General features: G+C 32.4%; 1 pseudogene; it reads left to right on the top strand.

The window, feature by feature from the left end:
• Positions 1–14,482: 14,482 nt before the first annotated feature.
• LOC149197618 (mogroside I-E synthase-like) lies at positions 14,483–16,036 on the top strand (annotated as a pseudogene).
• The last annotated feature ends 56,053 nt before the right edge of the window (positions 16,037–72,089 follow it).

A 72,089-nucleotide genomic window follows, 5' to 3' on the forward strand; every position in this document is an offset into this window, starting at 1 on the left:
TGATGCCAATTACATAACTAAATATATAAATATTTATCACCTAGAATAGCTAGATAGATTAATTAGAGGTAGACGTGAATAAGAATCAAAATACATCAGATATTATCAAAATTAAAAAAATAAAAATAAAAATTAATTAAATTATTATTATATAAGTGAATAAGATTTATTTTTATTTTATGAATATGTTTTGTTTCGGTAAAGCGAATTAATATCATAATTTATTAATATTATATTTACCCGAAATTATAACTTATATTTATATGTTTTTAATTAATTAATTTAATCTATTTTTTAAATAAGTTTCAACTTTTAATCTTGTAATTAATAGTAAGAATATTTCATAATATCTAGTATAGGTTAAATCACTTAGGGTTATTTAATAGTAATTAAATTAGAGGTCATGGGTTTACCTTAAGAGGTAGAATAGAAATATAAGCCCCATTTTTTTATAAAATTTGGTTGAAATTTTTGAGTTACAACTTTCAAATTTCAAGATTTTGGACTATGATTTTGATAATATTGAATCTATTTCCACCATCCAAAATATAATTCAAACACTTTTACTACCAATTTAAAAAAAAAAACCAAATTCCAACTATTTTAATCATTCTAACAAAATTAACATATAACGATTCTAACAAAATTAACATATTAATAGACCAATCAAATTAAAATTCTTCAACCAAAATATTAAAAACTTATTAATATAATAAAAAATAATATATTTTATATTAATTATTTATATATAAAATGTATTTTTTATCATGATCATAATCGTCTGCATGCATGCCCAAACACTGTGAAGCGCTGCCCATTGTCGCTCAAATATGTGCCATCAACACGATAAACATAGCTTTCACTCACAGCTTTGTTCCCCTGGTTATAATGCTATTACGTAAGCGCTTTCGTAATATTCTTTATCGTTTTTGTCAGATCGAATTAGGTCGCATGGTGATGACAGCCTGATGAAATAACCAATCCACTTACCATGGTATGTGGGCTGTTGCTGGTTATTATTAATTTATTGTTGCTGGTTATTATTAATTTATTATCATTGGGCTATCAATTTTAATAACAACAAGGACGATGTCATAAATAAGTTAACGATGAATTAATATCTTTTAATCTTTTTTATTGAATATCATAATATTTTAATCGATAGCCCAATTGAAAAAGAAAGTAAGTCCATCATTAATATAATTCAGGAAGCTTACTATTTATCTAAATAAGTATATGATCTACTAAAATTTATATAGTCATTGATTCGAATATTATTGGTATAATATTAAAAAAGTGATTTTGATGATTAGCTATACTTATTGGTGCTAAATGTATTGATTTTTTTATAAGATTTTAACCAAAAGATTTTGTTTAAATGAGTTGTCATAACTCACTAATTTCTCACGATTTTTGAATATTCCACTTCGTACTTATTGTATCCGGCGAAAAAGTGGGATTAAAACTAGTGAAATGAGTCACAACATCAATCATCACTTCCAGGGCTTGCACCTAGTAAGCAGGACTTCCAGGGAGGACTTCGGGTAGGAGACACATCCCAGATCACCTCTGGCTCAATCAAGGTTAAGTGTGGAGTTTTCCCACAATCAAGCCAACTTAACACCCAATTTGCAAAACCTTAGCAACTATTGTGCCTCATGAACTATTCAAATAGAGCTCCCTTCACTTTACTATAATGTACTGTGAAAGACCCTCAATTCTTAAATGAAAAATAATATTAAAAAAATGTTATATAATATTAAAAATGATATCTAATATATAAATAAAATTATCTAGGATAAAGTAATTTAGATTTTTTAATGATTAACAGAATTGGTTGAAATCTTAAGTTTAAATTATATAATTTTAATAATTTTATAATACTAAATTTATTAATATATTTAAAAATATAATTTTAATAACAAAATATTATAATTTCACAAAATTTTTAACTAAATTAAAAAAAAAAAACATATAATAATTAAACTTAAAAAATTAATAAAATCTCACCTTGCTTTGAAAAAACATATACATATATTATTAATTATTAAACTCGTTCATATTATAAATATAATCACATTTATACAATAAAAAGTTCAAAATAATATTTTTAATATATTATTTAATTAATTAAATTAAAATATATAATTATATAAACACAAAATATTATATTTTTCTATTTATTTTGTAGGAATATTTATTTAAATACATTTTCAGGAAATCATTGTATATAAGTTTCTACCTTGGATCTTTTAGCTAACACCAATGACCCTAAGTAATTTTCCATCCCGAAGCATCTTTAATCATCCAATAATCGTGCATAATTTATTTAAGAAATATACCTTGTCCATCCTTTTTCTTGATTCAGACATGTCCTACTCCAAGTATAGTTACCAAATTCTAATTAAATTCGATTTGATAAGGAGTATCTCTAATCATCCAATCATCGTGCATAATGTATTTAAGCAATATACCTTGTCCATCATTTTTCTTGATTCAGACATGTCCTACTCCAAGTATAGTTACCAAATTCTAATTGAAATTCCATTTGATAAGGAAAAAACTAGATGGTGTAAAATTCAATTCGATTCGAGAATATACATGTTACGAATTTTCACGTATTTAATATTTTTTCAAAATTTGAAAAAATTGACATGATGATGATGATGATGATGGTTAACGTCCTCTCGGACCAAATAATGGTCTATCGGACCTAAAGAAACAAATTATCTATTTTGATTTAAGATTTTATTCCTATGCTCAAAAAGCTTGGAGAGAAGCCTCCGGAGCTCACTATAATTTTGACATTGTAAAAGGCTAGGAAGGTCAGTATTGTAACAAAGATTGTGAAACTGAAATATAATGTGGTTATACGCGGGGCACTCTAAGAGGAAGTGGTTTTCATCCTCGATGTTCCTATTCTTACATATATGGCAGATCCTTTCCGTCCATGGCGTTTTAGGAACTGCCCAACTACCTATTTCACTATGGAGCTCTATGAGAATGAGCTCCATAGTGAAACAGATCGTTGGGAAGTTCCTAAAACGCCATGGACGGAAAGGATCTGCCATATATGTAAGAATAGGAACATCGAGGATGAAAACCACTTCCTCTTAGAGTGCCCCGCATATAACCACATTAGATCTCAGTTTCACAATCTTTGTTACAATACTGACCTTCCTAGCCTTTTACAATGTCAAAATTATAGTGAGCTCAGGAGGCTTCTCTCCAAGCTTTTTGAGCATAGGAATAAAATCTTAAATCAAAATAGATAATTTGTTTCTTTAAGTCCGATAGACCATTATTTGGTCTCAGCAGACGTTAACCATCATCATCATCATCATATTTAAATAAATTTTAAATAACGTATATAACTCTAAATTATAATATATATAAATTTTAATTTTAAATTATATATATATATATATATATATATATATATATAAACTTATAATTTTTTTAAACCAAAGCTATATTTCCCGATTCGTGTCCGAGGCAAGTCTGACTCATCAAATCTCAACCGTTAAAGTTTTTTAATTTAATGGTTTCGGTTTATATCGGGTGAGAACCTGCTTGGTGGTTGACCTTTAGGTAGGTATGAAAAAAAAAACATATGAGGTTGAGTTTTAATATTAATGTGGGCAACAAAGTTTAAATAATTTCGTTGACCCACTTTTTTTGGGTTTTATAATTTGTATGTGAAATGTACATCGATACTTCGTGCATTGCGATAGTTTAGGGATTTTCTTATGTTCTATTTATTATTATTTTTATTTTTTTTTTGGGTTTATTTTTATTTTTTTTATTGGATTTTTATTTAATGTATAGTTGTATTGATGATGATGATGCTGGTAGTGATTAAGGTTCGCTGAGATTAAATATTGGTCTATGCACCTAAAGAAACAAATTATTTATTTTGATTTGTGATTTTATTCTTGTACTCAAAAAGCTTGGGGAGAAGTCTCCGGAGCTCACTATAATTTTGACATTGTAAAAGGCTAGGAAGGTCAATATTGTAACAAAGATTGTGAAACTGAGATCTAATGTGGTTGTAAGTAGGGCACTCTAAGAGGAAGTGGTTTTCATCCTTATGTTCCTATTCTCACATATATGGCAGATCCTTTCCATCCATGGCATTTTAGGAACTGCCGAACAACCTGTTTCGCTATGGGGCTCATGAGAATTGATTCTAATCTTTGCTATATTAATTTTCTTCTTTGACCTAGTTAAAATACAGAGATACTTAATTCATTTTGTATTATTATATTTAAATTTTTTATTTAATTCATTTAATTTAATTATTATTTAATTATTTAATTGGATTATTAATTAATTTTATTTTACTTATTCAGTTTTTTTTTTTTCAAATTATAATAGTAATCAAAATTTATAATTTTTATTAATTTAAGCTTAAGATTTTTAATTTTTTAATTTATAATAATAGTTTTTTAAAGTTAAAATGATCATTGTAATAATAAATTTAATGTTGGAGAGACATGAATATTTGAGTGTGTGATTTTGATCTTAGGAATATGAAACAAAGTCATACAATGAAGGAAACTCAAGACAAAACCCACAAAGACAATTCAATTTTGATGATTGTCAAATTTAGTGACAACATCTGGCTCCTACTAAGGATGATGTCTTCCGGCGAGACCTCAAGAACTGCAAACCTCTTGCCTTCGCAATGGGCATGGGTCTATTTACATTAAGAGTGAACCCTTCATTTATTAACAAGAGGAAGAAAGAAAACTTCAAATGTGAAATATAAATATTACTCTATCATAGGAAAGAAATAAATATCCTTTTCAACTTAAAGTTTTAACTAATCAATAAAAAGAATGAAACATGGATTATTCATATGAGATCCACAGTATGTAAAGGTTAATGAGTTCAATGGTTATTCATATGTAAGGCAATTATTTATATGTTCATTATATTAAGGTAATTAAGGTAATGATTTGGTTCATAACAACCATGCTTAGATATATGCTTCAATCTTCATAGAAGCATTTCAAAACCATAAAAATATTTTCATTATTCCAACCATTGATTGAAAGATTGCAAAAATATGGTACTAGTTTAAGATCATGGGGATGACATTCATTTTAAAATAAAGCTCAACTCAAACTATTCGACTAGCTATTATGGTTTGTTTCCCTTTATGTTTCCACTAAAGGAGTTTCCAAAATTGGACGTCGCTTTGCTACTAGCGAGCATTCATAGCCTCGAGGGAGTCATCCACTATCCTCACTACAAAATTTCATCCTTTTTCTTTCATATATTAACATGAAATGTATAAGCTTTTGTTTTATTTCACTAATGATTTAACTTAGGATGATCACACACTATTAACCCAATACCACTAACCTTTCTCTTCTGCAAGCGAATGGCTATAGTCATAAAGGAGATGTCAACATTCCCCATTTTGAAGAAACTAATGGGATGATTATGCATTTAGGTTACCTAGTATCACAGATATCACTCCACTGACAACGAGTTTCTATAGCCCTAACAAAGTCATCTGCATTCCCCATTATGAAAAAATATCAATTTTAGGAAGTAAAGAACAACACAGTGATTAGGGAAACTCTCACGCATGACATATAATTGTAACTAACTAAAACAATAAGGGTTTTAGTGCTATTTGATTTTGTGAAAGCCAAACCTTATGTTTATAGTTTTAGCACTTACAGGATAATGCAATCCTTCATTATGTTTATGTGTAAGTAAGTGAATAAGGGTGTGGTAAATGAAAATTATTTAATCATGAAGTTTAAAGCTTTTGAAATCTGAGGTCTAATCCTATTATAAAAATAATTACCCTAAATCCTTCATTTACAAAAAAATTTAAAGATAGTTTTTCAAGCTCATCGTTATAGAATACACTGAAGGGTCATAAATTCGCATTTTATCCCTACAATGGTTAATAGAAAGTCTTTAAGGTATAAATATTTCATGTTTATTCATTCTAAAATTAGTAGCAGTAATCTAAGTTGTAAGGGTTTATTTGTGTACAATAATTTATATACGAATGTGTTTTAATATAATTTTTTTCAAAGATTTCATAAAGCTAATGTAAGCTTACAAGCTACATGGTTCCTTTTTATGGTATTCATGCTTATAAAAAAATAGTAATATGCTCAACTACCAAAAGAAATAGGGGAAGAATTTGTTTACCAAGCCTTTGTGAAATATGCTTGATTGATAACTTGAAGTTTTTTTTTCAAAATATGCACTCATACATTGCTCAATGAAATCATGTAGTCCTCTATGAAGTTATGATTAATAAGACCCTGAAATGTGAGTAACTTGTTCATGCAAGGGATTTTTGTGTGTTTCTTCCTCATGGATATTCTCTATGATCATAGGGTTAATCATAATATAATTTGAAAACAAAATAATTACCACAAATCAACACATTAACAACCCTAAGGTCAGATGCATAATCTATGGATTGTTCATTACAGTTGTCATAAACATGTTCATTATTATGAAGGGATGTTACACCAGTTATACCTTCATGTGTATCAGTATGTAAAGATTCATAATTACACCATGAATGTAAACTATAGCCTATATATAAATCATTAAGTATCTCAGAATCATGCCCAAGGGGTAATTTCTCATCACCATACAAATCATATACATGCAACTTATTCATTTATTTGAGAAAAGTCTTCCAGAGTTTATTCATAGCAATGAATGAATAATGTTGATGTTGTGGTAGACATAATTTCTTCCTCAACATGGCTTGCTTCACAAAATTTATTAGTATAATGTTCAAGGGAATCAAATAAAAAAAACCAAAGTTGAGATTGGCGATTAAATCGCTAGATTCATTAAGGTTCTCTTTGCAATCAAAATTATATATAATGCTATGTTTGGTTGAGAATTCAAAGGGTAAACATATTTCATTATAATCATTACATTCAAGTTCCTGACATTCAACCTCATCATTGACACACGATTCATTTTCTTAAACCCTATGTCATATTTATTACGATGTTCATGGAAACAATCTTCAAAAAGTAATTTAGAGGAATATATAACTCTATAATGTTCATAAAAAATTGTATGGAAATATCTCAAAGATGAAATGCCAGCAAGAGGATATCTCTTATACCATTGTTGTGTATTACCCTCCAATGACATTATGAAAAAGTTCATGAGTACATCCTCATGGTAAACCCGAATCTTTGGAATGCAGTTATGGAACTCTCTAAGGTGTTGTTCCAGATCATCATCTTCATCTTCCTTAAAGTGGGGCAAGTATCCCACACATGTATAGTAGTCATCTCTTTCAGAAAACTTGTATATTACAAAAATTAAGGGGAGAAAATAATTTAGAAACAAAACTACAAAGAAATCTGTTTAAGTAACCAATTAGATGTCATCATATGAACAATTAAAACATGAAATACTTGCTTGAAATCTTCTTATGTGCGTGCAGATGTAACCTTGTCCATGAATAGGTCACAGACTTAACCATTAATTCAATTAAAGGAAAACGAAATCTTGACAGTTTGATTGTCGGTAATGATGCTAGAAGAATGTTGGTTCCCATATTGTTTCGGTAACAAAGAACAACCTAATAATGCATTCACTAAGGATTCTAAAAATCTTCCCATTTCAGGTGACAAGGGTTGACCTCTCTCCACCTTAGGGGGTATTCCTTGTTCTAGTATTAATTAAATAATTGTTCTTTAAAAGAAAAGTAATAAACTAGATTGAGGATACATTAGCGTTTTATATAAAATAAAGTTTTAGAGAAAGAATGGTGGTAGGCACATAATGTATGCAACTTATTTGAATAAATATCATTTATAAAACTTTGAGGTTAAATTATATATCATAATTCACACATGACATTAGGATTAGTAAAAATTAAGATTAACATAAGAGGAAAAGAAAGAAGTTGGAACAAGTTAGCTTAAATGCATCTAATATCACATAAAGTGTCCTTATTAAAATATTTGACTTAATTATTTTTAAATAATAAATATTGGAGAAAAATTAAACCGATATAATTTGTAAAAGATTAAATAATAAAGTTTTAGAGAAAGAATGGTGGTAGGCACATAATGTGTGCAACTTATTTGAATAAATATCATTTATAAAAATTTGAGGTTAAATTATATATCATAATTCACAGGACATTAGGATTAGTAAAAATTAAGATTAAAATAAGAGGAAAAGAAAGAAGTTGGAACAAGCCATCTAATATGACATCAAGTATCCTTATTAACTTATCATGCAACAAAACAATTAAAATATTTGACTTATTTATTTTTAACTAATAAATATTGGAGAAAAATTAAGCCAATATAATGTGTAAAAGATTAAACAATCTTATGAAACCCATATCATTGTTACTCTAATTTAAAAAGAGAAATAAAATGAAAGAACTAGTTTTATAATATTCAAATTTAATGTGCAAGTAAACTCTAGATATCATGTGTTGTTTTGAATTCAACCTGCAACAAATAAACTCAAATCTGATTTAAAACACTTAAATATCATGTATTCAAAGTATTTAAATCATTTAATGTATTCAAAATTGTTGTATAATCAAGTTAAATTAGTAATCTATCATATTTTATGAGAAAATATTAACCCTAAAAAAAGAAGAACGAAGAAGAAAAAGAAATAAAATGAATGATGATATTATTAATGACAACCTCTCCGTCACAATTAAAAGAACCATTGCAAAAATGTACATTATGGTTGTAAGGAATAATAAGTCTTCATCTCCCAAGCCTAACATCCTCCAATCTGCTTTAAAAAATGCTTGAAATGAACATTTATACCTTTTTTTCATAATGTTGAGAGTTAGTTTCCCATTTATTTTTCATAGCTTCCTTAAAATAAAATTACATTTATAATCATTTCTTAAATATTTAATCCTATTAAAATGCCCTTATAAGTCTCCTGCACAATAAAAGAAAAATAAAAATGAAAATCAGTACTAATATAAATATTGCACGTATCTTTTTAAAATGATTTTTCAATCTTGAGTAAAAGAATGATAAAATTTTCCAGCTATGTAAATATCACGTTTAATGAAAATACATTTATTTCTAGAATTTCAAAGTGTCGTATTAAATCTAAAATTTACTTGATTTGTAAATATCAAATTGGATGAAAATAGATTTATTTCTAGAATTTCAAATTGTCATATTAAATATAAAATTTACTTGATTTTTCAATCTTCAGTAAAAGTATGATAAAATTTTCCAGCTATGTAAATATCACATAAATTAAAATAAATTTATTTTTAGAGTTTCAAAGTGTCGTATTAAATCTAAAATTTACCTTTTCTAATATGTGAAAATAAATTTATTTTTAGAATTTCAAAGTGTCGTATTAAATCTAAAATTTACCTTTTCTAATATGTTGGAATTGGAAGTATTGTATGATTTATTTCATAATTTAAAATCACATACTAATTCCCCAACACCCCTCCCTACTACAAATAATTTCTTTTGCCTGCATAAAATGTCCATTCAACCATCCAAATAGAAACTATGAGTTTAAAATTTATTTTAAAATTAAATCGAGTTTAAATATGATTTAAGATTTAATTATGAAATTTAAATTTATAAAATATAAATTTAATTATGAAATATAGACTTAAGCTTAATACTATTAAATTAAAATAATATATATTTAAATAATGTATATAAGTATCTCTAGAGAATCATGGAGAAAGATTGAGCAAATCCAGAAGCGTTTTATAATTTATAACCTGAAAATTAAAAGTAATACACCCTATCCTATTCTCCTTATAGAAGCATGTCTTTCCCCTATTGAGAGCGTAGCTATGCTTAGGTTTCTGTTGTACAAGCACAAAATTAGTAACATAGACGATCATAGACTTCCTAAGCTAGCTTTAAATTCTAGTCAAAACCACCTAAGTCTCAATCGAGGGTGGCATAAAAACACAAGGGCCTGGTTAAACTCTTGGGAGATCAACGAAAATGATGCATTGCAAAACATAAATAACATTAAAGATATTGTTACTTCTAAGTTCAAAGAAAAAATGTGGTGTGAGAAAGACTTAGCGGCTAAAAGAAAATTAAGTTATTATAAGAAAGTCATCAACCCCACCCTAGAAGAAAAGTATCTCTCTATTTTAACTAGCTCAAAGAAGAAAATTAATATAGGAAAGATTAGAATGAATTCTCATGAGCTCCATTGTGAAACAGGTCGTTGGGCAGTTCCTAAAACATCATGGACGGAAAGGATTTGCCATATATGTGAGAATAGGAACATCGAGGATGAAAACCATTTCCTCTTAGAGTGCCCCGCGTATAACCACATTAGATCTCAGTTTCACAATCTTTCTTACAATACTGACCTTCCTAGCCTTTTACAATGTCAAAATTATAGTGAGCTCGGGAGGCTTCTCTCCAAGCTTTTTGAGCATAGGAATAAAATCTTAGATCAAAATAAATAATTTGTTTCTTTAGGTCCAATAGACCATTATTTGGTCTCAGCTGACCTTAATCATCATCATCATCAATTATATAATATATAATTTTTAATTTTTAATTATATATATATATATATATTCCCAAAGCAAATTCCCTTTCGGGTTCGAAGAAAGAGGGAGAAACTGTAGAGCAATTGCAACTCGACAAATCTCAACGGTTGAAGTTTTCTAATCGAATGGTTTCATTTTGAATCGGGTGGGAACCCGCTCGGTGGTTAACCTTTTCGGTAGACCGGAATCGAAAAACTTACGAGCTTGAGCTTTAATATTAATGTGGGGAACAAAGTTTAAAGAATTTGTTGGCCTACCTCTGTTTTGTTTTGTAATTTGTATGTGAAATGCACATAAATGGTTAGTGCATTAGGATGGTTTAGGGAATCTTTTATGTTGTATTTTTTTTAATTTATTATTATTGTTATTTGAGTTATATTTGTATTATATTTAATTCAATCTGTTTTATTATGATTGATTATATTTATGTTTTTCTAATTTATATTTGTGTTTCTATTTATATTATAATTATTATATTTAATTTTGAATTTTGATTTTTTATAATTATTCTGATAATTAAAAATTTGTATTTTTACTATTTAATTTGATTATTAATTAATTTAATTTAATTTTTAATTTATTTATTATATATATTTTTATTTATTTATTTTTAATTTCAAATTATTGTAATAATAATAATTAATTATTACAATTATTATTAGTTGAAGATAAAGATTTTTTTTTTTTTGTTTTTTTTTTTTTTTTTTTAATAATGTTTTTTTAAGTTATATTCATCCTTGTAATAATAAATCTAATGCATGTTGAAGATGAATATTTCGTTATAAATATTTGAATTTGTGATTTTGATCTTAGGAATATGAATGGAAGCCATATAATGAAGGAAACTCACCACAAAACACACAAAGATAGCCTATCTTTGATGTGTGATGAATTTAGTGACAACAAAGAGCAGTCTAACATGACATGTTTTTGTCGGCCTCTAGGTTTAGACTTATTAGCAAGGTACTTTCTTGGCTACATATATTTTTTAATGATTAAATCTAAATATTAAGTACTATACCATAAGCTATCATTGACTCATCATCTTTATATCTTATTCACTTTATTTTACCGTAATATTAAACACTACAAGGTAAACCAATCATTAACTCATTATCTTTACATCATGTTCACTTTATTCTAAGTGGTGAATAATTAACTTATCCCATGGTATTTAATATTTTCTCTAATCCCAACTACTTCCTACGTTATTCTAATCCATATCTGGTAGCTCAATGTGAGAAGTTGTAAACAAGGTCAACATGAACTACTTGTTGGTGTCACTTGAACTACATGTTTGTTATATTAATGGCTGACTATGGTTAAACTCAGTGAACCTCTTCAATCACCATCAAACTCATCAACCCTCTTCAACCATGGTTAAGAAATAAACCTTACACACATTTACTGTCAACTAGCACAATTACAACCACGATCAAACTCATCAACCCTCTTCAACAATGGTCTATAAATAAAACTCACACACATTTACTGTCAACTAGCACAACTACATTAGTAAATGCAGTTGGTATAAGCAAGTGCATGGCATTTTCCACCATTCAATGACATTTTCATACACCTTTTGACATATAAACCATGTGAAATGAGCTTATATGAACCATGTTTAATAATGTACTATTAACAAGAAATTACAATATCTCATAATAGATTTTCCACAGGCTATGATTTTTGGGTTGTAGTGCCATGAACATCCTAATTTTAACACAATGACAAAGAAACATAATAAGTAGTTTTCTATTGCATTAGTTTAGATCAAAGCTCCAATAGTGGAGTGAAGTTATAGAGGTTATAATAATTTTAAAAAATCAAAATTTGAAAGGTGTAACATGAGATTTAGATTAAAAAATATACAAATATTTTTATTTTTGTGTTGATATACATTTTACAATTCAGCATGAAGGCCATGTTGTAGGGGTGTAAATATTTGTTTGTAAACATTTATATGACCACTTAATTTAAAAATAATAAAATCTCAAAAGTAGCATAGAACCAAATAAGAGCAATGTTGTAATGTCTCTAAATGAGTATAAACATTTAAATGTTGGTTTAATTAATAATGAGAAGTAATAAAAACAATAAAATTGAAATTCTTATATTGTAACTTTGGTTTAATTAATAAAATTACAAATGATTTTTTTAAATAAAAAAGATTGTGAATATACATGTCATATGAAAATATATAACATATAAATAATAGATACAGATTAATATCCATTTTACCATATAAATTAAAATAATAATTTCATAATCATATTTAAATTTTATTTACAAGAACATAAAACTTATAATATAGCACTATCATTAACCATGGATATTATTAACTTGTAAACATGTTTTTATCGATATATTTTCTAAATATTTTATTTTAATTTAATAAAAAAAAATAATTTCTTTTGAGATAGATTTTGACCCTATATCTTCATTACTAATAAAATTATTATGTAAATATTTCGAAGATATTAAATCAAAATTTTACTAAAATTAAAAATGAAAATGTGAAAGGTATATAATATAAATAATATTATAAAGAATAAGTATACATTTCCTCATGTTTTACACTTAGAAATTTTATTTTTATCGGTCCTTGATAGATCCTAAATTAAGATGGATCTATGCTAAATGTAATATGGATCCAATTTAGACTGAACTAAGATAAATCTATAAATCTATGCTATTTTATGATAGAGCTAAAATGAATCTATAGATATATAGATATATTGCCTAGAGTTATTTTGATGAAACCTATTACCGGTATCTAGACCTTTGTATAGTTTTGTATTTTTATTTAATCCATTATTTTTATTTTTACTTTTATTTTTACACCATGAATATTAGCACCGGTATAGATATATTGGAAAAAATTGTTTAATTTGTATATTGGAAAAAACTATTAACTTTGTGGGTTTTTTTTTTAAGAAATAAAAAAATTTAGCATTTGTAATTCATTGGTAATTCCAAATTAATTGTTTATTGGTTCAAATGAAAAGGTAAATTGGATGACACACTTCTGCCTTCTTGTCAAGGTATGATCAAGGAGCTCCAAGAGTCTTATAACTCTATAGCAATAGAAAACATTTACCAAGGTTGATGCTTTTTTAGGAAAGCAATGTGGAAATGAGATTTTTTAATTAAATTAAAATTATAAAAAAATTATTTCAAAAATATACACTATTATCTACGTCGAATAACTATATTTTATTAGCATAAATCTATTACTAGCTGAAAACTAACTAAATAAACTTGAGCTGGATTTTAATAGCAATCATATTTCTGTTTATTTTCTATTTTATATCCTATTGCATCTGAAAGAAAACAAAAAAAATAAAATTATAAAAATATTATTTCGAAAATGTACACCTCCTATAGATAGGTAACTTATAATTATAAAATTATTATTTACAAAATGTAGACTCCTATTGAATAACGATTACTATAAACATCTAAAAAGTCAATAAATATAAACTGAATTTTAATATCAATCATACAACTTCGGTTTATATTCTATTTTATATCTTAGTATATCTGGAACGGGTGGAAACCGTAAAAATCACGACCGATTTTGTGTAGGTGCACGAGATATACACGAGATTCCCGATTTTGTCGTGTCTAGGTGCGCGAGACATACACGCGATTCCTTAACTAAGATTGGAGTGATGCAACCATTGGCGGAGATCACAGTTCGCTGCCTTCCGGTATCGCTACCTGCTTCATGGAGTTAAGGGAAACAATATCCAATTACTTTGCGCATTTGATTCCAGTGATTCCACATACAAACTTACGGTTTCATCCATTCCACATCATATCACTAGCAGTGCAAGTTTTCCTATTATCTGAAAAAAGGGCGAAGTAATTGAGAAGGTCGAGAGTCCGCGAGAGTGAGTTGTCTGAAACAATTCCTTTCCGGAGTATAGTAAAATGGCGGTCTTAGGGGAACTAGGGTATAGCAAGCCTCATGTTCTCGTGATCACTTATCCTGCACAGGGCCATATCAATCCAATGCTGCTATTCGCGAAGAGGCTCGCCTCTAAACAAATCATGGTCACGTTTGTGACAACCGAAGAAAGCCGTGAGCGCATGTTAAAGGCTCAGGATGCACTGCCCGGGGCGTCAAACTCCTCTATGAATGTTAAGTTTGAAACAATTTCGGACGGATTTCCTCTGGATGTCGACCGACGCATGGACCTGGGCATGCGCCTCAACATGTTATGCAAGATGGGGGGACTCACATTAGCAAATCTCATAGAGAAGCTAAACCCTCAAGGCAACAATATATCTTGCATTGTTTACGATTCTTACCTTCACTGGGTTCCGGAAGTTGCGAGGAAGTTTAATATTCCTGTAGCGTTTTTCTGGACGCAGTCGTGTGCAGTTTACTCCATCTATTACAATTTTAGCAGAGGATTGGGTATGTTTTCATTTACCAAACCTGTATTATGTCCATACGTTACTTTCTCTATGTCAATATAACATTTCTTCTTGTTTTCAGCCAACTTGCAGGATGAGACAGGTCAAACGTTGGATGCCATAGAAATCCCAGGATTGCCGGTGCTGAAGGTAACGGACTTGCCATCATTTCTGCTTCCTTCTAATACCAATGAGTCCATCTTGCGATTATCAATTGACCAGTTTAAGCCTCTTCCAGAGGCAACGTGGGTTCTGGGAAATTCCTTTTCGGAACTGGAATCGGATGAAATAAAGTCAATGAAATCGATAGCTCCGATTCGGACTATCGGTCCACTCATGCCCTCGGCTTTCATGGACGGACGGAACACCGGAGACACAGATCCTGGGGCACACTTGTGGAAAACCACGAACTGCATGGATTGGCTGAACACGAAGGCAGCTGCAAGCGTCGTGTATGTTTCCTTCGGAAGCGTCGATAAACTTTCAAAAGAACAAATGCATGAGATAGCTCTTGGGCTGAAGGCCAGTGGATATTCTTTCCTATGGGTCATTTGTCCACCTTCGTCCAAAGGGGAAATTTATATTGAAGAGAACTTGCCTGCGGGTTTCCGGAACGAAACCTCTGGGCAAGGCCTAGTCGTTACATGGTGTCATCAGCTGCAAGTGCTTTCTCATCAGTCTATCGCCGCTTTCATGACACACTGTGGATGGAATTCGACACTGGAAAGCCTCGGTCTCGGGGTTCCTATGTTGGCTGTTCCTCAGCGGGGCGATCAGGTAACTAATTCTTCATACGTTGCAGAGAAGTGGAAGGCGGGGTTGAGATTGAATAAACGATCAGCAGACGGACTTGTGGGGAACGAGGAAGTGGAAAAATGTATAAAGATCGTTATGGAAGGCCAACTGGGTGCTGAGCTGAGGAAGAATGCTTCGCAGTGGAAGAAATTATCAAGGGAGGCAATGGTTAAAGGTGGTTCTTCCGACAAAAATATTGAAGAATTTGTCCAGGAGATTATGAACAGAGCATGGCGATCTTGATTGTCTGGACTAGATTATATCGTTTGATTAGAATGAAATCAAGGAGAAAGATTTTAAAGAAAGTTGTAACTTCATTGCATTTGGCACTCATGCTAACCGATGAACTCATTTCAGTACCCGATCCACCAGTTGTAGGCGATGTAAATTCTAACAAAGACGCTCTCTTGTTCAAGCAAATTGTAATCTCATGCTTATTGTTTGATGAAACTGAAACTATCTTTTCCCGGATTTAACGTTGACGGGATTAACATGTACAGCCTCTAAAGTAAACTTCCATGGATGCCACTCTCGCCTGAGTGCGCACGTTAGTCATAGATCTCATTTCGTGTTAAACGGATTCCTCACATTATCTAAATAGTTTTGAGCTTCACGCGTCCCTTCTTTTCAGGATTTTTTGTTTTTAAAGCATTTGGACCCCGCCGTCGAAGGGAATTATGCATGTTACTGAGTAGAATAGAAAAAACGAATTTGAGCGAGATAACATGAATGGCTGTCCGCGACAATTTTCTGAATATTTTGCTTAGAAAATGTGTCCCGTGATTTAATATTATATTGCGAATTGAAGTAGTGGTCGACATGACCCTTCGCCGAATACGACACGGCCAGTGCGTGAATCTGGCTGACTCTAACGATTGGGCGGGAGATGATTCATTGACAGGTCCCTGAACTTTAGTTTATATATATATTCGCTATCGAGTCCAACCATAGCTGATAACTTTCGCGATGGCGCTACGCACATTCTGCACACAACAAACACTAATTCTGTAACATGTCGCTTAAGCAGAGAGCCAATTTTATATAGATTGCATCGTTATTTTGATTTTCGATTCCAATAATATTTTAGATTCAAAGGAAAGAGAGTGAGCTAAATTTCTAAATTTGTCCATCCCAGTTTAAAATATTCCTATAATCAAAGCGATATCCTGCTGAAGGCATGCGAGACCACCTTGAAACCTTTAATCATTTTTTCTCTTTTAGTATATAAGATTGTTTTATTCCTATGATACTGCGCCCCGTACAAGGCAGAGTGGATAATGAACATATATATGAGATTTACAGTGCGCCCCGTACAAGGCAGAGTGGATAATGAAGATATATATGAGATTTACAGTGTCATTTTGAAGCAGTGAGCCGAGTTTAAGTTGATTGCAGATTTCGAAATATTTTAGAATCTAATGGATATAGGGCAAAAAAATTTGGCCACATTTATATCTGTAAGATTCCCAAATATTCCCAAAATCTATAATCAACTTAAAGATGGCCATAAGACAAGAATCAAATCAATGACTTTTGTATATGATTTTGGCTTCCAAAAAAGTCATCAAATTCTCAACATAATTTTTAAATACTCGTAAGATTAGCTTGCCACCTCTAATCCATAGATTATCCTTCTTATTCAAGAGAATCAAATTTATTGTATAATAAAGGAATAATAGTTACAATCATGTAAATTTATTATATCTATAATAATATCAAATACATAGTAAAATTTAACAAATGAAATGTAAATTTGTGAATAACATAATTTAAATTAATTCTCAACATAATTTTTAAATACTCGTAAGATTAGCTTGCCACTTCTAATCCATAGATTATCCTTCTTATTCAAGAGAATCAAATTTATTGTATAATAAAGGAATAATGGTTACAATCATGTAAATTTATTATATCTATAATAATATCAAATACATACTAAAATTTAACACATGAAATGTAAATTTCTGAATAACATAATTTAAATTTAATTTAATTTTAAATGCTCTAAGTTTATAAAAATATATATTTGAAAAGAATAGCAATATTTTTGCACCAAATTATTTATATATATATCATTAAAATTTAGTTATAAATAATTTTAAAATAATCACCCAAAATAAATTTAACTAACAACATTAAAAAATTTATTAAATTAAAAATGTCCTAATATTTTAATTATACATATACATAATTTTTAGGTGATAACCCTCTTACATCCCACAATAATTATTAAGGAGAATAATCATCTTAATTATCACAACAATTATTGGCAAATGGCAAGGAGCAAAATTACACATATGATATGTAATTAAATCATCCATATGTTGTTGGACATCTTGGGGTTCCACATGTAATGTGTGAAATCTTTTCTGTGTTGTTTTTGTGAGAATGTAAAAGGGAAAAGACATCAAATTTGGAGCTCAATGAACACATAACCATTCCTGGTTGGAACAACCTTGGTCAAATATTTGTGTAATAAAGTTAGTAAAGGAAAAAATAATAATCATGGTCATGGGATACGCATTCCAAGCTAAATTTTGGGCAAAAACATAGTGATGGAGATTGTTTGTAGTTAATTAATGGCTATGGAAATTGACAAAGACTTTGGAAAGGCAAAGTGAGATTAATTGGCAATTTATTTTTGAAAATAATGGATATTAGGAGAAAAGGGAGATGAAAGATTACGTGTTGGATGCGATGAGGAAAATGGAGAAAAATAATGGAAAATGAAGAAAAATAGAGGCCTCATTAATCAAAAGGATTCTAAGGATCAGTTTGTAGGTTTTTTTAGTTTAGTTTTGTAGCTTTCATTTTCTACTCTTTCTCATATTCTTGGACACTTGGAGTTTTCTTGGAGCACTCTTGGAGGAGTGTGGCACAATTGGGCTTTGGAGCAAGGAGGTAAAGAAAGAGTGGGAAATCATAAGAGGACATATGGATCAACAGCTATAGTGGGATTTTCTTGTAGGTACCGAGTTGCCTGTATGATTTCCTTGCTAGTTTTGGCATGCATGACACATGCATGTGGTTTCTTGGTTATGATTTGTAATGGATATGGAGTATTTCCTGGATTGGCGTTGGATTCACCTAGTCTTACCATTTCCTAGATAGTCATGATGTTGTAGGTGTCTTTCCTTTTTTTTTTCTGGTTGGTTCTCATGTTCTTTATGGGTGTGGGTTGAGTTACTACTTCCCGAAAGCCTTGGTGGGATAAACTCTCTAGAAGCCATGTAACAGCTTGGGTTGAGTTACTAGTCTTGGAAGCCTTGGTGGACAAACACTCTAAAATCCCTTGGTGAGTTGAGTTACTAGTCTTGGAAGCCTTGGTTGGACAAACGCTTTGGAAGTCCAACAACAACTATGGGTTCACTTACTATTCATGGAAGCCCTAGTTGGAACAAACACTCTGAAGCCCTAGACAGCTTGGGTAGAGACCAATCTAGTGATGGTTAGTGATGTTCGAGACTAAGGTGGAATCACTAGTTGAGGGTTGAGGTGGTTTGGCATCGCAAGCCCTAGTATGGTTTTTATATTCGTTCCATGAGATCCCACATTGATGCTTTGAATATGGCACGTGCTGATTGGATGAAAGAAAGATTTGTTTTAGCCCAATCTAGGGTTGGGTGGTTTGTGGAAGTCCCAGACCCGGTTGCATTTCTCATATGTTAATAAGAACTCATTTCCTCTTGTATTGATGGGTAAACATACTTGTTCATATGTGTTTTTTATGGATGTTATAGCTTTTTTAATTATGTTGAATATATGTTGGTTATGAGAATGTTTTATGACACACATGATGTATGGCTCTCATCAAATTTTTTATTATCAAATGAATGAACAATGAATATATTACCTAATAGATGATATTGCAGTTATTGTGATAAGGCATCAATGTTTCTTAACGATTCTTAGATAAGTGTTGAAGGATAAGATTTCACAGCAACAATGAGTGAGTTACATGAGAAAGTTAAGCAGAGGTTAGAAGTCAGAAACTTCAAATACAAGCAAAAAACATATTTAAAAAGAAGAGATTTGAACTTTGAGGTGGGAGACATGGTCTTAGCTCACCTAAGAAATGATATTTCCAAGGAAGGAGTATAATAAACTTAAGATGAAGAAAATAGGTCCTTGCAAGATATTTTGTAAGCTTTCTACAAATTCTTATGAACTGGAGTTACCCACAGGCATATGTATTTCACTAATATTCAATGTGACTGATTTGTATCCTTATCCAACTCGGGACAAAGACTCACTTATAACAGAGATAGACAATGATGAATTAAATGAGTATCGATGGGTAAAACTATCTCATGGAAAAAACATTGGAATTTGAAATGAGTTTCAACACAAAGGTTGCAAAGAAAACATGAGGAGAGTATATGGAGTACTTAGGGAAGTGTAAAGGTCCTCTGATTGAGGATTCTACTTGGCTGAATGTTGTAGCTCTACAAAAAGTAGGTTATTTTTTAGAAGACCTTATAAGTAGGAGCTCATAAATATTTCTTTCATGGGGAGCCTGATGTAGGTACATTGGACAAACAAAAAATTTGATGAATTTTGGACAAGAGCTTACCAATGTGATGGATGATCACATGGTAATGTTGGGAAAACATTTTTCTTAAGAATTTTTAAATATTAATTTTAGAGTAAGTGTTGATTTGTTTTTTAGAAATTAGTTGGAGAAGTTACTCATCTTGAAAGTTATTTTTTTGTTGTAAATGTAGTCTTTTGTTTCCCTTATTTTTGTAGAGAAGGGGAAACTATTCACATTTCATGTCTCTTGGTTGTCATAGTCATTTTCTTTTCGGGAATAAAGAGAGGAAGGATGAATTCTCACTCTTCTCCTATGCGGGTTTTAACTATAGTTCTAAAGTTTTGTAAACACCCTTGTACCTTCAAATTTGTGTGAACTGGCACGCATTTCTGTAATGAGTAGTAATTTTGATTGTAAGTTGTATGATTGTTAAATGGATTGATCTTCAAACGAGCCCTACGAATTGATTTTTATTTTGAATTTTTATTAATTCATAATTTATTCCTGCACACCTGATAATTTTGATACTGACCCTTTTTTCTTAAAATCCTATAACTTAAGAATTGATTTATATTATGGAATTGAACCCTTGTGGCTTTAGTCGTTGTGTGTGCTAGACCATTTGCCTTTTGAATTTTTGTTGCATCAGCTTCAAAATCCATAGGGCAATGTGTCACTGTGTCCTGGAGTACCCTTTTTTGGAATACTATCAAACTTACTATTTGACTCGTTTTCTTTTCTTCTTTCATTGGAAAATTTGTAATAGTATTGCAAACCCCGATGAAGAAAGGAAAATGAAATCATTCATTATGTCAAGGAGCAAGTCAAGGACATGAAAATTGATTTTGGAAAAGAACGTTGCCAAATCATTTAATAGCGCTGCAAGCATTGAAGTTTTGGACAATGTGTTGCTAAATGATTTTGTAGTGACTTGCCAAAGAAAAAAATTAGAAGAGAATGCACTCGGGAAAAATAAATAAATAAATAAAATAAAATAATATATATATATATATATATATATATATATATATATATATATATATATATATATATATATATATATATATATCCTTTTAGCCTGCCCATTGCACCAAAATGCATGTGAATTAAAACAAAGAAACTATGAAATGCATATAAACAGAGGAAAAACAAAGCATAAACAAAGCAAGAAAATGTGATTCAAGTTGAAAGACATTGGAACAAAATAACAAACCATTAAAAGCATAAAAATAAGATGTACTTACTAGTTTGAATCCTCTATATATTTATTTTTTGGCTGACGACTTCATAGACTTTAATCTCTATATTTTTCTTCTTCATACTTTTCTACAACTCTACTTCATAACAAGCTTCACTACTCTTCGTGTGATGTTAAATTGACTAATGGGTTTTAGAGGTCTTTGCAAAGTGTTAGATGATTAATGTATTATGCAATTTCACTTCTTCTCCACACTAAATTTTCTACCATGAATACCAAACGTGCCCCTCTACAATCAAGGGAATATCTTAATTGTTGAGGGTGTGTTAATACTATTGCAAATCAACAATGGAATTTGATCATCAATGTTCTTAAATTTTTAGAATACAAAACTTTTTAATTAACTGTAGATGTGTGCTCCCAAAATTCAAGTGAAATGTGGTTTACACTCTTCAAGTTTTCTTTAATTATATTTTGGTTTTATTTAATGTTTGGATCGAACTTTACACTTTCTGAAAAAGGGATTTGATCATTAATGTTCTTATATTTTAATTAAACTTTTATTTGAAACAAGTCCAATAACCATATTTTTTTATTAAGAACATATATAGTCTCGAATAAATATATCATTTTCTACTAATTTATTTCTAAGACATATAAAACACAAAACATATATTACAGTCGAATAATTTTATCACATAAATGGTCATGCACTTGTGTGAGGCTACTTTGCCTTTTTTTCAAATAAACATATTTACTTATTTTGCTTGTCACCAATAACTACACACCTAAATAGTCTTTTCAAATATTTCAACCAACCAAAAAATTAAAATTTCATTTCTCAAAATTAATTATTTTATTTACAATACGCACATAATGTTATAATAGTACAAATTTTGACCGAAACTTGATTTTTATACTCTATGACTAATAAAAGAAACAATCGCAACTAAAAACTTGAAAAATTATTCAACATGAGAAGTAAATAACTAAAAGCATTACAAAAATATGTAAATCACAACATTTTTTACTGGTTAAAAGAATCATTAAATAAAATAAATCAGATATCACCATCAAAAACATCTATGATTGAACGTAGGTTCCATACATCATAGCTTGCTTACTCTACTCCATTGAGATTCACAAAATAAAGAAATAAGGTTCTACCACCCATTCATGAGCTTACTCTTAGAAACCTTTCTCTTCTCCATTGAGATTGACAAAATAATGAAATAAGGTTCTACCACCTATTCATGAGCCGCTAAACTAAGACCTCAAGTTATCTTTGGGATCCTCCTGCGATCGTCTTGTTAGTCCCTGCCAACAGGCGACGGGACTATAGTAATGGGTAATGGTTCGATAGCATTAATCCTTATCACATCTAACCTAAAGTTCTTAACCGGTTAGCTTATTGCAGCGTATAAAAATTCCGTATTAATTTATTAGGACGAATAGAATTAAACTTGGATAATTGCTTGTATGGGTCGTTCATATTTCGAAACTGGGAACTAATGCTAGCATTAGTTAACTGGTATTAAATTCTTTGGAAAAATACGAGTCACATCGAATCAAGCGTGAACCTTCCCTCCGTCTTTATTTGCGCATTTACGTTTTTAGACGCACCAATATGAATTGGACCTCTGCCTAAAGGACGTTCCCACCAGACTTTCAACCAGGCAAAGTGAGGGCTGGTGTTGCTTTACTTACTTTACTTTTCTGGTGGTGTTTCTTTTCTTCAAGCCTGCTCGTAACAAGGACTTGCTGCCATGCCGATTGTCTTGTTATTCATAAATTCCAATTTTTCCTAGCTATCCCAAGTTAAGAATTATTAAATTACTCAAAATTCTTAACAAATGAGTTTGTATGCTCCATATATAGGCTCTATACTTCATAGAAATTGAACATATAAACTTGGTTGACATTATAAACTTGTCCACTTTATTATTAATGCATTTTAATTAATAATTTTTTTGTTTAGGGATAGTTTAGTTTAGGTTAGGTTAGTGTAGATTTTGGATGAGAGAATAATTTATATATATATATGATCACCAAAATTATATGAAAATTAAGTTTAGTTTAAAAAATATTTGAAACAATTTTTGTACCTTATAATTGAATATCACTTTCAACTTTTTTCCATAAAATTTGAACTTCAAACTTGATAAACAATTAAACCCATAGGTTAAACCTAATTGACCAGATCCACTCAATTCACACCATCTCTTGACAAGTTCATGTATTTATGGCGTGATTCTATTGCTTACTATAAGTCCTAAGAATTCTTAGGATAAGTTCAGGGATTTATGGTAGTTACTTTATTATAAGTAGCAAGAATTCTTAGGTCAAATTCAACGAAAATGAAGACAAGGAAGGAAATATTTCAACGTGCTGTAGGGTGGAAAGAATATATTGAGTAACATTGAAGGGTTAACAAAAATCTAATATTCCAAGCATTCATTATGTCATACATGATGACAACAACCAGACGGTGAGGGTACTATAGTGACAAATTTCTGAATATTTTCCTTAGGAAATGTGTCCCATGATTAATGCTATATTGTGAATTGAAGTAGTAGTCGACATGACCCTGTGCCAGATACGACACGGCCAGAGAGTGAATCTTGTTAACTCTAACTATTGGGAAGGAGATAATTCATTGGCAGATCCAACCATAGTTGATAACTATCGCGATGGTGGGACGTACATTCCCCACACAACAAACACTAATTTTGTAACATGTGGCTTCAGCAGAGAGCCATTTTTATAGAGATTGCATCTCTGTTAGATCTGAGACTTTTTGATCCATATTGTAGATAAATGTCTTTCGGAATAATCACATCATTAGGATTTGGTTGACATTTCAAACCAACCAATGTGGCTCATCCTCACGACAAGGTGAAAGAAATCAAACAATCTTCCAGAATGAATAGTAAGGATGCGTCATTGCTCCAAGCTAGTCGTTGAAAACTAGCCATTGGAGCAATGATGCATCCTTACTATTTATTCCGGAAGATTGTTTTTGGCATTATGATACATGTGTTGTCCTTGATGGTAACTCACATAGATGACAGTTCACAGTGCAATAGGGTAACAACAAAGGATTACAAATTAGACTCCAGAGAATGAAGAAGGAGAGGTATATGCTGGTTCATTTTGTCCAAGTAGCGTGTACATGTAGGTCCATAGAACAAAAAGATCGTATATGTATACACACACTTTCACAGAAGAAAAATTGCGTATGGGATGGAAAATCAAGGTTTTGGTCCGAGGTATTTGTTCTGAGGTATTTGGTCTGAGGTATTGGTCCTAAGTGGTTTTGGTGCGCAGTATTGAGAAAGGCTTAAAACTATATAAGGAGGAGAAGATCAAAGGGATAGGTGTGTAAGTAATGAATATCTTATGAAGAGTTAGATCAAAAGAAAATATGCATGTTATGGGTTTATGATGCTTTACATGATCTGAACTAAGGAGGCACCTAAGTGGATGATGATGGATGAGATCTAATGATGGATGAGGATCATAAGACCTGAAATGAATTATCATTATGTGGTATGATCATGGATAGTCTAGATCTGAATGCTAACTCATGTTTTATTCTGTAAATGTTTTGATCTGTGTATGACTGAAGTCTGGAATAATTGTGAAGTTTTAAGTTAGTATTTGCAGATCTATACGCTGGTTCCCTTTGGTAAAAGCATGTATACACGTCGGATCAGCACATCAAAGTAGCGTATACAATATGAAGTATGATGTTTGAAGTTGCACTTTGAAATTAAATTATCTTAAAAAAAATCTTGCAAAATTCCACTTAGAATTTCACTGTCTAAACAGAATTGTGATTATCGCGCCTTTTCAAATTTCTCATATTTAAAGTGTTATTTTCAACGTTTTTACATGTTAAAAACGAAAAGCTGCTTCTAGTTGTTATGTTGTTTCATTTTTATCATATTATGGAGAGTGAGGATGCTATAGAATATGGTAGTAAATAATCATTCTATATTTATAAAATATTTTTAATAATAATTAAGGTAGAGAGTTAAGATTTTCTTGAAAATAGCTATATTTTTTTTAATTTATAATTTATTTTTAAAATATATACTATAATAATAATAATTAAGATAAAATGTTAAAATTTTCTTGAAAATAACTATATTTATTTTACTTTATAATTTAATTTAAAAATATATACAATAATTTAATTATGAAATTTTAAATTTCCTGTAAAATATTCTCAAATATATAATTAAGTTATATATATTTTTTATGATTTATAATTTACTTTATTTTCATGATATATAGGTATATTTTTAAAATAATAATATAAAAATTGGAAACAAAATTATCATTTATCTATTAGTTTTTTAATTAATAATATAATAATTTAACATAAAACTATAATTTTATTAATTTTTATATATCTATATCTATATATTATATTAATTTAGATACTAATATAGCAATCTACATTTTTATTTGTTTATATGCACTCACATTTATTTAAATACTAATATTTGTTTGTTAATACCAATATATGTTAATCTATTTTATTTGTTTATATGCTCTGATATTTATTTAAATATTAATATTTATTGGTTTAAAATGCATTTCAGTTGTCGCTTTCTTTTTTAGGCTTGTCTAAAGAAAGTTGTTGAGATGTCTCTTTGGGGATGCTCATGAAAAGGTATGAATTACCCATTTGAATTTTTTCATCCTTAATTTCAGATCGCCTTGTTCTTGACGCATTCGTAGCATTAGTTGTAGATAAAATTATTTTCTTTTACGATGAAGATTATTCTCCTTTACGGTTATTTTCTATTACGAGATTACATTTATTCTCCCTTATTATCACAAGGTCCTGGTTTAAACCTCATTATTATTATCACAAGGTCCTGGTTTAAACCTCATGGAGAGGGATCCATGATGGAAACCACCACTTTGAGAAGAATAAAATATCATAAGGAGCATCTTCATCCAATTCCAATTCCATCCAAGAACTTAACCTAATTAATTAATTAATTAATTAATTAATTAATTAATATATATATATATATATATATATATATATATATATATATATATATATATTATTAATTTCATAATAATAATTATGAATTTAAAATAAATTTAATTATTTTTAAGTTTTAAACTTTCAAGAAATGAAAAATTTATAAATTTTTATATATATACTGTAAATTTTTATTTCTACACACAATAGTTTATTTGATATATAATTAATTTATTAATATTTTTTAAAATTATATTATTACTTTAAATTTATTTGGATACTATTAATTTAATAATACTAATTATTGTGTCTAGTGATGTGTAGGTGTAATGTAAGAAAATTTGTCAACATTTTTAGTGCTTAATATGTTGAATTTATAGTAATACATTCAATTCATAGTACATAAAGGATTGGTAAACATTTACATGTCGGTTAAAAGTAATATAGAGCATAAATTTTTGTTTCTACACACAATAATTCATAAAATATTTAATTATTTTATTAATATTTTTTAAAATTATATTATTATTTTAAATTTATTTGGATATTATTAATTTAATAATAATAATTATTGCCTAAGAAAGTTTGTCAACATTTTCACTGCTTGATATGTTGAATTTATATTAATATGTTTAATTCATAATACATAAATGATTGGTAAACATTTATATGTTAGTTAAAAGTAATATAGAGCTAGTATGGGGGAGATGTTGTAGTGTCCTTAAAAAGTTAAAGTTCAATTTGTTACACTGTAATTTTGAGATGTTGTATTGTCCTTAAAAAGTTAAAATTCAATTTGTTACATTGTAATTATGCTTTCCTAGTACAGGAGTGATGTGTAGGTGTAATGTAAGAAAGTTTGTCAACAATTTCACTGAATATATATTAATATGTTCAATTCATAATACATATATGATTGGAAAACATTTACATGTGGGGTAAGGGTAATATAGAGTTTAGTATAGGGGAGATGTTGTAGTGTCCTTGAAAAGTTAAAAGAAATAAAAATAATAAAATTCAATTTGTTACATTTAAAATTACGAATAAATTTTTAGTTAAAAGAAAATTATAATATACATATTACATTAAAATATATAACTTATAAGTAGCAACCATAAGTTAATATCTATTTTACCTTATAAAATAAACTAATAATTGTGGAACCATATTTAAATTTAATTAATAAACACATCAAAACTTTAATACTTACAATATAACAATATGTTTAACCATGAATATTCATGTCCACTTTTCCATAGATATTATTAACTTGTAAATAGACTTTCTTACAATACCATGGACCAATAATATGGCTCATCAATACAACATGCCCAAAAACCACCTCCCATTTCACAATCAAAATATTTTATTTGAATTTAATTTTATAACGTTTTTTTTTATTAAATCTAAAAGAAAAAATATATATAATTACTTTTGAGATGTATCTACACCACTATCACATTAGTAGCTATAAACTAGCACAACCATATTTACCAATAAGCCACAACCATATTTACCAATATGGTTGATATACGCAAATAGGCCTATATGAAGCATATATACAATCACATTTTCCAATGTGTTTGATATACGCGGATAGGCTTATATCAACCACATTAATAATTATTATGGGTATTTAAGATTATTAATAACTATATAAATATTAACAACTAGATTATTTATATATATTACTATATAAATATTATATTAATATTATAATAATTATATGAACTCCTAATATATATTAATTAATAAGAAGAATAGCTCATAATAATATTATATTACTTAAATAATCTAATAATATAAAATTATAAAAAAATAATAATAACAATTATATTGTATTATTATTATAATAATAAAACATAATAATAATTTATTATAATATCATAATAATATTATATTATTATATTATTAGGAGTTTATATTATTATTATAATATTTATATAATAATATAAATAAATAAACTGGTTGTTAATAGTATTTATATAGTTATTAGTAATATTTATTATAATATTATAATAATATTATATTATTATAATAATACACAAATATAATAGTTATTATAATAATAATATAATCAATATTTTATAATATATTATTATAATAAGTACAATAAACACCAATTATTTATTATTTGTGATAATTAATAACTATATAGATAATAACAACTATATTCTTATATAATTATATATTTATGATTATTATATTATTATTATTATAATAATATAAACTCCTCTTATTATTATTATTATTATTATTATTATTATTATTATTATTATAAGAGTTTGTATACATAGGGTTAATTATTATCTGTATTTAAGATTATTAATAACTATATAAATATTAACAACCATATATTTGATATATATTACTGTATAAATATTATAATAATATTATAATAATTATATGAACTCCTAATATATATTAATGAATAATAATAATAACTCATAATAATATTAGAGAGGAATAGAAGAATACATAGGAATGAGATGGATCGTTGAATCCATTTGAAGAACGAAGAAATGTGATGAAAAGAGATTTTGGGGGTTAGTCAAAATCCCCTTTCTTTAGAAATATTCTATCCTTGACCTGTGGTTTATGGGTCCACAATTCTATCAGAAGCTTTTAAATATGTGGTTAAGCCTTTACAGTGGAACCACTTAACTATGGGGAGCATTAATCTTTCACTTTTCCTAAGAAAAATATTATAAACATTAAAATAAACATGATCGACCATCATTGATTTACATATTGAAACAATTCCTATCACAATTCCATGTTGGACCGTGGTCGATATTATAATAAACCATGTTTGACTCAGGAATAATAAACCCAAGCAATTGATACTATAAACCCAAGGGATTAATACTAAAACCCTAATGGATTATGAACCTAAGGCAATATTATTAAACAAAAGGGACTAATAATATAAACCCAAGGGAATAATTAACCCAAGGGAATAATTAACCCAAGGGACTCATATAATAAACCCAAAGCAATAATAAACCCAAGGGATTAACACTAAAACCTTAAGGGATTATGAACCCAAGGAATTGTTAATATTAAAAAGCTGAAGAACGAAGAAAACCGATAATTTTATATTATAAACCATTGGGAATTAATAAACCCGAGAGAAAAATATTACAAACCAAAGGGATAAAAATGGCAAGAGATTATGAACCCAAGGGAATAATATTAAACCCAAGTGACTAATATTATAAACCCAACATTCGTAAAATCAAATATAAATATTACTATGTCTAAAATAAACATGATTTATTTTCATGGTGAGACAATCCTTGTCACAATGTGACATTCAACCACAGTTGGCCATGTTTGATATTATAAACCTTGTTGGAATAATAAACCCAAGGGATTGATATTAACACCCAAATGACCAATAAACCCAAGGGATTAATACCAAAACCCCAAGGGATTATGAACCCAATGGAATAATATTAAACCCAAGGGCCTAATATTATAGACCCAACAATCGTCAACCCAAATGTAAATATTACAAAGACCAAAATAAACATGATTTATTTTCATGGTGAGACAATATTTGTCAAAATGAGGCATTCAACCATGAGACTTATATGCTAAACCCAAATATAAATATTACAAACACTAACCCAAATATATATATGCCCACTTAAGTCACTCCTTAACATTGGTTATACCATGGTCTTTACCTATAAACCCTTATATCCACGCTAAATTCATTATAAACCATCTATAATGAACCTACCTATAAAGCATGCATAACATACCTTTTTTGCACTTTTCAAAGCCTCAGCACAATTCTCTAGGCAACAGGTTTTCCCAATAGATCCCCACTATAAATCTGCCCTAAGTGGATCAGATGGTCTACAAAGATTTCGTGTGGGACATAAGCCCAGAGAATACCCACCCGAAATGAGCAGTTTTCTCTCTCCACCTAACTGCTGCGTGTCAAACGATAAGTGGAACCGAGTGAGCTCCACTAATAACCACTTACCACTTCAACTCCACCCAAAATCCCACTTGTAATTTTAAATCCGCCCTTCATACGCTTCGTGGAACCGCCAGAGTTATAAAATGCGATATAAATAATTTCAGGTCTGGATCGCTGTCACAAATCAAAATCGACAATTATATATATATATATATATATATATATATATATATATATATATATATATATATATATATATATAGATATATCTATATATATATATATATATATATATATATATATATATATATATATATAGATATAGATATATATAGATATAGATATAGATATAGATATAGATATAGATATATATATATCTATATCTATATCTATATCTATATCTATATCTATATCTATATCTATATCTATATATATATATATATATGATGATCACAGACCCACCGAGAGATTTAAACATAATATATGTAATATCGGGTCCGGCCATTGCATATTGCAATTGGAAGAATCGAGCATACATAGCTTTGTGGTGCAGCGAACTCGATTTCACTTAGAATTTGACAAGTAACAGCGAGTGAAGTGGGGAAACTGCTTTATCGGGCGGTTAAAACCATGCGTGTTGCCAACCCGAAACCAATGTAAAGCATTGGATCTCCGGGAGGGGATCACCAGTGGAGGATAATGCGAAGGCCGATGAGTGGACCTAATGATATTTATAAATGCAGATGTACAAAATTTGAGATCCTCTTATATGGTTCAAAGTGGAAATTTAATGTATTTCCTTTGTATTTCTATGAAGTGTTGTGCTGAGGGCTTTTATGCAAAAGTGTTATTCAAATTTTCTGATAGTCACATATCGAAGTCGGAGGGGCATAAAGGTATGTATGTGGTAAGACCACAGTAACTGGTGATGAGCGACTGTGATAAAGGTGATTCTCGGGAATTGTGCAAAGACCAAGATTGGCGGAAAAAGGTATGATATATTTGGTTTTATGTGTTATCAATTATAAAGGGTTTATAATGGATTGAAGCGCGATAGAAGGGTTTTATGGTTAAGCTCAATTATAACCCAAAGTTAAAAGAGGGTTTTGCATATGATGTAGAATAAGGATTTAGTAATGGCTTAGAGGGGTTGTATGAGTCCCGATATTAAAGCGAATGAAGGGTAAGGGGTGGTTAAAGTCCCAATAATGAGGGTTTAGACTTTGGGTTAGTCTATTAATATGTTTACACATGAGAGATAATGGAAAGGGCCTTAACCATCACTATTAATGAAGTTTTGACCTGATAGGTCATATCTATTCCTGGGAAAATGGTTTATGCATAGGTTTACATGTATACTATGGGTAAAGCAGGGGTAACCCCACGTCAGATGTTAGACCATGGTAGACCATTAAAAAAACTACATATACAACCATTATTAACTGTGGTTTAAAATGGTTGACCATGGTTGATTTTAATATTGAGACAATATTTCTCAAATCTTGTGATGTTGGATCATGGATATGAATTGCCATGGTTTGATGATGGTTGAATTTTTTTTATTTTCATATTGATACATCTTTGTCACAATGCGACATTGGACAAAGAGACCTATCTGATTAACAAAACCGAGCGATTAATATGAAAAACCCACATTAAAACTTATGATTAATATTAAATCCTAGGAACATAAACCCTAATATTAATAAACCTAAGGGATTAATATTATAAATGAAGGGGATTATAAACTAAAGAGATTAATATTAAACCATAATATTAATGTTATAAACCATTTGTTTAATATTAAACCCTAGGAATACAAACCCTATGATTAATATTAAAACCCTAGGATCAATATTATAAACTAAAGCGATTACTAAAAACATTAAACTAATATTACAAACCTGAGGTATTATAAACTGAAGGGAATAACATTAGACCCAACGATTAATATTTAACCCTAGGAATATAAACCCTAAGATTAATATTATAAAGATTAGGATTAATATTATAAAACCTTAGGATTAATATTATAAACCCTATAACTAATATTATACCCTAGGAATATGGACCCTCAGATCAATAAACCTAAGGGACGTTAGACCATGGTTGATAATGGTTGAGCATGGTTGACGATGGTTGATGATGGTGATTTTGATATTGAGACAATATTTGCGCCAATGTGACGTTGGACCATCATTGAACATTGTTGACCATGGTTGACCATGATTGAGCATGATTTTGAGAGAATCTTTGTCACAATTCGACATTTGACGATGGTTGACCATGGTTTATTTTCATATTGACATAATCTTTGTTATAGTGTGACATTGGACCATGTTTCACCATGAATGACCATGGTTGATGATGATTGACAATGGTTTACCATGGTTGATTTCATATTGAGACAATCTTTGTCACAATGTAACATTGAAACATGGCCGACCATTGTTGACCATGATTATAAACCCAAGGGATTTATGTGATGTTGGACGATGGATGACCATGATCAATTTTCATATTGAGACAATATTTGTCACAATGTGACATTGTACCATGTTTGACCATGGATGACCATGGTTTTCATAATGTGACATTGGACCAAGAGACCATCTTCGTCACAATGTGACCATGGTTGACGATGATTAAGAATGGTTGATTTTCACGTTGAGACAATGGGACGTTGGACCATGGTTGACCACAGTTGACCATGATTGATTTTCATTTGAGAATATTTGTCACAATGCGGCATTAATACTATAAACCCAAGGGATTAATACTAAAACCCCAAGGGATTATGAACCAAAGGGAATACTATTAAACAAAAGGGACTAATAATATAAACCCAAGGGAATAATAAACCCAAGGGATTGATCTAATAAACCCAAAGGAACAATAAACCCAAGGGATTATTATTTATTTTCATGGTGAGACAATCCTTGTCACAATGTGACATTCAAGCATGGTTGGCTATGATTGACAATGGTTTACCATGATCGATATTACAAACCTAAGGAAATAGTAAACCCTAGGGATTAATATCAGAAACCCAAAGGAATAATAAAACGAAGGGATTAATACTAAGACCCCAGGGGATTATGAACCCATGGGAATAATATTAAATCCAAGGGACTAATATTATAAACCCAACGTATATAAACCCTAAGAAAAAGATTATAAACATTAAAATAAAGATGATTGACAATCATTGATTTACATATTGAGACAATTCCTATCACAATTCCATGTTGGCCCATGGTCGACATTATAATAAACCATGTTTGACTCAAGAATAATAAACCTAAGCGATTGATATTATAAACCCAAGGGATTAATACTAAAACCCCAAGGGCTTAAGAACCTAAGGAAATATTATTAAACAAAAGGGACTAATAATATAAACCCAAGGGAATAATGAACTCAAGGGATTGATATAAGAAACCCAAAGGAATAATAAACCCAAGGGATTAACACAAAAACCTCAAGGTATTATGAACCTAAGGAATTATTAATATTAAAAAGTTGAAGAATGAAGAAAACCAATAATTTGATATTATAAACCATTGGGAATTAATAAACCCAACGGAAAAGTATTAGAAACCAAAGGGATAAAAAATGGCAAGGGATTAATAGGAATTAATTTTTTAAACCCAACAGATTGATCAACCCATGTGACTATGAATATTATAAACCTAATAGATCAATAAAGCCTAGGAATTGTTAATATTATGATTTTCATATTGACACAATCTTTGTCAATGCAGTGTTGGACCATGATTAAACATGATTGATTTTCATATTAAGAAAATATTTGTCACAATGTGATGTTGGACCATGGATGACCATGGTTGATTTTCATATTGAGACAATCTTTGTCCCAATGTGACATTGTACCATGGATGACCATGGTTTTCATAATGTGACATTGGACCAAGAGACCATATTCATCACAATGTGACCATGATTATTGACCATGGTTGACCATCATTAAGAATCGTTGATTTTCACATTGAGACATATTTGTGACAATGGGACGTTGGACCATGGCTAATTCTCATATTGACCATGGTTGACCACGATTGACCATGACTGATTTTCATTTGAGACAATATTTGTCACGATGCGGCATTTGACCATGGTAGACCATGATTGAAGATGGTTGACATGACTGATTTTCATATTGAGACAATAATTCTTATAATGTGATGTTGGACCATGTTTGACCATGAATGGCCATGGTTGACGATGATTGACCATGGTTGATTATCATATTGAGACAATATTTATCACAATGTGATGTTGGAGAAAGAGACAAGCTTCATCACAAATGTGAACATGATTATTGACCATGGCTGACCATAGTTGACAATAATTCACCATGGTTGATTTTCACATTGAGACAATCTTTGTCAAAATGCAACGTTGAAACATGGTTGACCATGGTTGATTTTCATGTTGAGATAGTTCTTTCACAATGTGATGTAGGACCATGGCTGACCATGATTGACAATGGATGATTTTCATATTAACCATGGCTGACCATGATTGACCATGGTTGAGTGTAATTTTAATATTGTAATTAAATGTTATGAATATTAATAATTAATAATTATAAATATTAATAACTAATATTAAAATTAACATTTATCAATATTAACAATATTAAAAGTAATATTAATGTTGGTATTCATATTAATCAATATTAATATTAATATATGTGTGTTATTAAGCATCGATGGCAAATAATGAGTGAGTAGTGTATTCTGCATATCATAGATGTAGGTGGAGTGCGCAGTAATTAGCCGAAGGACCAGAACCTAAAGGAACCCTAAAACCACAGATATGTTGAAGAAATAACGTAAAACATAAGTAAACAGAGTAACGGAGGAGTAAAGTATTGTTGAACAACAATCCTTAGATCTCACAGATCAATGGACGTAATCAAATTGCAGAAAGTGGAACATCGGGATCACATCGCAATCTTTGAAAAAGGAGGAAGTGTTTGCGACATGCGATATGTGGCGGAACCAATAACTTATCAAATGAACCCTAGAACCCCATTAGGTGGATAATACTTGTCGGAGTGGTTTTTAAATAGTGTAAGCGGATTATCAGGCAGAGGAAGAATGGTAAGTGGTATCAGAGGGTGAGCACTCGATTCCACTTAGTGTTTGACACATAGCAGTGAGCGGAGTGGGTAAATTGATTTATCGGTCGATTAAACGCCATGCGTGTTGGAAACCCAAAACCTATGTAAATCATTGGATCTATGAGAGGAGATCAACGGCGGAGGATAATGCGAAGACCGATGAGTGGACCAGGCGATATTTATAAATAGAAATGTATAAATTTTGAGATCCACTTATATGGTTCGGAGCGCAAATTTAATGTATTTCCTTTGTATTTCTATAAAGTGTTGTGCTAAGGGCTTTTATGCAAAAGTGTTATTCAAACATTCTGATAGTCGCATATTAGAGTCGGAGGGGGATAAAGTTATGTATGTGGTATGACCACAGTAACTTGCGATGAGTGACTGTGATAAAGGTGATTCTCGGGAATTGTGCAAATACCAAGGATTGGAAGAAAAAGGTATGATGTATGTGGTTTTATGTGTTATCAATTTTAAAGGTTTTATAATGGATTGAAGTGTGATAGAAGGGTTTTAAGGTTAAGCACAATTATAACCCAAAGTTAAAAGAGGGTTTTGTATATGGTGCGGAATAAGGATTTAATAATGGCTTAGAGGGGTTGTATGAGTCCCGATATTAAAGGGAATGAAGGTTAAGGGGTGATTAAAGTCCCAATAATTAGGGTTTAGACTTTGGGTTAGTCTATTAATATGTTTCCACATGAGAGATAATGGAAAGGGCTTTAACCATTACTATTAATGAAGTTTTGACCTTGTAGGTCATATCTATTCCTAGGAAAATGGTTTATGCATAGGTCTACATGCATATTATGGATAAAGAAGGGGTAACCCTCCGTCAAATGTTGGACCATGGTAGACCATTAATAAAACCGCATATACAACTATTATTAAATGTGGTTTAAAATGGTTGACCATGGTTGATTTTCATATTGAGACAATATTTCTCAAATCTTGTGATCTTCGACCATGGATATGAATTGCCATGGTTGATAATTTTTTATTTTCATATTGACACAATATCTGTCGCAATGCGACATTGGGCAAAGAGACCTATCTGATTAATAAACCCGAGCGATTAATATGAAAAACCCAAGGGAATAACATTAAACCTTATGATTAATATTAAATCTTAGGAACATAAACCCTAATATTAATAAACCTAAGGGATTAATATTATAAACAGAGGGGATTGTAAACTAAAGAGATTAATATTAAACCATAAAATTAATGTTATAAACCATAGGTTTAATATTAAACCCTAGGAATACAAACCCTGTGATTAATATTAAAACCCTAGGATCAATATTATAAACCAAAGTGATTACTATAATCATTGCTAATATTAAAAACCTCAGGGATTATTAACTGAAGGGAATAACATTAGACCCAACAATTAATATTGAACCCTAGGAATATAAACCCTAAGATTAATATTATAAACCTTAGGATTAATATTATAAAACCTTAGGATTAATATTATATACCTTACGATTAATGTTATAAACCTTATAAATAATATTATACCCTAGGGATATGGACCCTCAGATTAATAAACCCAAGGGACGTTAGACCATGGTTGATAATGGTTGACCATGGTTGACGATGGTTGACGATGGTTGACGATGGTGATTTTGATATTGAGACAATATTTGTACCGATGTGACATTGGACCATCATTGAACATGACTGACCATGGTTGACCATGATTAAGCATGATTTTGAGAGAATCTTTGTCACAATTTGACATTTGACCATGGCTGAAGATGGTTGACCATGGTTTATTTTCCTATTGACATAATCTTTGTTATAATGTGACATTGGACCATGTTTCACCATGAATGACCATGGTTGACGATGATTGACAGTGGTTTAACATGGTTGGTTTCATATTGAGACAATATTTGTCACAATGTAACATTGAAACATGGTCGACCATGGTTGACCATGATTATAAACCCAAGGGATTTATATTGAACCTTAGAATTAATAACAGAAACCGTATTAATAATATTATACCACAGGAATATGGACCCTTAGATTAATAAATCGAAAGGATTAATATTATAAACCTAATGGACTAATAAATACAATGGAGTAATACTAAAAACCCAAGGGAATAATATTAAACCCAAGTGTTTAATATTATAAACCCAAGGTATATAAACCCTAAGATAAATATTAAAAACCCTAAAATAAACATGGTCGACTATCGTTGACAATGGTTGATTTTCATATTGACAAAATCTTTGTCAATGCAATGTTGGACCATGGTTGAACATGATTGATTTTCATATTGAGAAAATAATTGTCGCAATGTGATGTTGGACCATGGATGACCATGGTTTTCATAATGTGACATTGGACCAAGAGACCATCTTCGTCACAATGTGACCATGATTATTGACCATAGTCGACCATGATTAAGAATGGTTGATTTTCACATTGAGACATCTTTGTGACAATGGGACATTGGACCATGGTTGATTTTCATATTGACCATTGTTGACCACAATTGACTATGATTGATTTTCATTTGAAACAATATTTGCCACAATGCGGCATTTGACAATGGTATACCATGACTGAAGATGGTTGACACGGCTGATTTTCATATTGAGACAATAATTCTTATAATGTGATGTTGGACCATGTTTGACCATGAATGGCCATGGTTGATGATGATTGGCCATGGTTGATTATCATATTGAGACAATCTTTATCACAATGTGACGTTGGACAAAGAGATAATCTTTGTCACAATGTGAACATGATTATTGACCATGGTTGACCATAGTTGATAATGATTGACCATGGTTTATTTTCACATTGAGACAATCTTCATCAAAATGCGACCTTGAAACATGGTTGACCATGGTCGACAATGGTTGACCATGGTTGATTTTCATGTTGAGACAGTTCTTTCACAATGTGATGTTGGACCATGGCTAACCATGATTGATGATGGTTGATTTTCATATTGACCATTGTTGACCATGATTGACCATGGTTGAGCATAATTGACCATGATTGATTTTTATATAAAATCTATGTGAGAATGCGACGTTTGAATAAATATTATAAAAATGGTCGACCATGGTTAACCATGATTATAAACCCAAGGGATTTATATTGAACCTTAGAATTAATATTATAAACCCTACTAATAATATTATACCATAGGAATATGGACCCTTAGATTAATAAATCGAAAGGATTAATATTATAAACCTACAAGACTAATAAATACAATGGATTAATACTAAAAACCCAAGGGATTATAACCCAAGGGAATAATATTAAACCCAAGGTATATAAACCCTAAGATAAATATTAAAAACCTTAAAATAAACATGGTCGATTATCGTTGACAATGGTTGATTTTAATATTGACACAATCTTTGTCAATGTGATGTTGGACCATGATTGATTTTCATATTGAGAAAATACTTGTCGCAATGTGATGTTGGACCATGGATGACCATGGTTGATTTTCATATTGAGATCATCTTTGTCACAATGTGACATTGTACCATGTTTGACCATGGATGACCATGGTTTTCATAATGTGACATTGGACCAAGAGACCATCTTCATCACAATGTCACCATGATTATTGACCATGTTTGATCATGATTAAGAATTGTTGATTTTCACATTGAGACATCTTTGTGAGAATGGGATGTTGGACCATGGTTGATTTTCATATTGACCATGGTTGACCACGATTGACCATGATTGATTTTCATTTGAGACAATATTTGTCAAAATGTGGCATTTGACCATGGTAGACCATGATTGAAGATGGTTGACATGGATGATTTTCATATTGAGACCATAATTCTTATAATGTGATGTTGGACCATGTTTGACCATGAATGGCCATGGTTGATGATGATTTACCATGGTTGATTATCATATTGAGGCAATCTTTATCACAATGTGATGTTGGACAAAGAGATAATCTTCGTCACAATGTGAACATGATTATTGACCATGGTTGACCATAGTTAACAATGATTGACCATGGTTGATTTTCACATTGGGACAATCTTCCTCCAAATGTGACATTGAAACATCGTTGACCATGGTCGACAATGGTTGAACATGGTTGATTTTCATGCTGAGACAATTCTTTCACAATGTGATGTTGGACCATGGCTGCCCATGATTGGCGATGGTAGATTTTCATATTGACCATGGTTGACCATGGTTGAGCGTAATTGACCATGATTGATTCTTATATACAATCTATGTAACAATGCGTCATTTGAATATATATTATAAACCCTAAAATAAACATGGTTGTCCATCGTTGACCATGGTTGATTTTCATATTCGCATAATCTTTGTCACAATGTGACATAGTACCATGGTTGATTTTCATATAAATACAATCTTTGTCACAATGCAACATTGGATCATGGTTGACCATGAATGATATAGATTTGTTTGCATTAATTATTAATGTGATAAATCCATATAAGTTTTTTGAAAATAAGTATTGATAAAATATCATTGAAATAATAAGCTTTATACCAATTGCAACGATAGTTATATATGAAGACATTCATGCATTAAGCAATGAAACAATATATAATTAAAATGAAATTCTTATGGAAAAAATGTAAATATTACTGTTAACTTTTGCGAAAATTAATGAGTGCAAAAATTTTAATATGTCATTTTTTCTTTTAAAAAATTTATTATCAACAAATATAAATTGAATCTAAATTAATTTTAAACATGGTATATATTATTAAATATTTTTGTAGCTAGGTCATAGCTATATATATATATATATATATATATATATATATATATATATATATATATATATCTATTAAAAAAAATTAACAATAAAACCTCAAGGGATTATGAACCCAAGGAATTATTAATATTAAAAAGTTGAAGAACGAAGAAAACCAGTAATTTGATATTATAAATCATTGGGAATTAATAAACCGAAGGGAAAAATACTTTATTAAAGCCTTGCTTTCAAATCCTTCCTATCGCGACTAAAACCCTCTCATTAACCTTTAGAAACCCTTCGCTAACCCTTTAGCTACACATATATAATCTTTTCCTCTTTAAACATTGGTTACATATATATTTAGCGCATAAACCTTCTATCGGCGCTATTTTCTTAATAAACCATTTACAAAGGAAATATATGCTTACCACACCTTTTCCGCCTTGGTACAACCTTGGAACGCTTTTTGAGATTTACCTTTTCACTTATCGCAATCACGATTCTCTGTGGGTTTTGTTAACAAAGACCTCTATCGCATCCGATATGCGATAATGCAATTTTGGATCTCAAAACTTATTAATTGTGCCACATAACACCATCGGGTCCACTCCTTTGTATGTCACATTACTTCTTTGCCATTGATCTTCTCCTAAAAGATCCAACGATTCACATTGGTTTCGAGTTGAACACGCACACAGGGGTTAACCGCCAAATAAAGCAGTTTCCCCGCTCCAACTCTCTTCCACACATTGTGATATGTATGGAATCACTTGATCAACACTCAAACCACTTACCATCTAGTCCTCGCCTGAAATATTGCCTAAGGTTATAAACCCACCTTTTCTCTGCATTAACTCTTGCGCTCCTTCACCGTGTGATGACCCTCGATCTATGAGATCGACGATTCTCTCTCTTTGTTGTCATGCCATTGATCTATAAGATCCAACAACTCCCGTATACTAAAACCACACTTCTTCGTTCGTCCCTTTAAATTGACTTTAATTCATTCTTTAGTGTTTTCTCTATGTTTTCAATTTTTCTTCAGGGTTTATTTCTTCAACTATTCTGCTGCTCAATTCTCTCTGAGCCTCAATCCTCTGCGAATTCTCACTTCGCTTCCTCTCTAGAGCTTCATCTGATTCTTCAGCTGGATTCCAAGATCCCTAATGACTCCTATGAATCATTCTCTCCTCTCTGTGTGTGTATATATAGTTTTGAAATAAATTTTTATCGCAAGGGATTGATGTCACAAGTGCAAGGGACTAATAAACCCATGGGATTACAAACCCATAGGAATAATATTAAACATAAGGAATTAATATTATGAACCCAAGGAATTTAAATATTATAAAACTTAGGACTAACATTATAAACCTATCTCATTAATAAACCCAAAAGATAACACTAAAACCTCAAGGGATTATGAAACCAAGCACTTATTAATATTAAAAAGTCGAAGAACGAAGAAAACCAATAATTTGATATTATAAACCATTGGGAATTAATAAAACCATGGGAAGAATACTTCATTAAAGCCTTGCTTTCAAATCCTTCCTATCGGGACTAAAACCCTCTCATTAACCTTTATAAAACCTTTGATAACCCTTTAGCCGCACAAAACTTCATGTATAAGTGTTGGGACTTTAGCGCTGGAACCAGGGACACTAAAGGGTAAATCTCACACTGTAAACATTTTTAAAAAGCACAAAACTCCATGTATAAGTGTTGGGACTTGAGGGCTGGAACCAGGGGCACTAAAGGGTAAAACTCACACTGTAAGTGTCTCGAGATGAGTGGTCCGGGCTTACAAAAACTTTAAGTTTTTTTAACAGGTTTAAGATCATCAATAGAAATATATTGGATTGTTCAAACTAAAAAATGGTTAATAAAATTAATAAATTTAAAAAAAATTAACGATGATTAATAAAATTATAATTTTATAACATTTTTAAAATAACGATAAAATAACCTAAAAAGGTCTTTTATTTATTAAATCATTTTACAATAACAATATTTTCATGTGTCCTACCTATGTTATATAACTCAAAACATGAAACCTTGAAAGAAAAAATCGTGTTAATGATATTTATTAAGTAGGCATTAATATGCATACATTGACTAGTCAATAAGCATTGCTTTTAGCGATAACGATGACTTTTACTTTTACTATGAAAATGAATAGAGAAATTTTCATCGTATTTGATTAAAAATAATAATAAATGAAAAAGATTATTATACATGTTTAGATTTATAATAAAAAAAGGAGAAAATTCACAAACACAAGAAGGTTCGGAAAAAGAGATGATCTCACATAAACATTTTAATTTTACATACAATGTTTATTTCATAGACTCCCACTCTATATAGCTATGCGTTCCTTGGTTTATCAAGATGCCTCATCTCATTCAATAAATTAACAGAGACTTGAGTGCTTTCTAAACCGAAGTCAATTAATAAAAAATACACTAAAACCATAAATCTTTCGTAAAGTGAACCTTTAGAGAAAACCTAAAATGTTTGACAAAGAGATGGTGTCCACCATTGCTAAACAATGACTACGGGTAACGAAACTCTTATCAATACCCAACAATTCATTGCTAGAAAGAGCTGAGTAAAAACATAGGCCCAGATTTTGTCAAAGTCAAGTGGCTACTATTGTCAACAGCTGAAACTCTTTCACAGGAGGGGCACATGGTAATGGTTGACGGAGGCCTAAGAGGTGGCAACATTTTTATACCTTTCAGTTTTTCTAGCTCTATGCAAATTTTTTCGTTCTCGTCTATAAGTGCCTCATTATATCTCTTCACAAGCTCGCATTCCATTTTCATTTTCTTAAGCTTCATCTTAAAATAAATTTGTAACATTTAATTAACCTATAATAGAAATGAGTCAATAAAATTGTCAACACAATAGGATCTCCATCAGATCAAAACTTTTCCAAACTATAAATTTGCGCAACAATTGATTTCCAAGTCATTCTTCATAGTTACAAGCCAAATTATGTAGTTTTTGATTCCAAAATGGAACTTTCCATATGAATTTCAACATGCAAAATACAATGAATCAATAAAGGACTCGAGCTAACCTTTCTTGTCTATTCTGGAACCATACCTCAACTTGTCGATGGTAGAGATTCAACTGTAAGACCAACGCATGCTTTTCCTTCGATGGAAGAAGAAGAAGTTACATCAACGAAAAGCATGATGAAACACAAATGTTAGAGCAATAAGCTGTCAGTGAATATTGTGTATAGAAACTTACAGGTTCGGGACCCTTCTTCTTTCTGAAGCTTTCTTCCAAAACAACACATTGTTCTTTGGATAGTCTAAGCTTCTTCCTGGAACATCCCTCCTCTTCTACATTGCTGAGAACCCTTGACCAAAATTGTCATTTTCCAACTCCTCGCCATCATCCCATCTTCGCTTGATCTCTGCATAGCCATTCCTGAGGTTAATGGCCTTGGAATCCACGGTGTTGTTGGGCAATGACACATCAATGTCGCCTGCATCTTCGTTGGATAAACAGGACGCTGGGCATTTGTTGGCATCGGTTCTCCATGACACAGCTACCTGATGGTGATGGGATGAATGGGAACTTTTACTCTCACACAGGGAGTGCATCTGCAACATTTCAACTTGCAATCAGGTGGTGAAGATCCAATCAAGGTGCTTCTGCTTGATGTCGCTAGACTTCCTCGTTCTCTTGCGACTTTTATCACAAAATCACAGTTTGCAGTGCCCACAGAGACATACATCATCATGACTATCAATAGTAAAAATTGCATTGTTTAATTAGTAATGCAACCACCTTCAAATCACTTGAGAATTAGTAACACATAGGAAATCAGTAAAGTAATCCTTATAGGTGTTGGAAAACATTTGGCAAATGGTTGAACACGGGTACGCTTGAGAATGTGAAAAGGTATGATTGAACATTGGTACGTTTGAAACCAGAATGTGAAAAGGTATGGTTGAACATAGATACGTTTAAACCACCCACATAAGGTAATCGTTAAATTAATCGACAAAACACTTGGCAAATAGTTGAATAGACACATGTTTCAGAATATGAAGAGGTATAAGGTGCACGTCTCAATTTTTAATATTTTATAATTTTTTTAGATACATTTCTCACTAATGAACACACATGGTTATCAACAAGAGGTACATTAAATTTTTAATCATTATTTGTAAAAAATTAATTTAAGTATGCTTTAAACATGTGATTTAGACATGCAAGTAAGTTAGTGGTGTGAATTCTATCCATTGATATAGTGGCAACCACTAGAATACACTAGCATCTTTCAATTTAGGCCATCCGATCACAAAGATTAATTAAGAAAATGATTAAAGTTGCCAATTCCAATAGGAGGGACTCCTATCGGCATAATTAGGATCCATTTTACCATATAAATTAAAATAATAGTTTTGTGACCATATTTAAATTTCATTAATAAGCACATAAAAACTTAATACTTAAAATACATCAATATTTTTAACCATGGATATTCATCCCCACTTTACCATGGATATTATTAACCATGCTATACCATGGGCCAATACGATGGCCCATCAATGCCACATGCCCAAAAATCATCTCTTATTTCACAACCAAAATAATACTTACAATACAATAAGATTTTTAACCATGGATACTCACCCCACTTTACCATGGATATTATTAACCATACCATATTACGTGCCAATACCATGGCTCATCAATACCACATGCCCATTTCACAGTCAAAATATTTTATAAATATGTCAGTTTTTTAATTTATTTATATTATATTTTTGGGTCGAGAGACACTCTCCATCCCAGTACCGAAGAGATGTCGTAATGTAATGTTATTTTATGTTATCTAAACATTTTGACCCAATCAAATTACATAAAAATAAAAATGGAAATAAAATATAAAACTATTAATTAAAACATTTTGGCTTAGTAAAATTATATAAAAATAAAAATTTAATGAAAAAAATAATAATTACACCAACCTAGATCCATATTTAACTCTATATATTAATAATTACACCCACCTAGATCCATCTTAACTCCAGATCTATCAATCTCTGAGAAAGATCAAGCTCTCGAGGTGCAAACCTGTATTCAAGTTTTGCACTTAGACAAGAAAATTGTACCTAGAGAGATTTGATCCCTCTTAGGCTTAACATATCTAGATGTAGAATGGTTGATTTAAAATAAAATTAACTAATTCTAAAATTTCTAGAATTAAAAAACTCATAATTCATTTATTTACCAATAATAATTACATAATATTTATATATTATTTGAATAGATTTTTGATATTTTTCAAATATTTCAATAGTTTTAATTCATGAACATGGGAAGGGGGCCACTAACCTCCTCGAAGACTTCCAATGCTCATAAAGAGGGGCGTGCCATGGCAACCCCCCTCCCCCATGCAACCTTTTAGAATGGTAAGTGCAGTGAGAAGCTTCATGTTTTTTACATGTCACTAGTTGTTGATGCTAGAGGAAGAGGTGTAGGGGTTGCCCTTATTGTGGCTCCATATGCCTGGTGTTCAATAGCTCTAAAATTTCATTGTTACGAGAGAGTACTCTCAAGAGATTCTATGTCAGGCAAGAGTATGACTATGAAATCTCGTACACTAGTATTTTGGAAATTCTAAACTCTTAGTAGCAATTAGGTGTGAAAGGGACATGGCCAAGTGTTTATCTTTCTGTAGCATACGTGTAGGGGAGCCCACCTCCTCACTTAGTTTGTTTACGAGGTAACTTAGAATCTCTGTGTGGACTGGCTTTTTTCCCTCGTTGTTGACGTATGTTGGCTTAATTGTGAATTTTGGCCCCCCTAGCTTTATTCGGTGTTGTAGCTTTCATGGCACATTTGGGCCTATCCTTCAATATTGGGTACCCCTGTATTGGTTTCTATTTCAACATGTTGGTCTGAGAGAGGAGTCGTAGGACATTGGACTTCTTGATAACCCTAACTACATTTGGTGGTTTGGTTTTCATGTAGGGTGAGGGACACTATTGGCACTGTGTTTTTCTTTCCTCTGGGCCCTGTGTTTTTCTTTCTTGTAGACCATGGGTTTCAAATTCTCTATCGTTCTTTGGGATTACGGTCAATTGTATTATTGTGAATTTCTAGGTATTTTGTAATTTTTGAGAAGGTTATTTTCCTGGGAGGCATGCGAGGCTCTCCCATCTACAGAGTCTGTGGCCACCCCAAGTTTGGGTTTACAAGTGCCTTGGAGAATCCTACATTGGTAACTTCATGAGATTCATAATGGATCTTTGTTGTGTACTGATCTTAATGGTGCTTTGGTCTTGTGTTCCCTTTTGTTTCTGGATTGCCATCTCATTTTGGCATTGTCTAATCATTTTTGGCAACTACCCAATGACCAACAAATCTGGTAAAAGTGAGGTTGGTAAGATTTTGGAAAACAATAGACAATGATGTATATTTTAGCATAAATAAAAAACTTGATTTCCAAACTACAAAATAATATGTAGACACATGTCCCTTGTCCCACAAATAACGGAATCTCAATAAGATCATGTAGACTTCCAAATACAATTTGGTATGTAACTTAGACATAACCTTAAAAATAGATTATTATTATTATTAACTACACATTTTCTAAAAGATATTAACTTTCACTAAATAAACATATATATTATAAATAAAAATATTTATCATATTAGGCTCTAATTTAATATTTTTAATGATAATAATAATAATAATAATAATAAAATTATTATATATCATCAAAAAAATTATAATTGATATTTTAAAATTTATATATAATTATTAAAATTTGTAGTTAATAATAAATAATTATTTAAAATATAATAATATTTAAATAAATCAAAACCATTGTTTATATATTATATATGAATATAGTATATGCACTATAATTTTTTATTACAAATTACAGAGCCTAAAATTTATGAAGGTTGTCAGTACTCTCATAAATTTTAATGCATCCCTCACATGTTATATGCAAAACTAACATTTTCATATTCAAACATGGGTAACTTTTCATATATACATTTTATATACATTTATATATTAAAATAATTTTTATTTATTATAAAACAATTTTTATTCATTTTATTTGTTTAATTTTTTTTAATAATTAATACATCTCATGGAAAATAAAATAAAATAAATTTTAACTTCATTAAACCTTTTTTTTTAATATCAAGCTATCATATTGCCAATACAATTTCATCGCAGTTAACTCATGTTATACCTCTCCTATAGCTTGCTTTGAGATGCAAATACAATTTCTTTGAATTTTAAGCCATGTTATTCCTTTGCTGAAGATATAAACATGGGAAAATCAACGTTCCCACACCCAAACGCTGAGTATAAAGTTATTGCTGTCAAATTCCAAAAGTAACTGGCTCTAGCATTTGCACTGTTCTTAGAGAAGCAGTGTAACTTAACTATATGGTTAGAGGACAAAGTACAGATATTAAGGTTAATGGAATAGGTTTTCTTACTGAAGCAGTTGTAACTTAACTATATGGTTAGAGGACTAAGTACAGCGATTAAGGTTAATGGAATAGGTTTTCTGTTGAAAATAAGTTATTTGCTAATGAATATTAAATAAAAAAGATGGAAAATAAGTTATTTGCTAATAAGCATTAAATGAATAAAGTTGTATATGCAGAAAGTTACATTCTGGTTGACCAGTTACCGAACGACGACCATACAAGCCAGTTAATCCAACAGCCAGCTCAATAATAACATAATGCCCGTCAATGTCAATGTAAATGGTGACAGAACAATGGTAAACAAAAACACAGGAATCTGCAATCGTGATAAGGGTTGCCGTGCTGTAGGGTGGCAAGATACATGCAGCAACGTTGAAGGGATTAACATGTAATCCCTTTGAAGTAAATTTCCATGGCTACCACTCTCGTCTGGGTACCCACGTGAGACATAGATCTCATTTCGTGTTAAACAGATTACTCACATTATCTAAATTTTTTGTCCCTACGATGTCCCTTGTCCCATACGTGCCAACAAAATCTAATATTCCAAGCATTCATTGTGTCATACATGATGACAATAGCCGGCCGGTGACGGTACTGTAGCAACAATTTTCTGAATATTTTCCTTAGAAAATGTGTCCCGTGATTTAATATTATATTGCGAATTCAAGTAGTTGTCGACATGACCCTGCGCCGGATACGACACGGCCAGAGCGTGAATCTTGCTGACTCTAACGACTGGCCAGGAGATGATTCATTGACAGGTCCCTGAGCTTTTATTTATATATAGTCGCTATCGAGTCCAACCATAGCTGGATAACTTTCGCGATGGAGCGACGCACATTCTGCAAATAACAAACACTAATTCTGTAACGTGTCCTTAAGCAGAGAACGATTTTTATAGATATTGCATCCTTATTTTGATTTTCGATTTCAATAATAATTTGGATTCAAAGGAAAGGGAGTGCGCTAAATTTCGAAATTTGTCCATCCCATTTTAAAATATTCCTGTAATCATACGATGTCATGCCCAAGGCATGTGAGATCACCTTGGAACCTTTAATCACTTTTTATCTTTTAGTATATAAATTGTTTTATTCCTATGATACTCCGCCCCGTACACAGCACACTGGATATATATGAGATTCACCATCAGTCATAATGAAGAGACTAGAATCAGATCATGGCTTTTCTGCATAAACACAAACAAATTGTTGGGTATTTTTACATGGAGAAAATACCAAAAACCATTCAAGCAAATACCACAGAGCCAATGCTCTGTTTTCTTTGTTCCAGGACCTTTTGCACAGGGAAGCCTTTAAAAACAAATATTCTCATAACAGGCCATTACACAGTCACAAAAAAAACTTCTATTGATTTAAATACATGCCTGATACAAATACATGCCTGATACACATTCATCCTCTTTGCTGAGAGGGATTTACCAAAACTTACATTCACCCATCAAAACTCTATTTTCACCTGAGAAATTACTTGTGCTGGGTTTACTGCAGCAAAACCCATTTTTACATTTGCTGGTGTAAAACTATTTTTACACATACTGCTGTAAAAATATTTTACACATACAGTAATCTTTACATTACATTCACAATCTCAAAAAATACATGAGCGCTCTTTTCATTTGCATTTCAATGCAAATCCAACCTATAAAAAAAAACTTACTTAAAAAAACATGCGCTTCACTTCGTTTCTTTTCTCCATGCACTACTGTGCATTTTCTTCTTTCACACTACACGCTCTTCATTACAATGAGCAACTGATTTTTATGCACTGCTGTGCATACATTTTCACTCTCACACAATACAATGTCAACTCAAAAAAAATGCATGAGCTCCACCATTTTTCTTTATGCACAACTGTGCATTCGCTGCTCCTCTGGTTTTTAATGGGCAACACAAAAAAAAAATCGCACTCACATCGTGCGCAGCAACCATGCCCATAAAACTTCCTTTTGCTTGCAGGCACACACCACCAATGAAGACTGCAGCACACACTATCTAAAAACTCCACACCGTATACTTTTATGACAACGTATATATATAAAAATATAAAAAACATATAAAAAACATAAATACGTATGTGCCCATACCCAAATTAAAGGGCTTCCAACAAAACACTACGACCAACCATTAAGAGCATTAACGCTTCCATCCTCGGCGGTCAGCGGAAAAGTCAAACACTCCACACAATGCATTGAATTGACGCAGGCGGGTAGCAGCTTCCGAGATCGACGGCAGAGGACGAAGAGGCTGATCGGACGGCGGTGGTGAATATCGGAAACCATACAACTGCTGAAGTTTACCTCCCGAGAACGTGACGTTGCGTTACGTCAGGTCAGAAACACGTGGCGGCTCCAAATTTTCTCGGAGCTCCTTGCCGGTTTATTCCTTCGTCGGAAAGCTGGCCCGAGAGAATCCGGTGCCGAATTCCGGTCAATCCACCGCGCTGCTGAGGTTTTGGGTGCGCAGTCCTGATGCCGCCGTTGTCCATGCTGCGTCCACGAGCTTGGCTGCAGTTGGAATTAATATTCCAACACTCCCCTTTAATTTCAACTGCTGGGCATTCAAACATACCCAAGCACTTCCTCACATGGAGGGATTCACCAACTGCTTCTGATGCAGCTCCACAAACAACAAAGTTGTCTTCCTCTTAATAGAGGGATTAACCTGAAACTGTGCTTAAGAGCACCTTCCTCATGACAGAGGGATTCACCATAACAATGTGCTGAAGAGCACCTTCCTCTTGACAGAGGGATTCACCTGTGACTATGCTGAAAAGCATCATCCTCTTGACTGAGGGATTCACCATCTCACTGTGCTGAAAAGCACCTTCCTCTTTAATAGAGGGTTTCACCAAATGACTGTGCTGAAAAACACCTTCCTCATTAACAGAGGGATTACAAACAGACACTGCTTTACATGCAGTTTCAAAAACAAACAATCATTGCACTGTTGTGTGTGCAAACTCATTACAATGTTCTTTTATGCTGATGCATATTCTCTGCTGCACTGTTGTGCCATCTTCTTTACTGTGTCTACCCCACACTGCTGTGTCTACACTTGTTGTTGTGTTGCTGCACTTCTCTTACATTTCTTTGCAAACTCTGCATTGCTGTGCCTTCCCTTTCTCACATTCACACTGTTGTGTGAGAATTCTTTACTTGCGCACTTATGCGTGCTTCCCTTCTTCACAATGGGAAAACTTTTCTTCACGCTGCTGCGTGCTTCCCTTCACTCATTACAATCATACTTCTGTTGTGTCTCACTTGCATTTCAGATGCAACCAACACACTCACTGCACTTACATTTACTGCTGTAAAGAAAAAAAAATTCTTTTACATGTGCTGTTGTCCATTACCTTTCATTTCTTCAACAAAACTTCATGCTGCTGCATTTTTCACATTTGCATTGTTGTGTGCTTCTCCTTCTTGTCATCATGTTGCTGTCCATAACTTGCTGCTGCATTGCCTCTGCAATTTGCACTGTCGCTACCTTTTGTTTCATCATATTGTTGTGCCCATACTCTTGGCACTTCATTCTCCACACAAAAAATAACACGGGCTGCTGCCTTTTCTTATGCACCCTTGCTTCACACAATCTTCAGTTTCATTTTTTTTAACACAATGCACTGCTGTGCAATTCCTTTCATTTTTCTGCTGCCATACACATTATCATTCACCCATGTGCATTAAAAATCTGCTGTCCCTGTTTTTCTTTATGCATTTCTTTGCATGTTGCATTGCATACAAAAAAAACATTACATTTTTCACTATTGTGTGAAAAATTTCATTGCATTCTCAGCCACTGGGCATTTACGCTCTGCTGCGTTTTGCCTTCTTCTCATTTTCTTCTCACTGCTTTGCATTTTCATTCCCAATACAAAACATTTCAATCTGCTGTGTATTATACTCACTCTGCTGTGAGTATATTCTCTCATACTACATAAAAGGAAACTACCTTCCATTGCTATGCATTTCAATGCATGTGCACCACAAAAAAAAATTCAAACTGCTGTTCATTCTAATCCATGTGCTCCAAAAAAAATTTCCAAACTGCTGTTTTATGTTCTATCTTCCCACTGCTGTGAGGGTCTCCATGCTTTGCATTTTTCTCTTATCTCGCTGCTGCTCTTTACATTTCAGCGCTGCCATCTTTTCTTCTTTATGCATTTCTGTGCATATTGCATAAACACAAAGAAAAAACATTGCTGATTTCATCACTGCTGCATATTACCTTTTAGAGGGATTAACAAGGATTTCATTTGCAACTGCTGCGCTGCAATACATCCTCCATCAACAAATCACTGTTAATACAGTTCAGCAAACAAAAAGTTACAAGCTCCCCTTTAATGTATGCTTGTCTTCTTTTGGCAAGTTTTCTCAAAACAAACTTAGATCAGCTGCGTTGCTTAAGGGGCTTTCACACTGTATTTCTTTTCTTCTCCATACTTGTGTAACATTCTTCTTTTGCATGGGTCTAGCTTGCATAGCAGCCCATCTTAAGTTACAGTCACGTGCCATATGCCCAATGTTATGACACTTGAAGCATTCAACTTTATTCATGAATAAGAATTCATGATTTCTTCTTGTGAAATTATTTCTTGGAGATTGTCGGGGACCACAACATCTATCTTTATGAAAGGCTCTACAGTCTTTTGCCATATGACCAAAGTTTGAGCAAGCATAACAATAACCATAAAATGAACTTTGGTACCTGGGAGATGGAGGTTTTCTTGATGCACTTCTGAAGCCTTGCTGTCTTGAGATCCTTTGATGATCACCATTGCCTCTTGCCTTTTTGCCATCAGCTACATTTCTTCTTTGAGCTGATTTTCTACTTGGAGCAGGATTTCTTCTATTGCTGCCTTCATTTTTCTCCTTGCCTTTGCTGGAACTAGGAGCATCACCATCTCTTTCTGGCTTCTTCATATCTCCTTTGCTTAAAGCATCCTCATCCTTGTTTGAGGGTTCACCTACATACCCAAGTCCTGATTTATCAAATGGAGATCTGTGATAGCTGAGCATGTCATCCAGAGCTTGAGAGCTCTTCATGATCTTGTTCATCCCTTCAACCTTCTTCCTGAGGAGGACAATCTCTTCTTCTAACTTTTCACATTCATTATTTTTCTTTGCTAGTTGTCCATCAGTTTCTTCCTTGCTATGAGTAGCTTCAGCTGCTACTACTTTGAAGGAGATAATCTCTGTCTTCATTTTGGAGATTTCTTCATCTTTTGCTTGACTGCTCTTCATTTTCTTTTCAGCTCCTTGTACCTGCTTCCTGGCTTCTTGTAGTTCGGACTTAAGGGAGGAGACCTCTACCTTATATTGTCCAATCTCTTCCACAAGTTTGTTCACCCTCATGTGCCTTTGTTCAAGTTGACTTGACAAGGCATCTGCCTGCTTCCTTGCTTCATTCAGCTGATTTGTCATGGATATGACTTCTTCATAATGTTTCCTCTTGCTTTCTTCAAGTTCCTTCTTAAGCTTGGCAAGCTCTTCATCCCTTTCTTTTACTTGAAGCTTGATGAGGTCAAGCTTCTCATTCTCAGCTTCTATTATGGGTTCATCTTGACCCATTGTCATGGTCAGTGCTCCCTTTGCATGAAGGTCATGCAGTCTGTCCCATATCTCCTTTGCCGATGTATATTTTCCTAGATTCCTCTTCACAGAATCAGGCAGTCCATCCAAGATAGTCTTTGCTGCTTGTGCATCATACTCCATGGATTCTTTATCCATCTTGCTGTCATCAATAACTGACTCCCAGACTTCAATCCCCTCAGACATTAGGAAAGCCCTCATCATTATTTCCCATACATCAAAGTTTCCATCAAACTTTGGAACCTCAAATACAATGCTTTCAAATAGATTTCCTTCTAGTTTAGTAGAGGAGGGAGACACATTTTTAACAGCCCTGGAGGCTTTCTTCTTTGACCTTGCCATTCTTATCTAGGCTTTAAATACCTGACTGTGTTTTTTTTGAAACCACTGACTGTCTTTAATAATAACTCAAAAACTTGAGAAATACCTGAATCCCTTTGGCTGAAACTTCACACTGCTGGAGAAGCTTTCTGTGCTGCAACCACACCTTCCTTCAGCATCTTTGAGCCTTCAAAGAGCCTGGACTAGCTCTGATACCACTGTTGGGTATTTTTACATGGAGAAAATACCAAAAACCATTCAAGCAAATACCACAGAGCCAATGCTCTGTTTTCTTTGTTCCAGGACCTTTTGCACAGGGAAGCCTTTAAAAACAAATATTCTCATAACAGGCCATTACACAGTCACAAAAAAAACTTCTATTGATTTAAATACATGCCTGATACAAATACATGCCTGATACACATTCATCCTCTTTGCTGAGAGGGATTTACCAAAACTTACATTCACCCATCAAAACTCTATTTTCACCTGAGAAATTACTTGTGCTGGGTTTACTGCAGCAAAACCCATTTTTACATTTGCTGGTGTAAAACTATTTTTACACATACTGCTGTAAAAATATTTTACACATACAGTAATCTTTACATTACATTCACAATCTCAAAAAATACCTGAGCGCTCTTTTCATTTGCATTTCAATGCAAATCCAACCTATAAAAAAAACTTACTTAAAAAAACATGCGCTTCACTTCGTTTCTTTTCTCCATGCACTACTGTGCATTTTCTTCTTTCACACTACACGCTCTTCATTACAATGGGCAACTGATTTTTATGCACTGCTGTGCATACATTTTCACTCTCACACAATACAATGTCAACTCAAAAAAATGCATGAGCTCCACCATTTTTCTTTATGCACAACTGTGCATAAAAAAAAATCGCACTCTCATCGTGCGCAGCAACCATGCCCATAAAACTTCCTTTTGCTTGCAGGCACACACCACCTATGAAGAGTGCAGCACGCACTTTCTAAAAACTCCACACCGTATACTTTTATGACAACGTGCATATATAAAAATATATATAAAACATATAAAAACATAAGTACGTATGAGCCCATAACCTTATTAAAAGCCTTTACCAAAAAAAACTACGACCAACCATTAAGAGCATTAACGCTTCCATCCTCGGCGGTCAGCGGAAAAGTCAAACACTCCACGCAATGCATTGAATTGACGCAGGCGGGCAGCAGCTTCCGAGATCGACGGCAGAGGACGAAGAGGACAATCGGACGGCGGAGGTTGATATCGGAAGGCATACAACTGCTGAGGTTTACCTCCCGAGAACGTGACGTTGCGTTACGTCAGGTCAGAAACACGTGGCGGCTCCAAATTTTCTCGGAGCTCCTTGCCGGTTTATTCCTTCGTCGGAAAGCTGGCCCGAGAGAATCCGGTGCCGAATTCCGGTCAAACCACCGCGCTGCTGAGGTTTTGGGTGCGCAGTCCTGATGCCGCCGTTGTCCATGCTGCGTCCACGAGCTTGGCTGCAGTTGGAATTAATATTCCAACACAAATGATTTTGTAATTTTAAACACTTGTAAGATTAGCATGGCACCTCTAATCCATAGATTATTCTTCTTATTCAATAGAATTAAATTTATTGTATAATAAAGGAATAATGACCACAATAATGTAAATTTATTTTATATATAAGAATATCGGAAAATTTAACAAATGAAATATAAATTTGTGGATAACATAATTTAAATTTAATTTAGTTTCAAAATTTATAAAAAATATATATTTATTACTGTATATTATTTTTGAAGAAAAAGAATAACAATATTTCTACTCCTAAATTAAATACAATTAATATATATATATATATATAATTTTACAATAATATATAACTATTTAAACTAAATCTAATTAACATCATTTAAAAAATTATTAAAATATAAATTTTCTAATATTTCAATTATACATATACATCCCACAATAATTATCAAGTAGAATGCAATCAGTGGAAAACTGATTGGAAAATGGCCAGAATTAGAGTTATCAATTATGAATATACATAATCTTTAGGTGTTAACTCTCTTAGATTCCATAATAATTATCAAGCAATAATTATCAAGCAAAATGCAATCAATGGAAAATGGCGAGAATCAGAGTCACACATATTGTATGCAATTAAATCATCCATCTGTTGTTGGAGATTTAGTTAGTTCCACGTGTAATGTGTGAAATCCTTCTGAGCTATTGTTGTGAGAATGATAAAAGGTTTAAGACATCAAACTTGGAGGAGAATGATCACATCAACTTTGCTTGTTAGATAAATTACAATGTATTAAAAGTGGGGATTTTAATACCTTCACATGGTTGTCGTCGAATAACAGTTACCTTCATTATTGAGGACACGAAATATTTAAGAAATAATATTTAAAGGTTTGATATGGATTAAAAATAATATTAGTTTTATATTTTGATCGATGGAGAGTCTCTGCATTGTGCCTCCCACTCTGACCCATAGAACTCTCTTCCAATTCGCTTTTGTTGCCTTTCTTATCCGCTCTGACCTTCCTTTTCTGACTAGACAACCTTTCATGGTTGAGTCAGCCCATGATTCTCCCCTATCAAAGGAGTTTTCCGCCTTTAACTTTCTCATTACATCTGGCCCTAGATTTAGAAAATATGACCCCTATAATTTCATGAAGAAAATAGATGACATTTCGAAGGTTGAAATCAAGGCTCCACAAGCCCAGATCTGAGCTTTGCAGTTAGCATGTCGTGGCCCTCATTGGGCAGGTCATGGGCCCATTTCCCTCCCCACGCTCGGTTCGGTCATGGATTGAGATGAACTGGAAGCCCCTCATCAAAGGGGGAGTGATTTCTTCCTTCTGTGGTAAGGGTTTCTACACCTTTTACTTTGAGAACAAGTTGGATAGAGATCTTATCTTTATGGGTGGCCCTTATTTCATGGGAACCTGCGATTTTATATCTAGATAGATAGAACCCTAACTTCAACCCAGATTGTTATGTTCCCTCAATTTTTCGAGTCTAGGTCAAATTACCCTATTTTCCCCTACATTACTAGAATGACGCAACCTTCATGCTGATTGGGAACTCTCTTGGGAAATATATTGACTACGTTGAACCGAAGGACGAGCTTTTTCACCTGTGTAAGTTCAATCTTTGTATGGATAGCTCGTCACACATTCAGGAGGTGCACTATGATGAGCTCCCTTTTAAGTGCAAAGTACATCACGAATATGGAAATTTTGATAAAGGATGTCCAAAATCATACACTGCCAAGGAGCCCCAGTAGGAAGACTACAACGAGCAATGACAACAAGTGAAGAGAAAGAGGAAATAACCACTAACAAAATTAACCCCCTCCAAATGGATATGCTCTCCCATTGAAACAAGGGCATAATTCGAAAAAAAAAAGGGATCCACCTCCCGGCACCTCCAACTTGGGAGGTAGCTCTAAGATCAGTGGCAACTATTTTGTTGCTCTCTCATGGGTTTCAAAGGAAGGGGATCCATCTCAACCAACTGCAAAGAGGGCCTTTCAAGCTCAAGGGATAGATCCTTAATTGTCTCCAACATCACTAAAAATAGTGAACCCATCAAGATGATGTTCAAGTAGCAGTTATAAATACCCCTCAGAAGAGGAAGTGGAAGGAGGAGGAAGATTTCCTATCCTCCAAAGAAATCGTAGGGCTAGACATAAATGCAAGCTTAGCGGATGAAAAGTCAGAGAAAGAAAAAGAAAATGAGATCACCAGAAAGGTTCGTAGATTGGTTCATATGGCCAATAAGGAGATTAGGCTAGAATATACATAAAAATACAAGGAACTTGGGTTCCAACATACCATCCCTCACCAATTAGTGGATAATGGAAATAAAGGAGGAAAGAAAGGAAATGTGGCATGTCCCAAGAAAGGGAAATCCTCTTCTAAGAGTAAATAGTGAATCTTATCTTCTGGAATTGTAGGGGTCTTGGCTTAGAAAAAGAATAATGGAAGCGAAGTCCTCAATCCAGAAAAAGGGACCCCAATCACCCTCTTTTAGGAGAAAAAATTGGGAGAGGCAAAAATATCCTCTAAAAAGAATAAACATTGGAACCATAGTAATATGGTAGTTGTCAACTCACATGGAGCTTTGGGAAGTCTTTTCATGTGATGGAATCCAGTGCAAATACAAATTTTGAGCTTTACTAAAACCACTCATTGGATCATGACCACTTTTAAAATTCTAGAGATCCACACGGTATGTGCTATTGTCAAAATATATATATATATCTATATATATATATATATATATATATATATATATATATCTTTATCTATATCTTTATATATATATATATAGATATATCTTGATATATCTTTATCTATATATATATATATATATATATATATATATATATCTTTATCTATATCTTTATATATATATATATATATATATATATATATCTATATCTTTATCTATATCTTTATATATATATATATATATATATATATATATATATATATATATAAAGATATAGATATATATATATATATATATATCTTTATCTATATATATATATATATATATATCTATATCTTTATATATATATATATATATATATATATATAGATATAGATATGCCAATCCATTTTTGAGAAAAGAAAGAGTACTAGAAATCCCTCATGGAGCTAAGAAAAATTAAGTTTGGTCCTAATCATATCCTTAGTGGGAATTTTAATACAACCATAAACCAAAAGGAGAAAAGAGGGGTTTAGTGCTCTCGGACCCCTCCGAGGAAGCCTTGGAAGATTTAATCCAATCACTTAACCTCTTTGATGTCAAACCCTCTAGAATTTAGTACACATGGAATAATAAGTGATCAAGTCTATGCCACATAGAAACTCGACCAGATCAATTTCTATCTTCGGATAATATACTCTTCATAAACCTTAACCTGCAATCCTTTATCATCCCCTATGATGGATTTGATCATTGACCTATCCACCTCCTCCTCTCGACCTTCCAAAATTGTGGCTCTGTTCCCTTCTGTTTCTCCCCACTCTAGATCCCCTCACATGGATTCAAAGATATGGTAGAAAAATATTGGTCTCAATGGGTGGAAAGAAGCCCTGTATCCATTTGGGAGACCAAAATTAAGAGACTGAAGGATAGCATCAAAACATGGCTCTAAGATAATAAATTGGAAAGACAACATCCAACAAGGGAGATGGAACAACAAATAGCTTCTATTTAGGGACATATAGAAACAACTCTAGTCTCATCGAAATACCTACAAAGGAGAGCGAAAACCTTTAAGTCCTATCGTTCACTACTAAGGAAAGGGGAAGAATATTTGAGGAACAAATCTTGAAACACATGGCTTCAGGCTGTTAATAGGAATACCAAATTCTTCCATAAGCAAGAAAAATATAGATAAAGAAAAAATAATATTTCAAATATAGAGTTTTGGGGATAGACCATCTCGGAGTTCGAAGACATAAAAGATGCAACAATCTGACACTTCAAAGCACTATACTAGGATGATTCACTAAGATATCATGAGGATGAAACATATATGCTAGAGCATGTGCCCACCCTAATCACAGAAGAAATGAATTCTCAGCTAATAGCAACCCTCCACCTCTGAAGAAAAAGGAATATAGTGTTCTCATTTCTTCTATATAAGGATCCTAGGTCAGATGATTTCTCAGCAAATTTTTATCACTGCTACTAGGATCTAATATGTAAATATTTGTGTAGAATGATTGGCTATTCACTCAAGTTCCTCTACTCAAGTTCCTCTACTTGGGAGGGGGTATAATTTCCTATTTTTTGGGTTTGATCCCCAAATAATCAAACCCCTCCTTCTTCTCCAGGTTCTACCTAATCTCTCTCTGCAATGTACCATATAATAGTATTTTGGAATTGCTAGCCTCTAGACCTAATAAAACTCTCCCCCTTCTGATCTCGAGCAACCAAGTTGTATTATTTCCAAGAAGATAAATCTTCGACAACATAATTTTAATTCAGGAGGCAGCGGAATATATTTGGAAGCGAAGGAACCAAGGTATAATTGTCAATATTGATATGGAAAATGATTTTGATAAGGTGAGGCATGAATTCCTTTTTAAGGTAATGCAGAATATGGGGTTTGATGCAATTTTCATTCAATGGATAACATTGTGCACTTTGTCTCCTTGGATAGCCCCACTTGTTAATGGGAGGGTAGTAAGCTTCTTTAAGGCCACCAACAATTGAGACAAGGATTCCCCATTTCCTCCTTCATTTACATCATTACAAAAGACTCACCAATTGAAAGGCTTGAATTTGAGAGGGAATCCTTTACCTGACCGAGTGTTAGGCAGACTAATCGTTCTTGCGGACAAGAAGGATCTCCCTAAATTTAAAACAAAACATAGTAAAAAACATCAAAATAATTTCTACCTTTCCTTAGCTTATGACTAAAACATGAAACATGTAGTATGTGAAGAATCAAATACCTATTAGTGAAGTGGTTATTGAAGTCCTTTCAGTTCCTTCCACAACCAACTTGTATTCAATGCCTTAGAGGATTTCCAAATTCTTTCAACAACTTCTCGATGATGCTCCAAAAGAGATCTTCATAGAGAAAAAAAACAGTCAAAGGTATCAAAGCATCTCACATATAAAATCAAAGGTAAATGAATCAAATCAATTATAAACCATGTGAGTGATCAAGGAATCTCACAAATAATGTCAAAATAGACACAATTAGGAAAGAAAAATTGTTTTGTACATAATTCAAAGGAGAACAGGCTTATGCTTTGGTTTCCTTGATGTCACAAGACTCTTCCCATTATCTCCGATCTTCTCCTTGGATGACAAGCCTTTTAGCCCTACTTCAACAAAATAATTCTACCTTTAGTGGTCCTCACCAACCATCTGGCCTGTCTTTGATTTATAGGCCAGGAGGAAGAGGTTTGAGATACTCTTCTTAAGGGATGAGATCCTCAAAAGGTGGGATTAGGGATCCATAAAGAGAGGGAATTAGCTCCATGAACAGAGGTATCAGGCTTGAGTAAGCATCAACTCGAAGCTTTTAGCTAGGAAAGATTCACCTAAAAAGCTTCTAGAATTTACTTTTTTATTTTTACCTCCATTGATTCATATGCGTTGTCCACAGTGGAAGATAGAGCACATATTTGTGCTAACTTTAATGGCCAAGTTTGTGTATGCTCAAAAACTGGCTAGGGACCTACACAAGTAATCAAAAATAGTTTTTTGGACCATGAAATCCAAAATTCTCATTCTCTTTGGGATTGTTTAGATTCTAGCCTTGCAAGGGAATACTTTGGAACACTTTGATGGATAGCGAAAGATTTGGATTGACGGTCATTTTGCTAATGATGAAAAAATGATCAAAAGGAAGTCTTGGAAAAATTTTGTTTCACCAGTAGTAATTAGAGTACGTGACAATTCTTCCTCCTCTTCTTTAGTAATATATTCAATAGTTATAATGCTAGGAGGTAGAACATATGTAATTATAAGCCTCCTCTGAGGTGAAGGTGGTGCAGCAGTAAGGGGTATAACATCTGAGGTTGACTCACATTCAGAAATATCAGATTCAATTTCTTGAACATATGGTTCAGTTAGTTATGTGTCTAAAATATCTTTGGTATTAGATTGTCTTTGAATAATTTCGGTAATTTTTGGCCTAGATTGAACCAAACCTAATTATATTTTATGAGGCTGAATCACTTCATTTTATAATGTCTCAAATTCTAAAGTTGTAGATGTCTCAGGTTGATCTGAGGTTCTGGATATTGTTTATTTTGACTTCTTAGTTTTAATCTTCTCCAACTGACTAGGTGTATATTCAGGGGATAAACCATGCATTCTACATGCATGCCTCATTGAATCAACCATGATGAATTTTTATTAAGAATTCAAATAATATTCACAATCCAAACCTATGGTCTATAAAGTAGAAACAAGAAAATAACACACGCTAGTAAATCTAAGGGGTCAAACCATGCAAACAAACTTTTTGCAGTGAAATCACTAGTTGGTAATGAATTCCAACGTCATAGAGATAAATGTGAAAAGTGAGTAAAGATAGAGTGAGTGGAAATAGTTACGCTGACAACCTACTTAATGTACATGATCTAGTGCAAGTAACTTCACTTATTCCATCTCAAGTGATGAATACCCTCCAGAAAGGTCCAAGTGAGTCTAGCCAACATTTGTTCTAGATACAACAGACACTTCCCCTCCATCGACGTCATGGGTAATATTCCTACGATTATGGTCTCTAAGGTTACCAATTAAGAAAATTTAAACTAGGGAGACATTCATAGATCGGACATACATCCAAGGGAAAAGTAACAATGCTCAATCCCCTTGAAATTTCCTCAACATGGTTAATCTCAGGTTTACCTCCAGGTGGCTCCCAAGCACCTTTCAATACCATTTGTAATATGTGTAAATCACTCTACCATAACCAATGAAGTGGGGTCAATCACTCCACTTGGTACGATATGATCTTATGCTTAACTCATTTGTTAAGGGACTTTCCTAGAGCCAAACTATAATAAATGGATTTACTCCCTATCGCAAGATTCTAGTGTTTATTTGTAGCTTTGGAAAGTTAACTCACTTCCATATTCCAAAGTACTACAACCTGATCTAATGTAGGTCGAAAGAGACCTAAAATAATAAAAAAATTAATTGATTTTATTAGCGTTGTTTTTTAATGTTGCTACTTATTCAATGGATAAATTGATGTAAAATTGTTGGTGTTACAAAATTTGACCCAAAACTTTAATGTAATCTAACATGATATTGTGATCATTTCATTTCGATGAATTTGTAATTAAGGTAAAGAGAGAGTCTTTTCAATTTTTCAAAGAAAATGAAAAAACTCCTATATCCCTTTTCATGATTGCAAAGTTTAGGTTCTAAATGACCCAAATGTATAAATTAACCTTTAGTATTTCAATTCGCCCAATAACTCAAAAGCCATGAAACTTTCCTTTAACATACAATCACTCTAAATTTTCAAAATGCACAAGGAAACCAATCAAATGCTTAAAAACAATTCCTTCAAATGAATGCTGTGAATTTAATGTTGTCTCAATTTCAATTATGAGAAACTTCAACACTGAAAGAAGAATAGATTTTCATTTCAAGTTTAGCAAAAGAGGCATTTTCATAAAAAATAATGATTCTCGAAAAACATTACCTTTCATTAACAAAATAATATTTCACAAATTGGTAAATAAACACCAAGTTTGATTTGTTTGAAAGAAGAAAGACAGGAAGACAGAGAATCAAGAAAAACCAATCCTTCCTTTGATAGATCTACAAAACCCCAGATGAAGCTTTTACCCTAATTCATGAAAACAAGAAATTTTCAAGAAGACTCTTTCACAACACTCAATTCATATAACATAGAACTTGTGAAGGTGTAAACGAGTGTAATCAAGCATAAAAAACAAAATTTCTTGGACTTAATGAAAGGAAAACTTAAATTTTCAAAATTTCAAGTGAGTTTGCAGGAAATACATTTTAATCGAGTGCGCATATGCATTTTTTCTAAAGGATTATTGTGCAAATATACGCTTTATTGATAAATATAAAATTCACACTTCAAGAAAATTTTAGAAAAAAAAAAGTAAAACCAAACAATTCACAAAATCCAAACTTTTAATATCTTTCAGAAACTCAAACAAGGCTATGAGAAAAGGTTCAAAAGTCAAAACAAGGATATGATGAAGAATGAAAAGTTCCACACCAGAGTTGCCAATTTGTTAGGTAGACTAATCCTTCTTGCAGACAAGAAGGATTTCCCTAGATTTCAATCAAAACCTAGTAACAAACATCCAAAGAGTTGTTACCTTTCCTTAGCTGATGATTAAAACGTGAAATATTTAGTATGCAAAGAATCACTTACCTACTAGCGAAGTGCCTGTTGAAGTCCTTTCAGTGCTTTCCACAATGAACTTTTCTTTAATGCATTAGAGGCTTTCCCAATGCTTTCCACAACTTCTCCATGATGCTCCAAAATATATCTGCATAGTCAAAAATGTTCAAATGAATCAGGCATCTTGCATATAAAATCAAAGGTAAATGAATCAATAATCTGTTATAAATCATGTGAGCGATCAAGGAATCTCACAAATAACATAAAAATAGACACAATTAGGGAAGAACAATTGCTTTGTATTGAATTCAAAGGAGAACAAGCTTACAACCTGGTTGCCTTGATGTCACAAGCATATTCCCATGATCTATGATCTTCTTCTTGGATGATAAGCCTTCTAGCCCTATTTCAGCAACAAAGTCAACCTTCAGTGGTTAACCCTCTCGTCTTTGTTTGATTTATAGATCAAGTGGAGGATCATTGAGATCCTCTTCCTAAGAGTTGAGATCCTCAAAATATGGTATTAGGAATCTAGAAAGAGAGCGAATTAGCTCCATAAACAGATGGATAAAGCTTGAGTAAGCATCAAATCGAATTTTTTAGTTGGGAAATATTTGTTGAAAAGTGGGCAACAAGAAATGCTAAATTTAGAATGTGCTAAAAATAGAATGTCTAAAAATAGTAATTTGGCCAATGAGGTCATTGGCCACCTTGGGTGAGAGGTGAAACTGTTAAAAATAGAAAGTTCTAAAAATAGCATTTCTGGGTCCCTTCCTATTTATAGTAGTCCCTAGTCTATCTATAGGAAGTAAAATCAAATTTTGTCTTAACAGTAGTTTAAAATATTAACCGATTAATCTCCATGAGTTAATTAGTTGGAAAAAGTAAACTTGAAGTCTTTGTGAGAACTTGCAAATTATTTGTCCCACTGATTGAGGAATTTATCCTTTATTCTCTCCACTGATTGAGGAATTAAGTATGAGTTCTATAATGAGAGAATTAGTTGACTTAGTTCTAACTAGTCAAGTCGAGTTAGATTATTTTAACAAGTTGTTAAAATAATAAATATAGTTTGTTAATGCTTGCATGCATGTGACAACTATTATTTTAGATAACTGAGGATTCACTCATGGATAATTGTTGCATGTCAGTTCTGTCAGAGACCCAGTTGAGATCAGATGAGGGACAGTGTACTATCAGATGCTTGGATCTTCCCATGGAATATGCCTTACATGCAGGAGGAACTAGTGTCCTCAAGGATTGTGTAGTTGGACCTATGGTTGATAGCAGGTATGATTTGGGGCCAATTGTTGGGTCCCTATAATGCTAGTGATTACCCCATTACTATTGTAGTTATACCCCTTATTTATATTGTTGTGCCCCTATTACCCCCATGTTGTTATTTCTGTGCCCCATGGAATCCCTCTATTGTTATTTTTGTGGCTTTATATTATTATTGTTAGGTCGGCTGGATTATATTGTGACTCCTTAAACTCCTATATATAGAAAGGAGGTTTTGTCATTTGAATCATCCAAGAATTGTTCATTTATGTAATGTAAAGGAGGTTGCCCCCTCGAAGAGGCTGAATTCTAAGGCGTTGATCTATCTTTTCTATCTTTTCTTGAGCTGGTTTCATAACACCAATGCTCACATGTTATGAATTGGACCCAATCAAAATTGCGCAAGGAAATATTGGATTGGAGGACTTGAGGCCTACATATTGAGGCATTGTGAGTCTATGATCTTCATCTTTTGATTGCAGAGGGTACAGGATAGCTCTTGAGCTAATCTTTTTGTAACCAGAAGAGGATTTCCACTTGATTGATAATACAGTGTTGGGGGTTTTATGCTGGTGCTTTCCCCAATGATATATCTGTGTTATGTTTGATTATTTCTCTTGATCAGTTATATGTGTTTATGGTTGTTGTTGCTCATGAAATCGATTTTTCTTCCACTTAATGTTTTGTAGAAGTAGATCGTGTGTTTTGCTCTAGTAAATTGCATTACCAGTTTGATCTACATGTGAAATTTCTACAATATTCACCCAACAAAGTTTCTAGAATTTACTTTTTTATTTTTACCTATGTTGAGTCATGTGCGCAGTCCACAGTGGAAGACATGGCAAACTTTTGCGTTGACTTTAATGGTCAAGCCTGCGTATGCACAAAAACTAGGTAGGGAACCATGCAAGTACTAAAAATAGATTTTTGGACCATGTAATCCAGAATTCTCATTCTCTTTGGGATTGTTTAGCTTCTAGCCTTGTTGGGGAATGCTTTGGAACACTTTGCTGGATAGCAAAAGATCCATATTGACGTTCATTTTCCTAATGGTGACAAAATGTCATGTAACACCAGGCATCGGGTTTAAAGCAGGGATAAGGAGCATAGATCATGGGAAATTTGGGATGGTACCATATTGCTAGGAGGAGCTTTAGTGTTAATATCAAAAAGATTCAAATTCAATCTAGAGAAGTTATTCATGGCCTCTGGGAGATCAAAAAATGATAATAAATTCCAAATCTTCCCCTGGAATACATCTTCTCAAAAAGGAAAGAAGATCGAAGAAGCTCTTGGGTTCAAGGTTGCTTGGGACTAGAAAGAATTCAAATATTTAGGCATTCCAATTTATCTAAGGAAAACTTAACCCAAATCATGGAAGAGCATCTTAGAGAAGATCGAAAAAAAAATAGTGAAATTTGGACTAACATGTGGGTAGAACTATCCTATTAAAAGTTGTCTTATCAGTTATCCACTTATATCATTTCTCTGTCTTATTGGCCCCAAAGTATGTTATGCAAAAACTAGGAGCTTACATAAGAAATTTTTTGTGCGAAGGAGGGAATAAGGAAACCAAAAAATACCACCTGGAAAATTAGAATAATATCAGAGTACCAAAGGAGCATGGGGAACTTAGTACTCAAGATCCCTCTCTAGTAAATACAACTATGGGTACAAAGGTATATTGGAAGATAAAGTGCCAACTAGACCAATAGTGGGTGCAAGTTTCAAGGCCAAATATATCCAATAGAATAACAGTGGAGAAATCGTGTGTACCAATCCAAGGCTCTCCCATATGAAGGTTGATCCAATCATCCTCCCCCCTCATCACAGACAACCTCTGTAGAATCTCAAGGAAAGGTATTACTATCGACATCTAGTCAAACTCGATTTTGGGTCGCCTACCTTTGGGGTTGTACCTCTCTATCATTCATCTGAAGGGCCATTTATTACATGTGAGAATAGTTTCCTTAGACCATATTTCAAGTTTGGACAAACAAAGTAGCTATATTTATTGGAAAGTTGAAAATATTCCCACCCACTTGGCTTTGGCCTTGAATTCTCTAAAAAGAAAGTTGAGTGGGTGTTCCCCTCTTAATAAATTTGTATTAGATCGATGGGGCTAGAAGAGATCCTCATATTCAGTCAAAGAAGGGTACAACCTCCTCCTTTTCCAATCTCATATACCAATGAAATTCTCTGCCTCGAACAAGTTGTGGAAACCTAATGCAATAGCCAAGGTAAGTATCTTATGTAGGTTATTGATTCACAAAAAATCCTCACAATTGAGAATCTTAAAAGGAGGTCTATAGTAGCCCCTTGTATATGCCCCCTGTATGAAAAGTGTGAAGAAAATATTTCTCACCTCTTCCTTTTCCACCCCTACTCTTGTGCAATCTGGTCCACTTCTCTACGTCCCCTCTTCTCTTGAACCTAATGACCTTCTGATATTCAATATTTATTTTCCTCTTGGCATAAGAATTATATGCGCTCCCTTCAAGCAAAAAGTTCTCTCAAGGAATATTGGATTTCTCTTCCTAAGTATGTTTGTTGGAAAATATGATTGTCAAGGAATAACACTATTTTCAAACCCATCTTGACTATTTCCAATAATGTTTCCCTTAAGGCACTTTCCTTTTTCTTTAATTTTAATTTCCCCACATTGGACCCATCTCCAGACACCGATGAAATCAGATGGCTTGAACCATGGGCTTTGCCTCATCCGATCCCTCCTCCCTATGGTCAACAAAAGCCTCATCTTGATTGGCTCCTTCATTTGCCCCTTGACAAATTTTCTTAATGGAAAAAGTGATCGCAGTCCTTGATTCTCCAATTCGACGGGGCCTCAAAACGAAACTAAGGGGTGGCAAGAGGGGGAGGGGTTATTTGCAATATCGAAGGAATAATAGTTGAAAAGTATTCTTGTGGCTTAGGACATAAATCCAATAATTGGGTAGAGATGTATGGTCTCTATATGGGGCTTTTATTAGCCTGACAATGAAAAGTTAGAAATATTTTAATATCAAGAAACTATTTTTTTGTCATCCGACATCTGATAAAAATCTCCATCACAAAATACAACACACTAACTCTGATGCTTCAACAAGTCCAAAGTATCCTCTCTTTTATCACTAGATCATATTTCTTTCATATCCTAAGGAACTCTAATTTAGAGGCTAGTCGAATGGCTAATAAGGCTTGCGAGACAAATGAAGGAAAAATTAAAATCAATGGTGTTGAAGGCTAATCTCCTATCCACTGATGGTAAATATGAGTATGGTCATTTTTTATAATCCCTCCCTATGCCCCAAACCTAAATGGAACCCTAAGCCCTCCCCCCACTAATCCCCCAAAATTCCCCTCGTTCCCCACCATCCCTCCACATCTCAATTCCCTGAAGGTTAAACATTATACCTCATCCCTTAATTTCATGATCATCTACTCTCTTATCATGATGAATCAACGATTCATTCGCTAAATTATCATGACAGTTGGTTTGCCTGAACTGCATGCAAGCGTGAGGATATTATTGTCTTCCTCCCAGGACAAGGATCACACCAGGCAACATCAAATGTTTCTCACACAAATTCCCTCAACGAGCGAGTCACATTTACTCCCATCAATAAATATTAGACTGCTTAAACATTTGAGGATCAAGCCAAGCGTGGAAGGATTCCTTTCAATCATCAAGCTAATTATGGAAGTGTCTTGGGATCTGGGTGCCTCGGCCACCATAATTCAACTCTGCATGTGGCATCTCAGCGATAAACTCCATAAATTAGCTTGGGTCTGATTAATTTTCTTCATTCTATTGGTTATTGGAATGCCTTGTCTTGAGATATGGTTTGCTAGAATTTCTCTTGTGAAGGATGTTGAAACGTATTAGCCTAGGAGGACTCTCCATCATGTTCTCTATCATCCCCATTTTTCCAGAGGTATTGGCTATGTTAGGAGAATTAAGGTGGATATAATCTTGTTTTGGGAACTTGAGTATGCTTCAAGACCAATCAAATATCTATACCTCTCCCCTTTCATTTCTAGCTCTTCTCCTAGGTGTGCTTCCTCCATCACGACATTTAGATCCTGGGGTCAACGAAAAGTGTGTTCAGGTCAAGTTCTGAGAAGAAACTTTAAGAAATTTTATATTAAAGGGAACTCTCTAGATTATGTAAGCATTTCCCCCTTTCTACAAGAGATTTTACAAAGAACATGTTGAATTGAAAGTAGAGATATATGACTTGTAGGTAATGTTGAAACATTAAAGCGACTCGAAACATGAAAATATGGACATAATGGAAAAAAAGGGTTAGAAAATTGCACACATGGAGGACGAGGTAGAGGATGTGAGAAGCATGATAAATGACCTTTAGCTGCATATGGTCATTCCTAACACCCCTTCAAAAGAACTGAGCCTTGGCTTTTACTTGAATCGACCATTTGATCCTGGTAACTAATAGGATAATGCCAATACTAGTTTTTATTACATATTTCTCCTATCACAATTTTGGCATGTATATACTAGTAGAAAAATAAGATTATTTTTACTTTATAGAGTTAGTCATGGAAATTGAGCATGGTTAGATAGCTTTCAAGTGTCAAATTTGACACCCAAAGCTACATCTACAATGTAAATTCTCCTCGGTACTTATCACAATCGGGCATGAGTTTATTAGAAAAAGGTATTCACTTTTGTTTAAAATATATATAAAAATAAGTGAACTAAGGTCCGAGTTTTATAAATGTAATTAACCAATTTCAATAATAAAGGATAATTAAATAACATTAAAAATTGAAATAAAATTATTAATTAAAAGAATAAAAATAAGTGAACTAAGGTCCGAGTTTTATAAATTTAATTAACCAATTTCAATAATAAAGGATAATTAAATAACATTAAAAATTGAAATAAAATTATTAATTAAAAGAATAAAAGTGAAGAATGGAAAATAAAATGTTAGTTTCAAGGTTTTTATTCTATTTTAGTTGATGTAAGAATGTAAAGGAAAGTTGCTATGTTAAGCATTAGACAAAGCCCCATGTGAGCATAAATTCTATCATAAAATGTAAATATTAATTCATTACATTTCTATTATTATAGTATTGTTGTAGTCTAGACCTTTTAATTATAATATCATTTTTCATCCCCTGCACATATAAATATATATACTAGTGAGTATTAATCTTCCTATCATCCAATATTATACATGTATTCTCAAGACTTAATCTTCCTATCATCTAATGTTATACATTTATTCTACTGTAAAAGGAGGTTTGAGAGGCTTGCTTCTCAAAGAGTCTAATTTTTCATTGTTTATTATCCATTCTTATATATATTCCTCAAGTTGTGGAGCTACTCCTTTGTCTATTTTCAATTTATTTTACTACCTTTTGTCTATCACTTGTTATTAGAGACTATGATCCTAAATAATTTTCTTTTTAAATCAAACCATTTGTAAACATTACCTATAACTTCTTACTCAAAAGCTTGAAATAATGAAATTTTGAAAACCCTGATGAAAATTACTAACATAATTTCATGTTCTATTTATTTATATCTATTTAGATATAGCATGTGGAAATTATACTTAATGAGTAGTCTATAAATTAGTTTTAAATTAATCATTTTGGAATTTTCACTTGGTTTTTATTTTTTCTTTTCTTTTCATTTTTCTTTTTCTAAGTTTTAGACTCTAACTATTTTAGTATCAAGAGGAGATATAACAAGTATCTTCAAGTATCAAGAGGAATATTGGATTTCTCTTCCTAAGTATGTTTGTTGGAAAATATGCTTGTCAAGGAATAACACTATTTTCAAATCCATCTTGACTATTGCCAATAATGTTTCTCTTAAGGCACTTTCATTTTTCTCTAATATTAATTTCCACACATTGGACCCATCTCTAGACAAAGATGAAATCATATGGCTTGAACCATGGGCTTTGCCACATCCAAGCCCTCCTCCCTATGGTGAACAAAAGCCTTGTCTTGATTGGCTCCTCCATTTGCCTCTTAACAAATTTTCTTAATGGAAAAAGTGATCACAGTCCTTGATTCTCCAATTTGACGGGGCATCAAAACGAAACTAAGGGGTGGCAAGAGGGGGAGGGGTTATTTTCAATATCAGAGGAATAATACTTGAAAAGTATTCCTGGGGCTTAGGACATAAATCCAATAATCAGGTAGAGGGGTATGGTCTCTATATGGGGCTTCTATTAGCCCGACAACAGAAAGTTAGAGATATTTTAATATCAAAATACTATTTTCTTGTCATCCGACATCTGATAACAAGCTCCATCACCAGAGACAACACACTAACTTTGATGCTTCAACAAGTCCAAAGTATCCTCTCTTTTATCGCTAGCTCATACTCCTTTCATATCCTAAGGAACCCTAATTTAGAGGCTAATCGAATGGTCAATAAGGCCTGCGAGACGAATGAAGGAAGAATTAAAATCAATAGTGTCAAAGGCTAATCCCCTATCCACTAATGGTAAATATGAGTATGGTCATTCTTTATAATCCATCCCTATGCCCCAAACCTAAATGGAACCCTAAGCCCCAAAAATCCCCTCGTTCCCCACCATCCCTCCACATCTCAATTCCCTAAAGGTTACACATTGTACCTCATCCCTTAATTTCATGATCATCTACTCTCTTATCACGATGAATCAATGATTCATCCGCAAACTTATCACGATAGTTAGTTGGCCTAAACTTCATGCAAGTGTGAGGATATTACTGTCTTCCTCCAAGGATAGGGATCACGCCAAGAAACATCAAATGTTTCTCTCACAAATTACCTCAACAAGCAAGTCACATTTACTCCCATCGATAAATATTAGACTACTTAAACATTTGAGGATCAAGCCAAGCATGGAAGAATTCCTTTTATTCACTAAGCTAATGATGGAAGTGTCTTGGGATCCGAGTTCCTCGACCACCATAATTCAACTCACCAGCATTCCGCTTGATGTGCTCGTATTCAGAAAGAATATGAAGGGGATTTTTCTTCACTTCCCAGCGGTCTAAAAATTGTCTCTATAGATTGGGCAATGTAGTGATGCTTGCAGCCGACAGGGCCCTGAACCATTTCCTTACTTCACCACCAAATGTTTGTATAAAAAGTCTCATGGTTACATTTTCTGCATCAATCTCATGAAGATCG

This window comes from Pinus tabuliformis, chromosome 2_2 (assembly GCF_031772625.1).
Source record: "Pinus tabuliformis cultivar Carrire ecotype Pingquan chromosome 2_2, CPIR1, whole genome shotgun sequence".
In the NCBI taxonomy this organism is placed as follows: Eukaryota; Viridiplantae; Streptophyta; class Pinopsida; order Pinales; family Pinaceae; genus Pinus; species Pinus tabuliformis.